At 45.9% G+C, this 71,002-nt stretch overlaps 2 protein-coding genes and 1 long non-coding RNA gene across 5 annotated transcripts; 1 reads left to right on the top strand and 2 right to left on the bottom strand.

Moving 5' to 3' along the window:
- Positions 1-3,316: 3,316 nt before the first annotated feature.
- On the bottom strand, positions 3,317-7,038 carry RTP2 (receptor transporter protein 2). Its single transcript, XM_047755436.1, has 2 exons — positions 6,875-7,038; positions 3,317-3,824 (listed from the first exon to the last, which is right to left on the bottom strand). Exons 1-2 carry the CDS (start codon positions 7,036-7,038, stop codon positions 3,317-3,319), a joined length of 672 nt encoding a protein of 223 aa, XP_047611392.1.
- Positions 7,039-25,593: 18,555 nt separating this feature from the next.
- BCL6 (BCL6 transcription repressor) lies at positions 25,594-49,562 on the bottom strand. Of its 3 annotated transcripts, none has more exons than XM_047788609.1 (10): positions 40,311-41,524; positions 39,048-39,086; positions 38,054-38,225; positions 36,302-36,523; positions 33,736-34,707; positions 33,020-33,204; positions 31,484-31,651; positions 29,967-30,097; positions 29,710-29,847; positions 25,594-26,804 (listed from the first exon to the last, which is right to left on the bottom strand). In XM_047788609.1, exons 3-10 carry the CDS (start codon positions 38,212-38,214, stop codon positions 26,661-26,663), a joined length of 2,121 nt encoding a protein of 706 aa, XP_047644565.1. In that variant the 5' UTR covers positions 38,215-38,225; positions 39,048-39,086; positions 40,311-41,524; the 3' UTR covers positions 25,594-26,660. The 3 variants fall into 3 exon arrangements, with proteins under 3 accessions (XP_047644565.1, XP_047644566.1, XP_047644567.1); XM_047788610.1 differs by lacking the exon at positions 40,311-41,524 and adding an exon at positions 49,487-49,562 and having other exon boundaries at positions 26,522-26,804; XM_047788611.1 differs by lacking the exon at positions 40,311-41,524 and adding an exon at positions 41,763-42,155 and having other exon boundaries at positions 26,522-26,804.
- A 329-nt stretch (positions 49,563-49,891) lies between these two features.
- LOC125131929 (uncharacterized) lies at positions 49,892-50,724 on the top strand. Its single transcript, XR_007136105.1, has 2 exons — positions 49,892-50,152; positions 50,369-50,724. It is a non-coding gene; the product is annotated as an uncharacterized LOC125131929 (long non-coding RNA).
- Positions 50,725-71,002: the final 20,278 nt, after the last annotated feature.

Here is a 71,002-nt window from a genome sequence, read left to right on the forward strand (position 1 = left end):
AGGGTATGGCAAAGAATGTTGCCTCCAAGGAGACAAGCATGGGGTCAGTCAGTCATCTGATTAAGCAGTGACTTTGGGTCAAGTATGGGGGGTGGGTGTAGACAGATTAAAAACAAGTGACAGTGATGGGCAGACATACATACAAAGAAGCACTGACAATAAAATACACAAGTGCAGTAGCAGAAGCAGCCTCAAACGGTGAGATCCTGACACCTCCTGGGGCTGTAAAAAAGGACTTCCCATGGACCTAATGCTCAAGCTGACACTGAAGGAAAAATTCTTGGAAGCTGGAGGGGTTGGAGTTCTAGGGCGAATGCACATTGGAACTGGGGAGGGGGGGCATATGACTTAATCAGAGCGGCAGGACAGCAGAGTGACTGAAACTGGAGACACCCTGGATTTCAACCTCAGGACCATGACATAATGCCTGGGTCACCACGAACAAATTTCTTCACCTCTCTAAGCCTCAACCATAAAATAGAGATATTAATAATACTTGCCTCACAGGGCTGTTCTCTGAATTCAGTGAGACAATGCACACAAAGCAGTTAGCCCAGCACCTCGCGCACGGTAAATGATTATAATAGCAAGTGTACATTGAGTCTTTCTCAGTAAATGGTATGTATCATTATTATCTGGAAATGAGGTGTGCCTGGATAATGAGACGATGTTTTATCCATTAGCAGGGGCTCGTGTAAGCAGGGAGTGAGTGGATCATCTATGATTATTAGAAAATCACCCCAGGATAGATGGGGAGTGAGGGGGGAGGCTACAGGCATGATGATAATACAGGAGGCTACAGAGGCAAGGGACACAAATGATGAGTTCGTGCAGCAGTAAGTGGGAAGAAAAGAAGGGAGACCAACCAACCCCAGAGGCACCGGGGAAGGGTCGTCAACAGGACATGGTGACCTTTCATGTGGGGAGGGGTGAGAGGTCAAGAGATAACGCCCAGATTTCTAAAGTAGAAGGAACAAGTTTGGACGGCAAAATGATAAGATCAGCTTCAGTCATGCTGAGGGAGTTCCCAGTGGACAGGTCAATCTGGCAGTCTGGAGTTCAGCAGAAATGCTTAGAGGAGCTATAAGGACCAGGAGTTCACATGCAGTGGAAACCTAAGTCATGACAGGTGTATGTAACTAAGGGAAAACTAGCAGAGTGACAGAACCCCAGGGAATGGCAGCATGTAAGGGACGGTGAGAGAAAGAATATTGCAGGGGGGAGAAAACTGAAATGGGAGACACAGAAGCAAGCGCCCAAGTTGGGGTGGGGGCAGGGAGAGAAGGCAGCAGTGAGACCCAGTGAGATAGAAATGGTTTTGCAATGGAATGTGGAGCGACAGTGTTAGGGATGTGGAAATGAGACTTCATGAATTAAGGAGTAAATAAGAAGCAGAGCTAAAAATAATCTATTCTTTAAGAAATTTGGCTTAGAAGGAATTTTAAAAATATACCTGGCAACATTTGGAAAGGATGTGGAGTCAGAGAAAGGTCATTTGAGTGAAGCATAAAGAAGACATGGGTATATTTATATACCAAGAAGGAAAACGTGTTCATCTTCTAGAATTTTTTCCCCAGATCTCATCTCATTTCACTTATTCTACTCCCTTCACCCTCATCCCATCTTCAGTGGCTCTTCACCCCTCAAGCCCCAGGCCCCCCTCAGAGCCCCTACCTTTGCTGACCCACCTGAGGCCTGACGCAATCTCGGTCTACCCCTAGCCCCACACACCAAAGTTTCAGTAAGATCATATACCCATGATGCTGCATCATGTGTAAGTAAGGAGCCACAGCTCACACATTTCTGCAGAGCACAGGAATATATTCTTCAAGCCCTAAACCAAGACACACACACACACACACACACACACACACACAGAGAGTCATCATCTTGTGGTGAATTTCTATAGGTCCTCCTTCCCAGGAAATAAAAGTAGGCAACACTGGGACCTATAGATTCCAATCAACTGTCAATCACATCACAGAGGTTACATATTTATTTGTGTATCTGTACCCCACCCCACCTGCTTCACCGCCAGAAGGCTTTAGGCTGCACCTTTAAACTGTACCCACATCTTAGTTTATGAGACCACATACATTAAAGTGAGAGTTTCAAATTCTAGATCAGTACAATTCAATAGAAATTTCTGTGAACATGTTCTCTATCTGCACAGTACAATACGGTAAGCAGTAGCCACTAAGTACATGTGACTGGTACAGTTGAGGAACTGAATTATTCATTTCATTTTATTTTAATTAATTGAAATTTATTTATTTATTTGGCCACATCTGTGGCATATGGAAATTCCTGGGGCAGGGAATGAACCCAAGCTGCAGCAGCAACCCAGGCCACAGCTATGGCAACACCAAATACTTTAACCCAACCCACCAGGCTGGAGAGTAAACCTTCAGCTCCGCAGCAACCCAAGCTGCTGCAGTCATATTTTTAACCCACTGTACCACAGCAGGAATTCCATTATTTTAATTAATTGAAATTTAAATAGTCACATATGGCTAATGGCTAACATGTTGGATAATGCAGCTCTAAATAACTCCAGCCAAGCAGACTCTAGCACAAGAGTAAAAAATGCAGCCTTTCAGAATGGTGGGAGCAGGCTCTCCAGGATAGAGACAGGGCAAAGATACATTGAAAATAAATAAATATATAAATATAGCTACTTCTTTTTTTGAGTTCCCTTGTGGCTCAGTGGGTTAAAGATCCTGCATTGTCACTGCAACAACTGGGGCGTCTGCTGTGGCATTGGGTGTATCCTTGGCCTGGAAACTTCTACATACTATGGTGCAGCAAAAAAAAAAAAAGAAAAGAAAGAAAAAAGTCTTGACTATTAATTGTAGATGCTTTGGGTGGGACCACTGCCCACTCCAAGGGGAACAATGGCAGGATGCTCAGAAGTAGCTGAAGATGAGCTTGAGAATGAAGCAGGACAAGACGGGACCTAATGAGATCCTAAAGCGATATGGGATACAGAAATGAAACAAAAGGAAGGGTAGAGATGGAGGTGGAGGCTGTGGAGGAGGTGAGGAGATACCTCTTTGTGATATAAGTACTAACAGCAAACCTGGAGAGTTCTAAACCCTCCTTAGACCCTTCTCTTCTTGCCCCCATCACTGTAAATTTTAATAGAAGGACCATTCAATATCTCCTAGAGCAACTTCCATTCTGCATAGTAATAAACTGCGGTCCAGAGAAGTAAATGAGTTGCTCAGCATCATATATTGAATCTGTAGCGGAATAAGGACCAGAACCGCGTCTTCCTCACCCTCACACGCCCTCCTCCCACCCCCAACCTGCTCCACTAAAGGAAGGCAGAGCTTCGGAAGGAGAACTGCAGGTAGACTATTAGCAGGCAGAGGGAGGCCCAGAAGAGGCACCAGCGAAGGGAGAAGAAATTGTAGCCCGAGCTCTCCTGGGCTCTTGGCTTGGAGGCACCGGAGAAGGTTGCCTCCTCCTCCAGCAGCTTCTCACTGGGCTTCCAGTGCACGATGCCCTCCTGGCAGGCCTCACAGAACTCGCTGCGGTGAGACCCACTGTCAGGGCGGGTGGCCACGTGGATGCGGTACTGGCCGCCATCCTCGTCGTAGCATTGCTCGCGCAGGCTGGTGATGAGATTGTCCACCAGGCTCTCAATGTTCTCCTCCAGCATGCTCGACTCGTCCAGCCGTGACGTGCCGCACTCGTAGCACAGCTGCTTGAAGACGCGCATGCGCACCGACCCCATGCGCTGGGGGCGGTCCAGGTGCATGTGGAAGAGGATGACCACGTTGGCCGACTGCCAGGTGTGCCAGCACCAGGTGCAGTGGAACCTGCGGGGAAGGGAGGCAGGAATGGAGAAAGTGGACCTCCCTCCCAGCGGCAGCCTGCCTGGAGGAGCCTGGAAAGGAAGGGGAAGGGCATTGTGTGCCTGTACCTGGAAGTGGAGGCAGAATGTTTATCGTCCTCTGGGTTCATTAGTGCCAGGGGGCATGTCTCTGCCTCCTCCCGGTGAGCTCCGCTGGGCTTGGAGCAGCATCCTTAGGAGCTGAACGAATAGTGATCTGGCTTCCAGCCGTTCTCTGCAGCCTGCCTCCTGCAGGCTGGCCGCGGCTCCCCACGCTTCAAGCCTAATGCACTCAGGACATGCGTCTGGATGTTGTACGGGGGTCACAACCCCAAGCTGGGCTTTATTTCTCAATCATGAAATTCAGGGTAATTGTGCCTAATAAAGAAAAATCCTTCTGCCCGGACCTTCCATAACTCTGATGGCGGGGGGCGGGGCGGGGGAACCACTGGACTCACTCATGCATCCTGTCTGTTCTGGGGAGAAGAAGAGATGCCTCTGACAGTGCCAAGCGCAGACCACTAAGAGGAACTGGAGAATAACCACTGAGAATCCACCAGGTGGATGGGTGATGAGCCACCAGGGGGAGGACTCCAGAGTTTGGTCCCTGCACCTTCATAAAGAACACTCTGTCCCTTCACAAAGCATCTGGAGATCCCACCCCAGGCTCGCACTAGAGACTGGAAAGGTGGACCCTGGTCTGCAACCGCATGCACATTTACATAGCACAGGCCACTTTGTCCTGCCCTTTAGAGTTCCAGCCGCAGGAAACATGGAAGGAAGTGGCCTGGGACTCACATGGCTTAAGCTTCATCTCAGCTCCCACCCAGTGCTTGCCCACTTTCAATGACAGAGCACTCATTACCTCTAGGGCAGTTCCTTCCATCCTGAGATAAACCTCTTCTGGGCCCCTGTTACCAAAGCTTTACTGGCAGTCTAGGGTCCACTGAGGGTGAGTCTGCCCTCCTGCTCACCCTCTCTGGGTTAGTGTCAATGACCCTGAAGGAATCTCTGATGAAGAAGTCAATTCAGTCCACAGAACTCACCCATGTGTGCTAGGCTGTGAGGTGGAGATTAAGCCAAGCCTGGCCTTGAGGCCCACAGACAACATAAGCAAGATAAGTACCCAGCATGGCACAAGGCAGGTTGTCAGATCAGAGCAGCCCCATTAGTCCTGAGCCAGAATGAGGTATCCCCTTGCCTCTCTGGACTGGGCCAGGGCTGTGGGGCACCAGGGTTAATGCAGCCCAAGGCTTACAGGTAGGGGGAGCTGCTGCACAGAATATGCACAGGGAGGCACTTCTTCAGCCCTGCCTGATGCCTACTGGGAGCCCCAGATAACAGCTAGGAAAAGGAACCCGATGAACCCTGAGGCAAGAGGAACCACAAGCCTGTGGAGTTCAGCCCCCAAACACTGGGCCCCTGGCCCCAAGTTTCCAGACCTTTGCAGCCCTCCCACAAGCCAGCTTGGAGCTTCATGTCTTCAGTCTCCTCCTTCTGCACCTTTCAAAATCAAGCCAATTCAGGGTTGTTTCCCCTCCCTCAAGCCAGACCTCAGACCTTAAATCCCAAAACATCAGATCTAATGGGAAGGGACCTTAGGGTTATCTAGTCAGCCTTTGATTTACCTGGGAGAAAGAGAGCCCTCTGCACACACACAGCTGGTCAGAGATAAAGGGCCCAGCCCATAACAGGTGCCCAATAGATATATCCTGAATAAATTCAAATTAAAATGAACCAACCAACCTGTGCTTTTCTGTTTTGTTTTTTGTTTATTGCCATACTCATGGTATATGGAAGTTTCCAGGATCAAATCTGAGCCACAGCTGAGGCCCATGCCACAGCCATGGGAATACTAGATCTGAGCTGCCTCAGTGACCAATTTATAGCAATGCTGGATCCTTAACCCACTGAGCGAGGTCAGGGATCCAACCCGCATCCTCCCAGAGACTATTTTGGGTCCTTAACCTACTGAGCCACAGCAGGAGCTTTGTCTCTCTGCCTTTTGTTCCAAAGGCAGGTTCCTCTAATATTTGCAGTTCTTGGGACAAAAGTACAAATGTAAGCTCCCCACCCATAACAGCCTGCCTCCTCTTCCTACCCCCAGCACTATGAGGAGCTTTACATGAAAGCATGTGTGAACAACCCAGTCTGTGTGTCCAAGTTCTGTATATCCACAGTCCAGGACACAGCCACCTGTTGGCCTGCATAGAAGACTGAGGCCACTGTTGGTCCTTGAATACATGAATCCAGGGGAAGAGACCCTCACGGACCCTGGAGATGAGCTTGAGGCAGCTTGGGCAGGGCATTCTGTGGCCCCAAACCACAGTTTAGAAGAGGGAGAGGCATATGGGCTTCATACAATTGGGTTCTCTTGGCCTTGAGAACTCCTTGCTCCATGGGAGATGTGCAGCTCCTATAATGTATGCGGTTCTGGGCCCTTGAGAGCCAAAAGAACTCCTGCCCAAAGCTAAGTCTTTTTGTCCCAGGCCCAAAGGTAGAAAAGCTGAAAGGGACTTGCTCACCTAAAGCCAACTTCCTTATTTTGCAAACTGACACTAAGACCACGGAGGGAAAAGGACTTGCCCAAGTTCAGAGTTAGTTTGCTATGGAGCCAGTTTCTAGAACAGACCCAGTGGACAATAAATGTTTTGTATTCCAATCTGATTGCACTGGGTTGACCGAAGAGACTTGGGACCAGAGCTAAGGCTTTCCCCAGTGGACCTCATGGCCTCCTCTTCTCAGTTCCTACCGATATTTAAGAAATTATGAAAATACGAAAACATTTAAAATTGCAGGGACATTGAAGAATTATAGTTCTTTATGTACCATGGGACTCCAGAACCAAAGACAGAATACAACTTGCCAGGAGCATCCAGGGAGTCAGTGGTCCGGCTGGGGTTAGAACCAAAGCTGATTCAACTCACCTGGCAATTCCTTCTCTGAGCTGACCCCAGGATGAGGCTCCAGGTATCTCTGCCTCCTCTTGGAAGATGCCCCCAGGGCTGTGCCACAGCCACCCCCACCCCCCCTCACCTGCCCGAGGCATGCTGCTCCAGGTACTGCTTCCAGCCAGGGGCTAGCTCATTGGGCTTGAGGTTGGGGTCTATGATGAGTTCCCAGCTGTCGTTGGGCTTTGCCACCTCCATCTTCTCATAGAAGACTTTCTTCCACTCGCACGTGGTCAGGCTGGTGCACATGGTCCTGCTGGCAGGGCTAGAAATTTGAGCTCAACTTGAGTGAGAACACAGAAAATGGCCAGTTCAGTGCAGTGCAGTCTCAGAGGTCTGAAAAGCCTCCTTGACAGGACCAGAAGGAAATAGGACTCAGCAACCTCCTTTGTCACCCTGGAACCTGTTACCATGGCAGGGGCTGGGGAGGAGGAAAGTCCCAAAAGGGAGTCCCAAGGGCCCTGAGCTAGGCTAGGGAAGTAGGGCTGGGCAGTGACAGACCCCGACCCCACCCACCAGGCCTCAAGGGGTCTCCAAAAGCCAGGATGATCCAGTGGTCCTGATTCACTCTTACTGCTCTTTCAGGCATCCTCCGCCTCTGTGCTATGGTAACCGTGACACCCTAGGGAACCAAGGAGAAACAGGGGAAATGCAGAGCCTACAGTTCCCACACCCCCTGATGTACTGGGACCCTAATTTGCCCCATGCCAGGCTCTAGCTGCTTGACCTGTGTGCTGGCCAAGGCAGGGATTATTTCTTCCTTCATCCAGATCAGGAAACTGAGGTTTGCACACCTCTAAGAGGTTCATCCAAGATTTAGATCCAGGTCTTCCACCCTAGCTCATGTGTGCAATTTACTGCAGCACTATTGCACTCCTGACACATAAGGGCTGAGAGAGAAGTAGCATGTGGTTCCTTTGCTTGGGGAGATAGAATGTAATTTCACATGCTTTGAGAAACACAGTAATAACATTTTAGATCCACAGAGTCATAGAAGTGTTAAAGCTCATATTTGGTTCCTGGTTCCCAGCAGCTTCTGGGGGAACAAATTGGTCCTGAGTTGCAGGCTCCTATTGCCTCTGCTGCTGCTGAAGGAGGCCAGGCAAGAGGGTACCCACAGCTCCCTGATGCCCAATTTAAATACTTCAGAGACTAGAGGGAAACTTGGCTTCAAATTTGCATAATCTAAACAGAGGCACAGTCACTGGGGAGAGAGGCAGGCTTGCCTGCAGGGAAAAGACCAGGTGATCTGGCAGCTGACTCCAGCTCTGCCCCAAGCTCTGAGTGGTCTTAGAATCCAACCATTTCCCACAGTGGAACTCGGTCTCCCCACCCACACAGGGGAGGCTGTGCTAGGCAACATCTAAGGGTTCTTCTGGCTGAGATCATGTTAAGGCTCTTCAACATGGAAGTCAGATGATCAGGTCATAGAGTGAAGAGCATGCAGAATTAAAGAGGGTTCTGGGAACCAGAAGGAAAGCTTTGTGTTGCGCTCCAGACTTGGCACTAGCCTCCAAGTGGTGTCCAAGGAGTGGCTTGGGGTCAACACCACTGGAAGCTTTCTTGCAGTGGAGAAGTGGTCTCTGCTGGTTGTGTGCCAAAGAGCTCAGGAAGGACAAAACTCTTAGAGCCCTTTACTGAGGGTTCTAGAATGGTAGAACAGCCTTTAATTTTTTAAATTCTGATTTCTTCATTGAATGCTCCATCTCTCTCTCTCTTTTTTTTTTTTTTTTTTTTTTTGCTTTTTCAGAGCTGCACCCACAACATATAGAAATTCCCAGGTTAAGGGGTCAAATCAGAGCTACAGCTGTCAGCCTACATGACAGCCAAAGCAATGCCAGATCTGAGCTGCATCTGAGACCTACACCATAGCTCACCGCAACGCTGGATCCTTAACCCACTGAGTTGAGGCCAGGGATCAAACCTGTGTCCTCATGGATACCAGTTGGATTTGTTTTTGCTGCTCCAAAATGGGAAATCCCGAACACTCCATCTCTTAACTGAAATCTCTTGATGGCGAATGAAAACAACACCGAAATGGGAAATCACTCGGCCAAGGAAATGACTGGCCTCGAAACAGGGCTCCTGGCTGGAGGTCCTCTCAGCAACCAGCTACCAGCCAGGCAAGATGGGGGTACTCAGGGGTTCCCAGGAACTGAATGGATTGAGGAACAGGTGACCCGACCCAGAGCCACATGCCCAGAACCAGTCTCTGGGAAATACCATGTCACGGTTCCCAGAACAAATGACAAGAAAGAAAAAAAAAATAGTGGGGACAATTGTCAGGGTTTTTCTTCTTGCTTTTACTTAAATGATGCAATCCCCTTAGGCCTAGAGTCAAGCTTGAGTGAGAGTCCTTTAAGCAGAGACCAACATAAATCATCTTTCTGTACGACAATCCCATTTTCTCTCAAGAAATAAGCTCTTGGGTTATAATCATGGGGCACAATTACAACCTCACCTCTCTGTAAAGAGCACTGGGTTGCTCCTGGAGCCACATTGTAAGAGCTCACTAGTGTATACACGTGTGTAGCTATGGCCACATCACACACTGGCAGTTTCACTATATATAGCTGCCATATTTTTGAATCTAAATAGTACTTTTAAAAATTAAGGAATCTGTACTCCTTTAAAACGCAATATTATGCACCTGTATTCTGCAAACCAAACTGGCAAGGGGGAGGGGGATGAAAGAACTGTTCACCCTCTTTAATTTGGAAAGTGGGCTATTAAACACTTTCGTAAAATACTCATTATTTAAATGTTTCTTATTAGAATAATACAGAAGAATGTCAATGGGGAACCTAAAAATAAAAGTAATGAAGAGTAGGGGAGGGGAACAGATATTCCTGGAGTGGGGGTGGGGGGAGGGGTTGAAAACTCTGTGAACCCTTATCCCAGGGATTTCAATACATGGTCTTGAGGGAGGGTATACCCCCTCTACCTACTCTGGTGCTGGGAAGCCCCCTGACACTGACATCCATTGTTACTCATGGGAATGTGTTGTCCCACGGGCATCAAAAGAAGAAGGAGGAGGAGGAGAAGGAAAAGAAGAAAGTTGAGTAAAACTGAGTTAGTGGTTCAGGATATTTTTTTACTAAGAAACAAATCCAAGGGAAATGCAAGCTGTATCCTCTTTTCCCTTCTCTCCTCACAATTCAAGGAACCAAGATCCCAGGGGAAATCCAAGTTCCCTGGGGAATCTTTTCAGTGGTTGTTAGGAAGGCCTCTCCATCCTCGGGATGCAGTGCTTTAGGTGGCACGGCCCAAGCTCCACTCTTTGGGCAAGTGGCAACCTCTAAGTGTCTGGGGCATCCACATGGTTAGAAACAGTCCACAGCTCTCAGACACTGTGTGTGGTGCAACACCTATTGGGGGAGATCCCATGCCTCTCTTTTCTCAGTTGGCACCAGCCAGAACAGCAGAAAGGCAAAATTCTATTCCGACTGGTATTCAAGGTTCCAAATGCTATGGGCCATGCTTCTGAGGCAGCCCAAAGTCTGTATTAAGGGTGGCCATATCGACTGCCACTTTTTTTCAGGGCCTTATTGTCTTCGGCAGGGATTTGGTGAAGAACTGCCACATTATCTATGGGAAGAACGTAAATAAAAAGAGTGCTTGAAGGCAGGACTCCAGGAAGATGAGCAGAGCATTAAAGCTGCATTTTCTCTGAAGGCAGTTGTCAAATCTGATGAAAGAGAGCTTTGTATTTATTCTTTCAGAGGACCCAGGACAACGGAAGACAGAGCCTAGGGTCCATCTAAGGTAGGGAGCATAACAAGAGACCCTCTTCCCAGAGAGCTGAGACCATGAAAGGCCACACCTCAGTGAGTATAATGATGAATGAGAAAGACCCAGTCCCAGCCACTCCCAGAAGATGGCAAGGATAATTGCTTGGAACATGAGGAGGGAAATGTATGGATTAGCTTCAGAATGTGATATACCTATATATAATTACTGTGACTTAATTAACTTAAATGTATTTGTGTTAAAAACATGATCTGCCCACACAGGCAGGAAGCAGGCTTTAAATGGTGGGATTGAAGGGGAGCCTTAATACCTCCAGGCTCTTGGAACTAGGTTTAGAGTGCACTGTTCTAGAAGATCATTCTTCCTGACACTATAAGCTTAACTCAGTGGCAGTTATTAGAAATGCAAAAAGCCCTGAATCTACCCAAACCTACCCTTACAGAAGATACCTAATTTTTAAATAGAATTATTACTTCACTCAGACATATCAGACACATCAGCCACTATGCATATAATGGAAATAGAATTTCTAGTATTATTATTGAGAATAATGTTGAGAATAATAATTTCAGCGCTTTCAGATGTAGCACTCAAAACTCTTGGTTTCAAATTGGGGGCAAACTGCCATTGACCTCAATGTTATTGGCTAAAAAGAATGCAAGATAAGTGTTCTGAAAACACCCCTTTTTAGATGTATGCAACTCAGCCTCAATTTACTAAACCCTTTCTCATCTTGTCTTAATATTCAGATTTTACATCTATCTTTCCTTCTTTGCAACACTCCAAATTTTTCCTCAGAGCACACAATATCGTGGATAAACACGTACACCACACATATTTAAAAGAGACTTGCAGGAGGGGTGATGCATGAATAAACCCTTGAAAAATGAGCTACTGACAGCTAAACAAAGAAGGGGGGTAAATGCATTATAAGAGGGGAAACTACTGGCAAAGTCTTTGAGGCTGAAATAATCTAGAATCATTCTTGAGGCTCCACATCATTTAGCACATCTGGACCACAGAGAAGGGCAGCAAGGATTGAGGCCTGAGAAATATGTGGGACCTGGATTATGAAGGATTTTTCAATGGCATGCAAAGAATTAAGATTTCATCATAGAGGGGATGTAGAATCACAGAATTGTTTTAAGCCTGAACTACGTGATCAGATGTGACCATTGATCCTGGACCAGTGAAGGGCATGGCTCGCTCTCCCTTTAGCAGGGAGAGATTGGCTGTTGCTCTCCAGCGCCACTCCCATGACATCTAACCCTGAGCTCGGATCTGCCCAGCTTCTTGCATGTCCAGACTCCTCTGCCAGAGGGAATGGGAAGAATCTTCACTCTGTCATCCAAAGCAACTCTAGAGGGTTCTGTTGTGCCCTGCCAGTTGAGACCTACTGGACTCAGTGTCATGAGAAAATGGAGAAAGAAATAGTTTACAATGTTTATACTGGAAAGCAATTAATACTCAGAATTTGAATATTAGTGTTTTTAATGCCCTTATATTGTCAATACATTTCTATGGACTGTCTTCCACAATGGAGATCCATGTGAATAAGAAATGGATGCACTGACACGTTTGCCTCAGTACATCAGCATTTGTCAAATGAACAGATACCCACCGGTTATAGCCATCAAATTACCCAACATTTCCCACCATGTTTTTAAAAGATGATATATAGGAGGACAGTAGAATCTCAGTGTGTACTGTGGCACGGGAAAGAGGGCGTTCGAAATACTATTATACTAGAGAGTAAATTCTGTGATGATAAAGTAGACACTGCAGGTACAAAATGCATAACAGTTGCTTCATCTGTGTTGCTCCCCAAAAGGCAATTAAGCAAAATCCAAGAGGATGAGGAGACTCTAAGGTTCAGTCCAGAATGGTTTCAATCTCCAAGGGGACCTATTGATGGAAACTGGTCAGAGCACAACACCCAACTCACGGGTAGATGCAGTTTTCACATGAGACTCCAGGTCATTCTTCCAAGAGACTTCATATGATGCAAGAAATAGCAGAAGCTACAACCTGGTTTTTGGGCAAAGAGACTAAAGATTATTTCCTCATTTTAAAATCTAGTTGAATATGTATGACTGGGCCACTTGGCCGTACAGCAAAAATTAACAGAACATTGTAAATCAACTATAATATAAAAAATAAAAATCTTTAAAAAATAGCAAAATAAAAAGATTTTTAAATATAATTGGGAGGAAAATCCTAATAAACCTCAATTATAATAAAAGTTAATAGCAACAGATTGCTAACTCTGCATGAGTTTTCCTATGTACTTTTCACTGTTAATTTATGTAAGCACACAAGAACTCTATGAAGTTGATTCTCTAATTATTTTTCTTCTTCTTCTTCTTCTTTTTTTTTTCTTTTTAGTGCTGAACCCTCGGTATACAGAGGTTCCCAAGCAAGGGGTCGAATCGGAGCTGCAGCTGCCAGCCTACACCACAGCCACAGCAACACTGGATCCAAGCTGCATCTGCAACCTACGCCACAGCTCACAGCAACACCAGATCCTTAACCCACTGATCGAGGCCAGGGATCGAACCTGCAACTTCATGGTTCCTAGTCGGATTCGTTTCTGCTGCACCACAACAGGAACTCCTGATACTCTAATTATTATCCCTATTTTACCTATGAGGAAACTGAGGCACCAAAAAGCTAAGTGATTTACTGGTAGTCACCTAGGTACTAAGTGACAGTTCCAAGATTTGGACCAAAAGAGTCTGGTTCACAAACTACGTGCATTTTATCCACTAAGCTTTTTCCCAGGCCCAGTTTTGAAAGTAACAAACTCATTGTAATGTCAAGCAATACAGAAAACATTAACAAATAAATGAAAGCTTTGCATTCACTTCACCCCATCTCTTCCTATCCTTCATATTTTTTTGTTCAACGATTACAGAAGGATTTGATTAAAAATGGACAGTAATGTGTTTTAACGTTGTAGAGAAGTAATATGTTTTACCTTGCTGTGAGCCTGTGTTCGGCTCACGGAACGCCCCATCCGTCGTCAGCATCAGTATCTCAGCTGCAGCATCTTGGGTTCTGCACGTGACGCTGCACAGGCAGTGCCTTGTGACGTCATTGCAATACTGCCTCTGTGTGAAAAATGACTATCAAAATAAGGAGGAAACTTTATTCAAAGCTGAAAAAGTGGTCAATTTGTGATGCAAGACCATGCTTTGGCAACCCATGATGCTCCCTAACTATGATACCAGTAAAAGCCAGAAAGCCTTTGTAAAACATTTCTGAGTTTTTAATTTGGTGATTCCTGGCAGTTCAGACAAATAGTCTCCAGCCATGTGAAGGGTCTCCTCTTGGCATAAAGCTCTCTCTACAGAGAGCCAGGACACCTGGGTTCTTACCTCAAACTTGTAATAACCCTGGATCAAACACTTTCGTTCCTGATTTCTATTTCCACATATCAAAACTGATTACCTCCCCAGTCCTGTTCACGGTTGAGATTTAGGTTTCTAGAGGCATCGTGAAAAGCAAAATTTTCTCGCCAACCCTAATATAGATATTCATTCCCTAACTCAACCATGTCTATTCACCTCTGTCCCAGTTTGGGTGTGCGTTTACTTCCAGAAGCCCATAGCTTCTTCTATCTTTGTACTTATGGATTCAAGGACATCTAGATATTTTTTGGTCAGTGAGTAAACAGTCACTGACTCCCTGTTAGTGCAGAGCAAGGCTCTGAGGCTTCTGGGATGACCACAACACAGTTCCTGCCTGCCTGGCTTCAATCTGGGGCAGCATAGTGGTGCCTTTGTGGCTTTGAAACAATGGCACCTTCACTGCAAGACATTCTATCCGTAAACCTTTGGCTCTCTTACTGGAATAAACTCCTGCTCTCTTCTTTTTTGACCCATGAATTGTTTTAAGAGTTTTTTGTTTTTGTTTTTTTAATTTACAGACACATGGAATTTTCCCAGTTCCCTTTTTTATTATTGATTTTTAACTTAATTGCATTGTTTTGAGAAAATGGGGTCTGCGTGGTACCCAACCTTTGACATTTTCTGAGGCTACTGTTGTCCTTTCTTTATTAGACTTTTCAGTATTTAGCTTTTAAAATTTGTATTAAATGTATTTAGAGGGATAATATAATATTAGAATTAAAGCTGCAGACTCTAGTGCCAGATCTGGGTTTTAATCCCATTTCAGCCATTTACTGGCTGCACAAAATTGGATGATTATCTGTCTCCAGGTCTGTAAAGTAAGAGCGGTAATAAAATAGGGACAGACCATTGTGGTGGGTTAGTGGGAGGATCAATGAGCTCATACTTGTACAGAGCCAAAAACAAGTCCTGGCACGCAGAGAAAGCTCAATAAATGCTATTTATTATTATTACTCCACTACATTATATTGCTATTATTATATTTCCTTTAAAGAACATTCTCAAAATTACAAAATTATACAGATGGGCAACAGATTAGTGGTTGCCTTAGGGATGAAGGGAGGAAGAGGATAACTATGAAAGGGTAGCACAAAGGAACTTTGTGGAGATGGGACTGTTATGATAATTGCATAGAGCTACACACACACATGCACAAACACACACACAAGTGCATGTAAAATTGGTAAAATCTGAATATAATCTGTGGTTGTACCAACTGTGTCACCTTCCTGCCTCTGATGTTGTGCTATAGTTACATAAGATGTTATCATTGGGAGATGCAGGAAGAAGGGTACGCAGGACTTCTATGTATTATTTTTTGTAATTTCCCGTGAGTCTATAATTATTTAAAAGTAAAATTTTTTAAAGATACTAGAACATTGTAAGTATTCTATGTGTTATTTAGCATTACTTTTGTCATCACTGTCTTTCAAGATTTTTTGCATTTAACATGTATTAATTTCAAAATTAAATACATAGCAATAAATCCTATTTTTCAAAAGAAAGATTGTGCCTCAGCAAGGTCACAAATTGTTAAATATATAGAGACTTTGAACACCTGGTGAACTGTTAAGTTAGAGTTTTCCTAAGTCCCTCTTGAATTGTGAAAATATCAAGAGGCGTGATGGGGAAGCCCCAAAGCCTGGGCACATGAATATTGATTTACTGGATGCAGGAAAGCCTGGCAATAACCGATGAGAAAGAGCTGCCTCCAACAGTTAGAACTCTGTGGTCTGGATGCCTGATTTCTATTCTCAGGACACCCACAGTGAGAGCAATCACCCATCTCCATCTCCCAGTTATATACGCTGGAAAAGCCAGAGTCCTGTTTCTAGAAGGGACCTGGGAGACCATCCTGGGCGGTCTTCATTTATGGCCAGAAACTGAAGACTAGGAAGAAAAGGCTTCCTGACCAAGCAAGGCCAGTGACCTTGGGTCAAGGCTAGAGCTGTTTGCCCTGGATCTCACTGCACCGAGCTTGGATCAGCAGGAGATGGGACGATCCCAGGCAGCATTGAAGGGGAGCGCCAAGGCAGCCAGTCCACACCTAGTACCAGGTGCCCAGAGTTCTGGGCAACACTCTGACCTAGGGTGCGAGCTCCACGCCACGCCTAGCAGCTTCCTCTCTGTCTACGTTCAGAATTTACAATTCCAACCCAAAGAGAATTGTAGTTCTGAGATCCCTTACTCTCTCCCTAGCCTGCGTTGTGCCGTCGAAAAAGCCATGCATTGGGGCGTATGAAGATGTGCAAATGACACAAAATTAATTTTTACTTCATCCGCCGGCACACAAAGGTATTGCCTGTGTGAGCTGAGACCACCCCTCCCCCCATGCAAGTCAAAAGGCAATATTTCAGTTCCCAGCCCACAGCTTCCTCCTCATGTGTTCTTTCTGAACCTCAGATTCTTCATCTGCTAAATGGGGTTCTTTTTTCCTTAGCTGGTAAGATCGTGGTGAGGATTAAGTGAGCTCCTGGAAATGAAAGCCCCTGATGATCTATAAAGTTAGCTCTTCTTATTAGTGTCATCTCATAAGCCCCTTCCACCTGCCAGGGTTCTAATAAGTATCAACTTCTTTTGCCAGAGAATAGGTCTATGACCTCCTTTCCAAGGAGAACTGCAAACTTGAAACCCAAAGGAATGAATTTCAGAGTGGAAAGGGGAGTTTGGGGGACCAGAGGACCTCAAATCATATCCCATGGGCCACCAGCCTATCCCGTTGGGTAGCTTCACTGAGGTGGAGAAAAAGATTAGGCACAAAAGCAACAGGCCCAAAGGTATAGGAAGCCCATTTATTTCTCCCTACTTTTCTGGAACCAGTGGTACCTGCTGCCTTCACGGCTTGGTCTGCACTGCCACCTTGTGGCTGTTTGCTAGACTGCACTAGCAGAATTTCCTCAAATATAAGTGCCAGAAAGAAGAGCTATAAAATCAACTGGGACCCTTGATCACACACTCACTTTCTCAGTCCACCATCCAACAAGCCTGAGAAGATGCTCATGGATTTACAGGCTGAGGAATTTCATGGGTGGATGATCTTTGAAGAGTTCCCCGGGGAAGGGAGAGTAGAAGGAGAAAAAAGACATGCTAAGCAGAGAGGATGTGGTGTGTACAAAGACATTGAAACCCAGTATGTTTGGCAAATCATGCATTTCTCCATGGGACTGAAATTCAGGGAGCACCAGGTAGGAATAGAGGGAGATGAGGTGTAATCCCGCTTTCAGTACATGATGTATGTGAAACCCCAAGCCATGGTGTGCTGGGAAAAAAAAGAGATGGACAATAGTTCCCAATGTAGCTCAGCAGTCACGAGCTTGACCAGTATCCATGAGGATGGCGGTTCGATTCCTGGTCTTTCTCACTGGGTTAAGGATCTGGTGTTGGATCTCTCATTGTTGTGGCTGTGGCATAGGCCAGGAGCTATAGGTCCAATTTGACCACTAGCCTGAGAACCTCCATATGCCACAGGTGCGGGCCTAAAGAGACAGAGAGATGGACACAAGCCCCGCTTGGAGTGTGGCTCAGGTCAGGGGTTTAGGAGCTGTCCACCCAAAACAAAATGCCCCCTGATGTCCGATCATGCTCTTCTCTCCTGAGATTCATAGTAGACCCATACTCCTGACTCTTCTTATGATCAAAGCCAATTTCTTTCCTTTTTTTTTGCCTTTTCCAGGGCCACACCCGCAGCACATGGAGGTTCCCAGGCTAGGGGCCTAATCAGAGCTGTAGCCTCCAGCCTATACCACAGCCACAGCAACACCAGATCCGAGCTGCGTCTGCAACCTACACCACAGCTCACAGCAACGCCGGATCCTTAACCCACTGAACGAGACCAGGGATCAAACCCACAACCTCAGCGTTCCTAGTCAGATTCTTAAACCACTGTGCCATGACAGGAATTCCTCAAAGCCAATTTCTAACAGGATAGGATCTTAGAAAATCTCAATCTTGAAAAGGACCTTAGAGTCATTTAGTCCAATTCTCTTCCCAAATCAACATCACTACCAACTCACCATAAATCTTCTGCTTAATCTTCTCAGGGATAAGCCCTGGAGCCCACCCAAACCCATTCCATCCCTAAACAACTACTTAGAAATCCTTCACTCTATCCAGCTGGGTTATACCTTTTTATATTTCTTGGCCCAGGTTTTACTTCCCTAGGTTCGCACCAAAGAAATGATCAGACATAAGAAGACACATGAAGAAGGCAGTCATTTAGGGGCTGCACTCAAGTCTGTGGAAATAGAAAATCATGGTAGTGATTTTAGTGGAAAGAATGCTGGCTTGGATACTTGGAGAGCTGTGTCCTAGTTCCTCTAGAATCATTGCTTCATGTCACTCAGATTCCTTTTATGTATGAAGAAGAGGCTGGATTAGAGGGTCTCACCTCTGTCTGCACAAGTGTGACCAGACAGCAGGTAGCAATATATTTAATGCTTCCTATGGCAGAGGGCTGCCAGGTTAGGTCCTCACCAGGGTCACTGCAAACACTCCATGACTTTTCAAAACACCATTAATGAGAATAGTCTCCTGTTCTCCTGAAAGGGCTTTGATCAAACCTGGAATGGTCTGTATGCATGTTCCTGATGATTCTTATTGCATTGATACCTACTTGGATCCATATTTTTCTCCCTTGATGAAAATGTGGTTACTCAGTGGGCATCGTCCCTTTTGGCCTCTAGGGCTCTTCTGAGATGAGACCCAACATCACATTGATAAGAAAGACTCAGCTGGTTAGAGGGAAGAGAGAAGAGGTTCTGCTTGACCTAGCCAAGGGAACTCTCCTTTTAGTCTAGAAAAGGTTAAGTAAGCCCCGTCCACGCTCAGTGGGTTGTTGTGACCTGACTGAGACTGCAGTTCAAAGCCCAGTGCCTGGAGTCAAGGAGCCAAAGGAATCTCAGTTCCCTTCAGCTTAGAGAGCAGGGAGAACATGCAAAGACGAGGAGGGGATGGTGCTGTTTCCCAGAGCATCTCGCCACCACACCCAGTAATCCCTGTCATGGGCTGAATTGTGTCCCCCTAAGTTCTTAGGTTCAATCCTGACCCCAAGTACTTTGGAATGTGACCTGATTTGGAAATAAGGGGTTTTAGAGGAAGTCATTAGGGTGGTCCCCACTCTCATTTGATTGGTATTCACAGAAAGAGAAGAAATGTGGACACGGTCACACTTGCAGGGAGAATACCAGGTGTGGAAGAAGATGGAGCTCAAGGCGATGCCCCTACAAGCAGAGGAGTCCCAGGGATTGCCAGCAACTGCCAAAAGGTAGGAAAGAGGACTGGAATCAGAGCCTGCCTCACAGCCCTCGGAAGGAATCAACCTGGGGATGCCTTGGCCTCAGACCCCTAGGCTCCAGAATGGCGGGATTTACATTTCTGTCATCTGAGGCACTCAGTTTTCGGTGTTTCGTTAAGGCAGCTCTAGCAAACTGAGTCACCTGCAGAGATGGCTCCTATGGACGACATCAAGGAGGAGGGCTCTTCCAGACAAAGGGAGGCACTGCAGTCCCACAGAAAGGAGGGAGGTGCCTGGCAGCCTGAGGGGTGCTTTCCCCAGCCCCCAGCTCATCAGGCTGGTACCCTGTGCTGCCCTGAAAGAGCAGTTTGCTATGCTGAGCATCTTCCTGCCCAAAGCCCCCGAATCCTCAGGAACGTCATCTGTTAACCACAGTGGTATGTCTCTGTGATTCTTTGCAGTTTTACCTCCATATATGTCCATGTTTTGTCTTCCTGACATGCCTGCATACTCCCTGGAGGCTTGGGACCATGTCACAAATCACCTGCATGCAAGTCAGGAGACCTCTTGGATAAAAATTCTGGGTGTGACCTAAGGCATGTCGTCTCTCCCCCCGGGACTGGTTTCTGTACCTGTAGACTAGCGTCGTCATCACCAAGGCCCCTCCAGTCACACTAATCTGTGATTCTGACTCCAAGCACGCTTGCTGTTTAACCAACCTATCGGTTCTAAGAACAAAATGGGAGTGGGGGGGGGGCCCAGGAAACACCTCTCTTAGATGTGCTGAGAAGCCAGTCCCTTGGGGTTAAATGAGTCAAACTCATTTAATGAGAGGGCAAAACCCCAGGGGCTCAGGGGTAAGAGTTCTTCAGGGGCTCCAAGACCCTGTGGGGTACCCTTTCTCTACTCAAAAGGCCCTCCTGCTTCAGGGCTTGCCTTTCTAGAGGCCACTTACTTAGTGACCTGAAGCTTTCTCCTCCTTCAGGGAAGGGGTGTGGCTCAGAAACCATGCTGTGTCCCCACGCAGGGACGCAGGGCTGGGTGGCTACATGGCATTTATTTATTTATTTACTTATTTATTTACTTTGATCCTATTTTATTTTAGTTTTAGTTTTTCATTATAGTTGATTTACATTATTACGTCAATTTCTGCTGTACAGCAAAGTGACCCAGTCATTCATATATATATATATATATATATATATATATACACACACACACACACACACACAATTTTTCTCACATTATCCTCCATCATGTTCCATCACAAGTGACGAGATATAGTTCCCTGAGCTATACAGCAGGATCTCATTGCCTATCCATTCCAAATGAAATAGTTTGCATCTACTAACCCAAACTCCCAGTCCATCCCTCTTCCTCCCCCTCCCCCTTGGCAACCACAAGCCTATTCTCCAAGTCCATGAGTTTGTTTCTTTTCTGTTGATATGTTCCTTTATGCCATGTATTAGATTCCAGAATAAGTGATATTATGTGGTATTTGTCTTTCTCTTTCTGACTTACTTCACTTAGTATGAGCGTCTCCAGTTCCATCCATGTTGCTGCAAATGGCATTCTTTTGTTCTTTTTTATGGCTAAGTAGTATTCCATTGTGTATATATACCTCATCTTCTTAATCCATTCATCTGTCAATGGACATTTAGGTTGTTTCCACGTCTTGCTATTGTGAATAACGCTGCTATGAACAAAGGGGTGCATGTATCTTTTTCAATGTAAGTGTTGTCTGGATATATGCCCAGGAGTGGGATTATTGGGTCATATGGTAGTTCTACATATTGGATTTTTCTGAGGTACCTCCATACAGTTTTCCATAGTTGTTGTGCCAATTTACATTCCCACCAACAGTGTAGGAGGGTTCCCTTTTCTCCACACCCTCTCCAGCATTTGCTATTTGTGGAGTTACTAATGATGGCCATTCTGACTGGTGTGAGGTGGTACCTCATAGTAGTTTTGATTTGCATTTCTCTAATAATTAGTGATGTTGAGCATTTTTTTTTTGTCTTTTTGCCTTTTCTAGAGCCGCTTCCTGTGGCATATGGAGGTTCCCAGGCTAGGGGTTGAATCAGAGCTGTAGCCACCGGCCTACGCCAGAGCCACAGCAATGCGGGATCCGAGCTGCGTCTGTGACCTACACCACAGCTCATGGCAACGCCAGGTCCTTAACCCACTGAGCAAGGCCAGGGATTGAAGCCGCAACCTCATGGTTCCTAGTCGGATTCGTTAACCACTACACCACTACGGGAACTCCATTGAGCATTTTTTCATTTGCCTGTTGACCATCTATGTATCTTCTTTGGAGAAATGTCTATTCAGGTCTTTTGTCCATTTTTTTTTTTTTTGCTGTTGAGTTTTATAAGGTGTTTGTATATTTTAGAGATTAAGCCCTTGTTGGTTGCACCATTCAAAACTATTTTCTCCCATTCTGTAGGTTGTGGTGTGTGTGTGTGTGTGTGTGTGTTATGGTTTTCTTTGCTGTGAAAAACTTGTCAGTTTGACTAGGTCCCATTTGTTTATTTTTGTTTTTCTGTTGCCTTGGGAGACTGACCTAAGAAAACATTTGTACGGTTGATATCAGAGAATGTTTTGCCTGTGTTCTCTTCTAGGAGTTTTATGCTTCCAGCCTCTGCTTTGGGAGCTTGGAGGAACACTGTCTTTCAATGTGGTTATGTTATGTTGGGTGGTCCCATGCTTGGTATCTTACTTTGTAGCATCACAGCATGCCTCAGCCTCCATGATTGAGAATGATGAGCCCAATCGAAGTGCATTTATGGGTTTCCCTGATGGCAGACACCTCGAACTTGGATATCTGGGTAAACTGTGGTCTTTAGGTACCAGGAAATAGGGGCTTACACACACCAGACCAAGTATGGTGGGTGGTGTAGGGGTAGAGGCAGAGACTTTATTGTGAAGTGGTTATAAAAGGGTTAGAATCATCTAGACATCTAAGATGCAATCAATGGTCAGCTTCTTAGAACCTGGTAACAGAAGGGCCTTCTAGTTGAAAATCTTCTCCAGGGACTTCACTGTGGTGCCTTTAAGGAGACCCAGCTACTCTCCAGGGGGTACAACATCTCTCTGCAGCTCTCTGCTTCTCTTCCTTTTCCCAGTTCTCTTAGTGTTTTAAGAAGCATGCTTCTGGTAGAACACAAGACAATTTCTAGAAGGCACATGGATCAACATTTTTATTTCAAATGCTGACTAATTTATATCTGGGGAACTATATCTTAAAAGTGAGTTGATTTAAAGAAGAATAGTGAATTCCTATTGTGGCTCAGTGGGTTAAGGATGCGACATTGTCTCTGTGAGGATGCAGGTTCTATCCCTGGCCTCATTCAGCAGGTTAAAGATGTGGTGTTGCTGCAAGCTGCATTGTAGGTCGCAGATGCAGCTCAGATCCGGTGTTGCTGTGGCTCTGGTGTAGGCTGGCAGCTGCGGCTCTGAATTGACCCCTGGCCCAGGAATTTCCATATGCCACAGGTTAGGCCCTGAAAGAAAGAAAGACAGAAAGATGGAGGGAAGGAAGGAAGGAAGGAAGGAAGGAAGGAAGGAAGGAAGGACGGAAGGAAGGAAGAAAGGAAGGAAGGAAGAAAGGAGGGGAGGAATGGTACATAAATGTTCAAGGTATGATGTTCTCGAAAAATCATGAAGGTGGATCATGAATGACTGACATTCCAGAAACCCTAGACTGGCCAGTCGTCTTCATCTTTCACTACAAACCCGCAAGACACAGGACCTTAGTGGCTTGACTCATCAGCACCCATCTCCCCAAGCAGCACTTCACCTGCTCTGCCCAGCAGCGGGCCTGCCTGTGGTTGGTTGCCCTTGGATCCACTGTCCATCCTGAGACCAGTCAGTGGTCAGGGAGGCCCACCGCATGGTGTGAAATATGGCTCCCCAAGGCCTAACTCTTCCACAGGGCTGAGGGAAACTTTTCTTTTGGAAAACTCTGTGTGCAGATACAGTCTGATGTGTTATTATGAGCCCCTGGTTCAATTGGCACTGCCCTGATTTGGTGGAGTTTCTGAGATGGGTGTGTAGTATCTGTCCATCCCCCCGTAACCTCTACTCTGAGGGGTGGTTGTACAATTGAGTGTGATCATTGATACCAAAGTGCTGTGGAAAACCTAAGCACCTCACCAGTGCAAGATGTTATTACCACTGTTTAATACACTTACCACTATGAGTGACACAAGGAGGAATGAGAAACCAGATTGCAAAGGAAACAATTCTTTTTCCCAAGAAAAAGAAATGATTAAAGTTCTACCAAGAACCAGTATTGTGAACTCAGACTAGCCAGCAACTTCTTAGGTATATGACCTTGGGCAAGTCTCTGAGTCCGTTTTCTCATTTCTAAAACGGGAATGTTTGTACCTGTTCTTCCTTCACTCAGTGGGGTCCCCCACCCCAGAAGGAGCCAGCCCTCCATGCTCTGCCCCAGTGTGCTGGGTGACAGTAGCATAGTTTCTGCGTGTCAGCCATCTCCGTGTCTTTCTGGGTCCAGGACAGATTTGAACTAGGTGACCCTTACCATCCCTCATTCCTTCCAGCCACCACTCTGGTCCTTAGAAACCTTTGCTCTAAAAACCCCATGAGAGAGAGAAGAGCATGCATCCTGTTCTATAAGCTACATGTCTGTGAAAGATTGCATTCATGTCACACTTTTGTAATAAAAATTCTGGCTTCACTTTGTCCTAGCTTATCTGTTCAGGGATGTTTGCCTTTTACTTAGTATTGATTGTCCATTGGCTGCAGTTACTCTTCGATCTTCCCTTTTGTTTGAACTTGAATGCCACCCACACTGTCTGCCCCAGCCCCTAGTCTCTCTATTAAACAGTATTGATGCATAAACAAACTGGGAGGCCCTTGGGGAGCAAAGGGGCCCTGAGGCCGGCCTCCCCAGGGCCTGTGAATTATCATTCCTGAAGCTGTCTGTTTTGTAAGTTCTTTTGCCAAGTTTCTAAGGGAGCAGAGGGATCATTTTCTCCCTTTTCAAAGAGCAGGGTGAGCTGAGGCCTCGAGCTGGCAAATCCTTTAAAGTCGTTTTCAAAGGAAACCTGAGCTTCAAGGCCATGTGGCTGGCAGAGGGTGGTGTGACTTTCTGAGGCTCTCTCTGGGGCTTTGGCTGGTCAGCTCCCACAGGCTTCCCAGCACGTGCTCGGAGCCTGCTGCAGAGGCACTGCCAAGGGACACCACTGTCCAGCCAGTGGCCCGAGGGCCCAGGACAGGCTCTGTTCCACGTCCCTGCTCCCGGCCACCCAGAAATTGGAAGCAGGGAGTGCGGACTTTCTCCTCTGGGCCAGGGGCCAGGACCACACTTGTCCTCACCGCTCTTAGTTCTTGTCAATCAAAGTTGGTTCTGGAGGGGTTTTGAGATAAAATAAAACTGGGTGCCAAAGCAAGCTAGGGTGAACTTACATCTGAATCATGGAACCGTAAACAATCCAGTTAATCCAATCCCACAGGGGTGGGTGGGAAGAGGACTCAGAGGGGGAATGGATGTCCTAAGTCACACAGGAGGAGGTGGCTGACTTCCACCAAGGAGGTCTTGGGACAAAGTACACTTCTGTAGGGATAGAGGTTGGCTTGGCTCACAGCAATCCATAGTTTCTAAGTCTATAGGTGTCCATCCATCACCCAGTAGACAGCCAAGAGCCTCCCAAGGCACCAAGGCAGAGGAATGCATGAATTGAGGCTGATGCCTCCATACTGTCCTTAGACCCCTACAGAGAGAAACTATCAAGCCAGGAGCCAAGTTGAGCCTTCTAGCTTCAGAGAAGGAATGGGCAGATCCTCCAAAGCCCAGAGGAGGAAGGGACTCACATTTATGTCAGAAGGGCTAGAACTGAGGCCATTTAAAACTAAGCCTCAGAGTTTCCATTGTGGCTCAGCGGTAATGAACCCAACTAGTACTCATGAGGACACGGGTTCAATCCCTGGCTCTGCTCAGTGGGTTAAGGATCCAGTGTTGCTGTGAGCTATGGTATAGGTCACAGATGCAACTTGGACTCCATTTTGCTATGGCTGTGGCGAGGCCAGCAGCTGTAGCTCCAATTTGATCCCGAGCCTGGGAACTTCCATATGCTGCAAGTGCGGCCCTAAAAAGACAAACAAACAAAAACAAAAACAACTTAGCCTAGAGCTCTGAGGGGAAAAAAAAAAAAAGGTAGGGGATCGGTCAGAAATAGAGGGAAGAATTCCATCCAAAACCCTCTCACCTGAACTCCTTCTGGCCAGAACCTGTAGTCTGTGGTCCACCTGGTGCTAGAACGTGGAAGCTACCAGGAGCAAACCCCAGCCCCAGCCTGTGCTTTCCCACCAGGTAAAGAGCTGGGGAAACAGACCCATTCAAGTCTTGATTTGGGTCCCCAGGAAAGACCCCCGGGACAAGTCAACTTGACTTTTCAACATTTTATTCTTGTATTTGTACAGCTATATTTTACAACGCGGTAATGCAGTTTAGACACAGCCAAACCCTGTCTCCGGAGTAGTTATAACACAAGCATGACGCAGAATGTGATGAGACAAACATTCCCAAAGAGAGCTTAGTTAGTGACAACTCCAAGTCCCTGTGTCTGCCTACACTTCCAAAAGGGATGGCGCGGTCGTCCCCCGTTGAAAACTTCCATGAAAAAAGGCACCGTAGGACACGTTGTACAATTATATACAAACCGAAAACTAGAACAAAACTACACATTTTTCCTTCCGCAGCTTTTTTTGTTCTTTTTTTTTTAATACACACTTTGTAAATTGTAAACCTTCACTTGCAAAAAAATACAAATACACTGAGGCATTTTAGACAAAATATTTTCTTACTTATACAGATGCAATACTTAAAATATTCTCTTAAGTGCTCTTTCTCAATAAAGATTCTCAGATCCGTGTCTGCCTGCAGATACAAAATCGAGCCTTTAACGCAGTTTTATATTTTTAATATATCTTTTTTAGGTTTATATATATTTATTTTATATATATATATATATTTATATATTTACAACTCTGCCATATATTCCTTCACCTTTGGTTAAAAAAATTAAAGCCCTCTCTTTGATAACATACCGAAGTCTCTTCTTTTAAAAGAATGCACATTTACATACAAAAGAAACATCTGATCCCACAAAACATATACATTCCTCATTTTGCAGACTAAGTCAAGTCAGAACTTTTGCAAACGCCCCCCGCTTTGATATATAAAATGATTTTGCTCTTTGCTGACATGGTTCGCCTTACACATAGGAGAAGAAGCAATATTATTTTCTTAATGTTTTACGGCATTGGGGGACGGGGAGCTGCCTCGGCTCCCCGTCCCCCTGCCCCTCCCCCCACCCCCCACCCCCCGCTATGATTTGCACTAGTGGATGAAAGAGGCACTACATCATGGGACGAACATCGTAAAGTGTTACAGTATCCTTTGGGTAGATTCTGAGAAGGGGCTCCAATGGAAAGCATCAACACTCCATGCTTCAGCAGGCTTTGGGAAGCTCTGGGGGCAGGTCAGTGGCGGACACGCGGTATTGCACCTTGGTGTTGGTGATGGCGCCATGCTTCTGGCGCAAGTGAAGACGCAGCTGGCTTTTGTGACGGAAATGCAGGTTACACTTCTCGCACTAAAGGAGAAACCAGAGGCAAACTGTCAGCACCCCAGGAAACGTGTCATTACTCAAGGCCCTTCAGAAGAAGAGTCTCCCTTTGAGGGATAGGGCAGCTCTTTCCTCTGGGAGGCCAGGTTGAGAACCCACATGAATGCTGGCTGCTGCGAATTGACACGGGAGCTTTGTGCAAATGCCCCTTGTCTGCTTTCCAAAGCCTTGCTCATGCTTTTTCCCTGCTTGAGACACATCTCCCTGCTTGAACTCCACAAGTTCAAGTCTTACCCCAAAATGCAGTTCAGATGCATACCCTTCTAATTATTACGGCTTTCCTGAATCTCTAGGATGAAAATAATCCCTCTTTCCTTTGAACTCTGTGAGATAGCTAGCCTTGCTCTGAAATGCAGATAGCCTCACCATCCCATACATTAGCATCCTTCTCAGGTGGGGAATGCTCTGATGGCAGTGACCACTTCTTATTAAACTCTGTAATCTTCCCAGTACCTAGTGAATATACCTCTTAGGCGATTATGCAATAAATCTGAACATATTTGGACAAATGGATTAGAACAATCTGATTCCATGAAAATTCTGGAGTCTAGGGCACACTTTAAAAATGTGGTTATATTCCTTTAACTTAGCAAGATCAGCTAATAAAGCATTAGCCAGTAGAGCTATTTCTTATTTTGACTCAATATAAGGATGATTCAGTAGGAAAGTTCTTTAAAAGTAAAATAGATCACGATATGTAATGAGGTAACCTGATGCAATCATGAAACAGTAAAAGCTAGAAAATCCAAATAAAGCATGAAATTTAGTTCATGAGAATGGACCAATACAAGTTCATGAGTTGTGATGAACATACCCTATTCAGAAGATGCTAACAATAGGAAACAGTGCATATAGGCACTCTCTGTACTACCTTTGCAACTTTTCTATAAATCTGAAACTATTCTGTAATAAAAAATGTTTATATAGAGAATATGTTTTCAAATAAAAATGGAAATAAGTTTAGAAATATAAAAATATTTAATAAAATGGGCAGGACAGCAAGTAGAAAGAGCCCTGGTCTTGGGAGAATGTGGGCACCCCCTCATATCTGTTCCATCCACTGCTGTGCATCCTGAGTCCCTGTAAGGGACTGAGTCAATATACTGAGAAGGTCACTCTTAACTCTGACATCCTGTGCATCTAAACGTTTAGCAAGTATAACAGTAAATATATACTGGACTCTTACAATGGGCCAAACACTGTTCTGAACACTTCGGGGAATTCATTAATATAATTCCATGTGGTTGGTGCTGTTATCAGGCTCGTTTTACAGATGAGGAAATTAAGTTACTGAGAAGACAACTAATTCACCCAAGAATGAGCAGCAAGTAAGAAGATATTCACTCCAGGGTTGATAAACAAGTAAATGAAAATAACCACCTTTTCAGATTAACATTCAAACATATGGATGCACCATTCATTCATTCCTTTGTCCCTGTGCCCATCACTACCTAGAGTGATGTCATAAATACATCAAAGTCAGCATCATCTATAACAGTACTTTCCACACATGTAAGCCATGGGATTCTTTTTTTCAAATTAAATGGAAACCAGAGAGGAAAAGAGGCCACTCTAGCCGCATTCCAGTCCTCTTCTCTGGGGTTGCAGAACCTCAGCAATTCAAAGAACACAGTTTGAAATCTGTTCATCTACAGCATCCTCACCATTTCATAGAGGTAGAGAAATGTGGCCCCATGAGAGGGCCAGGGTTTGCCCATGGTCTTAAGGAGGGTCAAATCCGAGTAAGAACCCAGAGAGCCCAGTGGCCCGGCCAGTATATTTCCCCTTGATAGCAGAGATTGGCACATTGCTTGTGTAAAGAGCCAGGCAGTAAATATTTCACACTTTGTGGCCCAGACATTCTCTGACACAACCACTCAGCTCTGTGTAGTGGCATGAAAGTGAGCAGAGACCATGCATAAACAAGTGAGCCTAGCTGTGTCCCAACAAAACCTTATTGATGCTCGTTGAACTTTAAACTTTATATAATTTGCATGTCACAATATATTATTCTTTCAATTTTTTTTAGCCATTTAAAAATATAAAAATCAGGAGTTCCCATCGTGACTCAGCAGTTAACGAACCTGACTAGCATCCATGAGGACTCAGGTTCGATCCCTGGCCTCACTCAGTGGGTTAAGGATCCAGCATTGCTGTGAGCTGTGTGTAGGTTGCAGATGCGGCTCGGATCCTGCATTGCTGTGGCTGTGGTGTAGGCCAGCAGCTGCAGCTCTGATAGGATCCCTAGCCTAGGAACCTCCATGTGCCGGCGGTACGGCCCTAAAAAGACAAAATATATATATATATAAAAATCATTCTTAGCTCACAGAATTTCAAAAATGAGCCCACAAGCCATAGTTGGCTGAGACGATGCCCTAGAGCACTGTGATTCCCGTGACCCAGTTGTGGCCTCTTGCTGCTGGCCACCTGCAACTGTCTTTTCTCTCTCTCTTTTTCTCCTTATATCACCACATTCTCTGGCTCTCCTAGTCTATGACTGTTCCTTCTCAAACACCTTTGCTCCTGTGAAGCAGACACCCAGCCCAGTTTCTCAGCACGTTGGAAACACTCAGTGTTTGTGGAATGAATGAATGAATGAATCCAATATCTTATGTATCCACAGTCCAGACCTCTTCCCTAGGATCAGGATCACCTAGCCAATCCCCCCACTTTAAAGATGCACAAACTGAGACTCAGGCCAAGGTCAAGGTCAAGTGTCTTTGAAAATCAGGACTACATCCAGGTCTCAGGCCCATTAGAGTTTGGTGGTCATCCCCCTGAGTGCGAGCATCGGAGCAAAAGGTTCTGCTGCCCCAGCTCTCCACCTCCTGCCCCTCCCAGGCCCACCAGCAGCCACAGGAGGCTCACGTACATGGTAAGGTTTCTCTCCCGTGTGGATTCGCAGGTGGCTCTTCAGAGTCTGAAGGTGCCGGAAACGGGTGCCGCAGATTTCACAGGGATAGGGCTTCTCACCAGTGTGGATGAGCACGTGGGCACGCAGATGGGCCACCTGAACAGAAGAGTGAAGAACAAAATGAGAGGCTCTGCCAGGGAGGCCCACAGATGCGCCAAGGTCCCACCTCCGCACACAAGGTCAGTCCAGGTCCTCTCCCCACCCTCGCTGCTTACCTGTACAAATCTGGCTCCGCATGTTTCGCATTTGTAGGGCTTCTCTCCAGAGTGAATTCGGGTGTGGGTTTTCAGGTTTGCCGGCCGGTTAAACTGGGCCCCACAGATGTTACAACGATAGGGTTTCTCACCTGTTATCAGGAGAAGGGGAAAAGGAAAGTCATGCTTAGCAGAGGTCTCTACAACCGAGGTCATCCCTAGATCCTGGATTTCAAAGCAAGCTGCCCTCCCTGGGGCCGCTTTGGCTTTCTTTCCCTTGGAAGATGGCAGAGGGAGGCATCAGGAGCCTGCCACCCCTCTCTCTCACACACACCAGCATGCCTCACCCGAGGCCAGGGTCAAGAAGCAGGTAGTGGGAATTCCTATCATGGCTCAGCGGAAACGAATCTGCCTAGCATTCATGAGGACACAGGTTCGATCCCTGGCCTAGCTCAGTGGGTTAATGATCTGGTGTTGCCATGAGCTGTGGTGTAGGTTGCAGACGTGGCTCAGATCCCACATTGCTATGGCTGTGGTGCAGGCTGGTGGCTACAACTCCGACTCGACCCCTACCCTGGGAACCTCCATATGCTGTGGGTGCGGCCCGAAAAAGACACACACACACACACACACACACACACACACAAAAGAAGAACCAGGTGGTGACATGGAGGAAGGGAAACAACACCAGGCATAGGACAGGGAAGAAGCAAGGTTCCAGGGACCAGCTTTGCCATTAGGATGCTCTAACTGTGGGATGTGGACAAGTCTCCCTCTGTCTCTGAGCCTCAGTTTCCATCCCTGGAACCTGAGGGGTGACTTTAGATGACCTTGGAAGGCTCTTCTAGCTCTTCGCTTGGCTAAGACTGATTCAGTCATCAACCCACTTGCCAGAGAGATACAATCTGCTGCTCTGGTTTCTCTCCCTGAGAACAAACATGCTTTTCCGCTTGTGGCAACTACAGCTGGATTCCATTTGCAAGAGAGGTGGGGCCCAGCTGGAGGAGACGCTCAGACAGTGGAAACCAATAGAAGGGCCAAGCCTCCCTTCATGGAAAGTTTCTGGGATAATGAACCCCTTTAAAATACCAGCAGGGAGTCAACTCTGGACAACAGTCAGGTTATGAGAAGCTAGCTGGTAAAGGAATGTGGGTTGATAAGGAATAAGCCCTTAGAGGGAATCAGGATGCCTATAGTGTATTTCTGGCTTTATAAAAACCAGATCGACTTTGCCTTTCTCAGCCTGGGTTTCTTCCCCTGTTCAATGGGATTAACATCTCCGACCCCAGCAAAGGTGCAGAAGCAAGACAGAGCATCTCAGAGGAGAGAAAAAGCATAGAGGGAGTGGCCGGGTCACTAAGCAGAGATGTGGCAGGGCTAAGCCCGCACTCAGGCCAGGCCAGCACCTGCTCCCTGCCTCACCCCACCAGGCACCAAGGCCTCACACTGCTTTCTCTAGAATCCTCTCCCCATCCTGCTCCCCCACCCCCACCCCCGGGAAACCTGGCAAGCTCAGGGCAGATGGTACAGGGCCATACCTGTGTGGACGGTCTTGTGGCTGGCAAGGTTGCCCTTGTAGCGGAAGGAGGCCTGGCAGCGGTCACACTTGTAGGGTTTGTCACTGTGGGTCTGCAGCGTGTGCCTCTTGAGTGAGGCCTCCTCAGAGAAGCGGCAGTCACACTCATTGCAGAAGAAGGCCCCATTCTCTGTCACAGGTGGGGAGGGGACACCAGCATGAGCACAGGGCTCCAAGCCTCTCTCGTCTGTAGCTACCCCCCAGTGCCAAACTGAACCTCAGCGCCTCGCCCGCCCAACCCTCAGCGGAGCCCAGAGCAAAGTGCCTGTGAGGACCTCTTTTTCATAGCGGGTCAAGTCTCAGATATGGAGGAGGAAGGAGACAGATTTGGATATTAAGGTACAGAAGGGAAACTCAAACCCCCGGTACCCACAGGGCCTGCGCCGGTGTGAGGAAAGCTCAGCAGGGCACATCCTTCTCTCAGAGCTCTGAGAACTTTCCTTATCAGTTCATAGTTCTATTTACATTTGCTCACAGAAGCCCTCGGGTAAGACAGCCTCTGTCTGTGTCTCTATCTCCAAAATCAGGATAATAAACCCCTGTCTTGCCTACCTCACAGGAGCATATTGAATGACATAAAGCATCATAGGAATTATGATAAGAATCAAAGTCAAAGATACTTTGAGGTCATTGAAGGAGGAATGAATGATGACATGGTCACCCTTGCACCTATCTGGGCTCCACGTCTCCCAAACACTCGTGAGATAGGGAGACCAAAGACGATGGTGGAAGCAGAAACAGAGGCCCAGAGAGAAGGAATTAGAGTGTTGAGCAAAGGCAAATGGCCAGCAGGCCGGGGGTGGGGGAGTACAGTGCTTGCTCTCCAACTGCCCACCCACGACCCTGTGCCAAATCTCTCGGTGTAAGGAACTAATTTTGTTTTAACAATTAAAAAATGACACATCGTAGTGGCTTAGCCCTGAGGAGGTATTCCTGGGCTATCCCACTATAGCCAGAGCTGGAGGAAGAGGTGAAAACTGGGGATGCTGAGCACAGATGATCCAGAGACTTCAATTTGATAATCGGTTCAACTAATCAAATTCAGCTACCATGAACTGAGGGCCTACTCTGTGCTAGACTCGCTACAGAGTCTAGTCGCCTAGGGGAGATGCTGGCATGAAAAGGACCCCTTCTTCTCCTTCTAGAATATCCAGCCCAGCAGGGTGAACATGCACACCAATCAGTACCAGAAATTTGGGTCCAGAGGGACAGAGAAGGCTCGGAGCTAGTTAGAGCCAGCCCCACAGCTGCCTTTGCTGGAAGGAAGCGAAGCGGGCTGCATGATCATTGTCTATCCCCCCCCAGATTAACAAATCCTTGGTCTCTTGCTTTGTTCCCTACGAGATCAGGAGTAGGAATATGGAAGCATGGTTTAGATGCCGATGGACTTCCCATCAGTGGCTTCTCCCAATCAGTGACAACAGCATTAATAAGATGGGAACACAAGCCCCGTGTGCAGCAGAGGTAGGGGTGGAGGGAGGGCAGGGAAGGGACTCACCACAGCTGGAATCCGAGTACTCAGACTGGGTCTCCCCCAGCTCCTCGGGGAACGTGGGGCCGGCAGCGTGGAGGCACATCTCCGTGTGCTGCGGGGACTGCGAGCCACAGGATGTGCACTTGGGGGGGTGCAGGTAGAGTGGAGAGTGGCTCTCGCTGCTGCTGCGGGGGGAGCCTGTCAGGGACCTGTGGGCAGGAGGAAAGAGCCTCAGCAGCTGGAGCAGGGCCTCCACGCTTCCCCTCCTGCCTGTGCTCAGGGAAGCCTCAAGACACTCCACTCCAGTTATTTGTATCCCCAAGCCACTTCCAAACAGCAGACACATAGAGATCACGGGTGGGGAGTGCAATGAGCCCAAATGCTATCCTGGGCCCAATTTCTTCCCCTCAGGGCTGCAGTTCACAGCCTCCCTCGGTCCATGGCAAGTGGGAGCCCCACCCCCACCCCCCCACCCCCAACCCCCCCAGACCACAGGAGCTTGGGATTCCTGGGACGCTCTTCTAACGTGCAGGGGAGCTATCTCTTGCTATGAAAATATACTGAAGCTTAATGTCCTGCCTTCCTTAAGTTAATTCAATGAACAAGCCTTATCCCCCACCACCAAAAGGATCAGTGTTTCAGGCAAGAGGAGAACACAACCCCTGCATCCACCAGAAGGGACCCTGGACCCCCGCCCCAGGTAAGCCCTGACTCCAGGCTCGGGCTGCCTCTGAAATCACCTGTTGACGATGTTATTGAGCCGGCTGGCCTGTGGGATGGTGGAGTCCTCCCCATTGGTGCTGAGCTTAGTTGGGGACTGGAGGTCAAGGGTCTCAGGCTCCATGGGTGGCTGACAGGCTGGCGGGGCAGTGTATGCTCGAGGGGAAAGGCGGCCCAGCTCAGCCGGCTCGGGTCCCTCAGGTTTGGCATTCTGGTTGAGGCTGTTGAGCACAATGAACTTGTACTTCTTCCAGTTGCAGGCTTTGGGGTCAGTGGGGCTCTTGGCTGGTGGGGAGCCAGAGGTCTGGAGGATGCAGGCATTCTTGCTGCTACAGGACTCGGTGGGCGAATTGGGCTGGCAGTCGGATTTTTGGGGGCTCTGTGGACTGACCAGACCCTTCCGGTTCAGAGGTGCATTGGGGGGCTCGAAGTGCAGGGCAATCTCGTCCTCCGAGGAGGGTCTCTCTTCCTCCTTCCCGGCCTTGTCACAGGGGAAGTACGGGGCGCCCCGAGCTGAGGGAGCAGCAGGCTTGGGGCCTTCGGCCACACTGTAGTGCATGTCACTCCGTGCCTCCTCTGGGGCTGCCTCCTTGGGTGAGTAGATGCTGCTGTGGCACACGCTGGGGGATATCTCCATGGCCGGCCGGCTGTAGTCAGCGTGGACGGGCCTGGCACTGTCGCAGGGGAGGGCCCGCTCCTTGGGAAAGGGGTTGGCCACAGGCATCCGGGCATCCCGCAGCTCCTCATCGGAGAAGAGGAAGCTGCTGACCGGGAGGTGGCCATACACAGGGTAGGAGGCTGGCGGTGTGGACAGGCCATTGTACAGGCTGGGGGCGAAGGCTCTGCTCTCGCAGCCAGGGGCGTTCCTCAGTGGCAGGCTGTTCTCCACCACCTCCCGGCCCCGATAGGCCATGATGTCCTGAGGCATCAGCATCCGGCTGTTCAGGAACTCTTCCCGGGGAGGCTTGATGGCAGGAACCATCTCTGCTTCACTGCAGGAGGGAAAAGAGAGAAGACCAAGGCCTCCAAGTCAGAACTTTCCAAGTGACACGAGTCTAGGCTCTAGGAAACCACACTTGCCCTTGGGTCAGCTAGACATGGGCCATGTGGTCCTGCAGGAGGGAAACCCTTGCACTTACAAGGCAGTTCTGCAAATGCCTAGTAATCTAGCCCACAGCTAGGGAAATGAAGCCTAAAGAAAGAAAGAGAGTTAGACAGCCTGTGCCTGTTTATATGTGATTCTGTATGTTTAAGTCCCATATGTTTGTATATGTGTGAATCTACAATTATTTAGATGCCATAGGACATTAAGTTTTCAGAGCCCTTGTCTGCTTTCATCCCTGCAGAATCCTGCAGGAAGGTACAGTAGGCACGACTATCTCCATTTTACACACATAAAAACTGAGTTTCAGGGATGGAAGAATGTATCCAATGCTGGTGCACAGGCTGGTTCAGAGGGTCATTGTCAAACTAGTGCCCTGTGAAGAAAGGACTCGCCCTACACACTGCCTGGAGTTTTGGGGAAGTTGACTTTGGAGAACAGGCCACTCATGCCATTAGAGGGAGGACTGGTTCTGCAGCAGTCAGACCTGGTTTCCAGTCCCAGCTGTGCCACTTAGCAGCTCTGTGACCTGGAGCACAAGGCCTGACCCAGAGAAAGCACCTGTAAATGATAGCAATGAGGATCTTGCCACCATCATCACCCACAGGAGACAAAGAGTTCGGGCTGCCTATACTGGAAAAGATATTATGTGGGCAAAATATAGGCCAGCTCAGTCTGATCCCAGTTCACAGAACCAGAACCAAGGAGTAAAGGTGAAGGGAGCCAGACTTCAACTTGCCATATAGAGGAGCTTTCAAACTGTCCAAGGTAGACTGCATGGCTCTGGGAACACTGAGTTCCTAGCTCCTGGAGATGATCAAACGGAGGCTGGAAACCTCTCTGTTTGAGAAGGGAGGCAATCAAATGGTTCTAAAGAAGTCAAGCCCCGAGTCTCTGTTCCACTTAGCAAAGCTCTTCACTTCTGTGCCTTGAAGGTTCCTCTCCTGTCAATGGTGGTCGTGTCTTACTAGCCCTCAACAGGGGCTTAGACCCAGTGAACCCACTTTAATTCAATAAATGTCCTCTCTAGTAGGAGCAGGGTGACATAAAAGACATGCTCTGGTGGAGGAACTAAGGGGCATATGTAAATAGTTACAACAGAAGCCTAAAGGAGAACTGAAACACATATGCAAATGGTTAAAATAGAAGCAAGGTCAATGGGACTGGCAAAAGGCTTTGGGACATAGTGGAAACGCTGAGGAAAGAGCTAAGTGATAATTGCACAAACATCTATGAAGCAGCTGGCATCCAGGCATGGTTTTGCAGGATGGGTGAGAGGAAAGAGCCTATCAAGTGAATGGCAGGAAGCAAGAAGCAGGGATGCCCATGGCATATCTGGATAGCAGGAGTATGCAAGCACAGTGGAAAGGTAGGTTGTGGCATGCCACAGAGGATTCTTTTTACTGCATGCACACTTTATCAAAAGTTTATGATCCTTTCTGATCCCATCCATTTCCAAGGCTTCCATCTGGGTGGCAGCTCACCTGGCTTTGATGAACTTCCGGCAAGTGTCCACAACATGCTCCATCTGCAGGTACATAGCTGTGGCCATCACTGCCATGATGTTGCCCTCCCGCAGATTGAGCCGAGACGTGTACATGAAGTCCAGGAGGATGCAGAACCCCTCCGGATTGATCTCGGGATCCAGATTGATCACACTGAGATTGCATTTCAACTGGTCCGTGAAGATGCTGTAGAAGAGGCCACTGTAAAACAAAGAAATGTCTCACTATAACAGACATGTAGAAACTATCATCAGTTATAGTCAGCATCCTGGACCTAGCTCCAGAATTTCCTTGGCAATTAATCATAGCTGCCATTTATAGAGGGCTTAATCAATGCCAGAGAGTCATTAAGCACTTTCCACACACTGTCTTGTGTTCCTTACAACCTTGCCAAGGATAGTAGATTCTCTCCTTGTCTCCCTTTACAAATGGGGAAACTGAGATCAGAGGAGTCAAGTGATTTTCCCAAAGTCACAGAACCTGGATTCCTTTTAGTCTTAACTTCATGGATTACCAGAGCTAAATTTAGCACTCATTTGTAGTAACTATTTTAGTCTCTATCTTTGGGATAAGCATTTTCCTTCTTGTTCCAATACATTACCCTTAATTTTAAAATCTTAGTTTTTGTTTTAGAAGCCAGTTGGGTGTTGATAACAAATAAATAAAATGACGCCTGCCATCTATGGTTTACTGACTCTCTAAAAGTCCATAGACTATTACAAGATCCATATTCCAAGGAGAGCCAAGTCAAAGTCAAGCCATGCCTCCAGGAACCATGATGTCTGGAAGAGGAAAGAGCACTCAGAGGCCAGAATTCTCGACTGTCATCTGAATTCTGCTCCTTCTGAGCGAGCAGCCAGAAATGAACTGGATTTCACCCCATAAGTAGCTATGCAACCTTGGGTAAGTTACGTCACTGCTCTGCACCTTGCTTTCCTTATCTGCCCAGCACGAAACATGCAGTCTATCTTACAGGGTTGTGGCATGAATGAAAATGTAAAAGGGACAGAATGATGCCTGGCACATGGTAAGCACTTGGTGAGCATTATCTATTCTTTTTATCTCTCTATAAACCTCTGTTTATAAAAAAAAAAAAAAAAAAGTGCTCGTTGCAGATGTTGAATAAGCCTCTACTAGCAATTGGGATCCTTGGCTCTACATCAGTTCACCTATGAATGTCTTCATTTTATCATCTACAAAACAGAGCTAGTCATGCCATCTACAACACAGGCCACTAGGAAGATCCAGGGAGATGATGTAACATAAAACTGCTCTGAACCCTTGGAATACTTGTCAATCACTTTCACCAACTTACATATGCTCTGAAAGACCTGTGGAAGTGTAGTCACGGCATAAAATAAAAGTTACAGGAAAATAAAAGAGCAAAAGATTTCAAATTAACTTGCTTAAAATATTTTATAACTCGCTTTCACTTTTCATTATTTCACTGGTTCACTGAAGTCATTCACCAGATTTGCCCCAAACACATCTCTGGAGACGGTATATGATTTCTTCTCCTCTATTCCCACCAAACAGAAATGCTTTCTTTTCTAAAAGTGTGGTCATTCATTTGCTTCCTGGGAACCCACCCTGCCAGGCCAGTGCTGAAGATCTGGAGACACAGGAGACGTGATCCCACACCCGGAATGGGGCCCCCACACTCCGCACTGGCAGCCGGCACTAGCATACCCCTTACAGCCATCATCTGCCTTCTGCTTCCAGATCCCTCACCTGCAGGCCATGAGGACCGTCTTATGGGCTCTAAACTGCTCTCGGCTCACCACTATGACAACATCAGTCAAGATGTCGCGGCTCCGGAGGCGATTAAGGTTGAGAAGAACGTCGCTGGCATGGCGGGTGAACTGGATACAGCTGTCAGCCGGCGAGGCCATTTTTCCTTCACCTGAAAGAAAAGGTTAAAATCCTGTTACTCCTCCAGGACCTAGTTCCTTCTTCCCAGGAGTGTCAGAGCAGGTGGGCCAGCCTGTTCCCTTGTGTTTGCTTTTGAACAGTTCATGACCCATCTCTGGACACTACTCTCCACGTCTATAAAAATGAGATAATAATCTTTATCCAATTTGTTAATAGAAACCCCTATAAGGGAAAGAGGAGGGAATGAATATTGGATGAATGTTTTCGGTTTGTTTGGTTTTTTTTTTTTTTTCCCCAGATACCAGCATTGAGAGGCAATGAGTATGACAGAGGAGAGAAGGCATGCTTTGAAGGTTAGCATGTTGGCCATACCTTTTGCAAGCTGTGTGACTTGGAGCAGCTTGTTTTATGGTTTCTGGGCTTGAGTTTCCCCCAAATGGGAGTAGTAATACCCATGGGGTTGTAAAAATTAGTGGGATTTCTCATAAATCAAGCTATTCTCATCAGTATCTCATTTCATTATCCTAGCTACCATCTGTCTCTCCTCTACCAGGCTTCAGAATTATTTGAATGTATCTTGAGCACCAAGCACATTGCTGGTACACAGTAGGTGGTGAAATTAGCGTGAACCAAGAACCGAGTAAGGAAATGAATGATCACACAACAGTGTTAAGATAGTCCAATGCCAGGGTAAAGGGGTTGGGGGCAGGGCTGGCTGTGATGGAGAGGCAACACGCTCTCCTTTATCTCATCTAAGGAAAAGTGGCACTGTTCACAGAAACACACGCATTGGCAAATTTGAAAGAAACAGTTTGTCCACAAAATTTTAAAGCATATAATTCAATTTACTTACCCAATGCCTTGATTCACAGTCCAAAATTTTGCTTAAAACCTGCAGGGAAGAGAAAAAAGCAAACAGAAATTGATTTAATGAATGTAAGATTGTCCACTATAGTCTTATTTTAGGACACACATATTTAGTTTTACTTTGATAGCTGCAGCCTGCCAGCTGGTGCGGTTTCACCACAAGCTAGCACACATTTTTTCCAGCTCGGCTCTTACGGAAACAACAGGCACTCGAAGCTATGCAATAATAATGTTTTTTACCCCGAGTATTGGGAATACGATTTCATACATCCATATATATATATATATATATATATATATATATATATATATATATGCACACACACACACACACACGTATTTCTTTTCTCAAAGTAAGAAATGTATGCCGTTGGGTTTATGGTAAAGAAAAACGATTCTTTCAATGTTAATGAGGATGATCCTTCAGAGGCCTAAAAACTCAGGCCACTTTTCAAAATCTGCTAAAATATTATCCTTCAAGTCTTCGAATGATTCCACAAGGCCAACAGGGTCAATCTCTTTATCCCTATTTCACTGATGACAAAACTGAGACTTGGGTTCAAATGGCTTGCTCAGGACAAACAGCCAGGAAGCATTTCCTGACTGTCAGGAAACACTTAAGACTGAATAAAGAATCTGAATACAGCCTGAGATGACATATCTACTCTTTTCTCCAGAATATTTGCCCCCCCACCCCCCCCCCTACCCCCCCACCCCCCCCGCAAAGTTTCCTCTCCCAAGCCTCCTGGGGCTAAGATCAAATCTAGTGCTACAAACTTCCAAGTTTGTGCTTCCCCCTGCTGGTGAAAGATTTGACTGCGTGGTTTAGCTGAGAACTGGCCAGGCGGCACTCATGAAATATGGACCCTCTCCAAATTGGTTTCTCTAAAACAAAATAATTCAAAGCATAGGTGAAAGACTCTCATTTACGATCCCATGTGGGCTGTGAAACAAAACGACATTTGAACCCTATCCCCATCCCAGCACCCCTCCATCGATTTTTTTAAAGCATAACCCTTTAGAGCTCTTTTCTGGGTAAAGGGGCCCGAGGCCAGGGAGGTCATGTTGGGCCACATAGATGGTGAGCGGCCCGGCCCTAGGTCTCCTGGCTCAAATTCCTGTCCCCTTTCCAAATCAGCCTACGTGCTGTTGAACATGCAAGACAGCACCCTGATGTGGGTGAATCTCATTTTTAAGTTCCTTCCCCCACACAAACACTTTGCCCCCATTCCAGGCTGCTGAGTCTTACCAAATGAGCACTCTAAAATGAGAGGTTTCCTTGAGTCTGTAACCAAACACTCTGACATTTCTCTGTGGTCCCAAGTGCCAGTCACTCAATCTCATCGGCTTCAAGGTTAATGTGTGCATGTGAGAGAGGGGGGTGGGGGAAGGAAATGGGGGAAGGGAGAGGATAGAAAAAGACAAAGAACCTATTTCCTCCTCTCCCCATCCTAACTCAAGATGGGCAAAGAAAGATACACTAAATTGGTCCTAACCCAAGTTCAAGGATTGTCTCCTTGGAAAAAGAATGCTAAAGACACATGTGAGGTTTCTCCTCTTCTCCCATGGAAGAGACCCTCTCAACACTTCTGGAATACCTAAGGCAATCCTTGAACCAGCTTCAACCACCATCTCACTTGTGGATTTCCAGTCACAGACTTCTGGAACCACAGGAAGCCCAGATTTGCCATTTCACCTTGACCAGTGGCAGTGACTCACTCCAGATGTGGATTGAAACAAACAAACAAAATAATTCCCCTGTGTCCACTGTCAGCCAGGCCCTAGGAATGGGCACTTTTCACCCTAAACCTCTCTGCCTGGCTTGAAATACAAAACAAAAACAAACACCATACACCAAGCCCTTGTCCTTACTAACTCCACTCCTTTCTAAGCGAGCTTTATCTTAGGAGACGCCACAACTAGTATGTGGGTCATGGTGGGTGTGGACAACACTGCCTCCCTCTAGGTGTTGGAGGTGTGGAAGCCTGACTAGCATTTGGCTTGTTTTTCAGGGACCACTCAGCTCTTTCCCATCCATTATTGTACCTAATCCTCATAAAAGCCCCAGTTTACCGGGAGGACACTGAGGCTTCAGGGGATAAGGCTTACCAGAGATCTCAGAACTAATTCCAAGCAAAGCCAGAGACACATCCTACTTGCTTTAGCCATCCCACCAGCGCCACACACAAGACCCCATCCACAGAAACAACCAAGAGAGCAGAGCTGTCAAGGAGAAATTGACATCTGCAAAGGCCCAGACCTGGACTCCCCTGACCCCCAGCCCAGCTCCAGCCCCAGTAACAGCCAAGTGAGAGTAAAACACGGTTTTTTCCACCCCCCACACACTTTCCCTCCTTTGGCCATTTGCCTGTATATTATTTTCAATGAGGCACCTTGAGAAAGCAGATCCTTTAAGGGTTTGAACAAGAAAAAAGAGGGAACTCCCCCAAAAAGGTGGGGGGGGGGCGGGAAGAGGAAGAAAAGGGCTGGACGAAAGGGAGAGAGACAAGAGAAGAGAGAAGAGCTAGGGGCTGGGGGAAGAGAGAAGCCAGCCAATAAGAAAGACCCCACCTTTTCCTCCCGCCTCCAGAGGCAGCCCCCATCTCTTGCTCGCTTACAAGGGCACACACCCCGAGCCCTGCGGCCCGGGCCAGCCAGCCGGTGCAGATCTGCGGATTTGCCCACCCTCACCACACTGTACCTGTCTGCCAGGGACCGCCCACCCGCGGGCGTGATCCCGGAGCCTCGGCCGGTCCACGTCGAAGCCCCCGCAGGCGCGGCGGAGGCCGGTAGATACGCTGGTGGCAGCCCTTTAATTTGGTTACATTCAAATAAAACTTTTCATGCACCTCGGTAGCTAACATTGTGTATGCTTTTTTTTTTTTTTTTTTTTTTTTCCCTGTTACGCTGTCAAGACAGGGGGCAGTGAGGGGAATGGCACAGCCCTCTCATTCCCGGAACGTAGTCGATCTCAACTCAGCGGATTTCACAGAACACTCTCTGCCTATCGCCGGCTCCAACGAGAAGTAACTTTCCAGGAAGCTGCCTGCCCAGGCAGCCGCCAGGATCTCTGCCTGCGCCGCACGGGCCGCCGGGGATTCACCGGGGGCGGGGGGGGGGGGGTGGCCCGGGTAGGCTCGCGGGGAATATGGCACACTTTCCCCTAAATCTCTCGCCCGCGCCGGGTTCAGGACGCTTAGAGTTCACCTAGTCCAACCCAACCCCTACAATTTTATAAATGGGGAAAGTCAGACAATTTAGTTGCACAGCCGGTCTAGATTGGTTTCGGGTCCAATTCTAGGCTTATTTCAAACAAGTTACCCAATCCCAGTGTGTGTTTGCCTGGTGCGTCTTTTTTTCTCTGTCCTGGCCCCTCCACCCCCTGTTTTAAAGGGAGCGGTTAGGCAAGGCCTCGAGGTCAAAAAGATGGAGTCCCTGGGGCTGAGGGTCGCCATCCAGGGCGCCGCACCCGAGGTGGAGAAAACTAAACCGAAAGCCCCTTCCGCCTACGTTGGCAAGAAAGGGAACCCAACTCTATTAGGTTTCCGCCCAAGGTCTTTAGAACAGGAGCTACTACGGCAAAGCTGGGCAGATCTCGGGATTTCCGAATCCAATTTCTTTGGAAAAAAAGAGAAAAGGTCGGGATTCGGCAGGGGCCTGAACGCAAACCCCAGCGCGTTCATGGGCGCGCACCAAGGTTGCCTTCCTCGAAATTATAACCCCTGGGGGCAATATCTTAATCGGTCGCAGCAGCGGGCTCTGAGAAACACTTTCAGGGGCCAGGGGTAGGGAATGGGGGGCACGAAAAGAGGTAGCCTCTAAGGCCGCAGTCCAGTCCTAAAACTGGCGGGTAGCCTCGCACTACGCGGCGCACCACAGCAGCAGCGGAGGCGGGGTCAGTAAAGACTAGGCCTCTTTGGCCTCATAAAATCTTACTTTCTCATCTCCTTGCCCGGTGAGATAAAAGTGAAAGCGAAGGCTGAAATGTAATATGCGATGGGATGTGAGTCTAGGAAGGGAAGCTAAAATTAAGTAAATGCACTTATTGGAAATTAGGAGTCCCGTGGTTCCTGGAGCTCAAACCTAATGATGTTCTACCGCTGCCTAACACTAGAGGGAGCCCTCCACCAAGGCTTGAAACGGACAACTCCTTGTCGCCCCGCCCCTCCTTCCATTGACCTAGTTTAGACACAGTCTCCCGATTTGGAGAATGCCTTCCACCCTTCCCCCTTCTCTATCCCGTTGGCCTTTGGATACTTGGTAATCTAATAACTCCAATAACTCGTTGAGAAATCCAAAGGAGAATATGGAAGTGCAAAGCACTGTTTAGGGGCAGGGACGAGGAATTTTAATAAGCTGCCGCAGTGAAACCCGCGTCAGGGCTCCAGCAGGAGCGCTCCCTTTCTCTGCAGCGTCTTTTAGGTTAATCAGCTGCTCGGGTCTGGCGGTAGGGGGGGCAGGGTCAAACTGCCGAGCCATTATTGTCCTAGGGGAGAAACACTCTTCGCGCTCTTGCCTGGGGGGGGGGGTGCAGAAGGGTGGGGGAGACGACAGTAGATAAAAGCGAATTTGATAACACGGTGGCCTCGGCAGTCGCTTTGAGTGACCGAGGAGGTGTTCAGGGACTTTATGTCCTTTCATTTCTATCACATTTCTTGCCAACAGTGCTCTTGCAAGCCTGTAAGCTTCTAGGAAATGCATTAAAATAGAGGGATGTGTTTTATCATCAAGATCTGAAGAGGAGCTGCCGAAGGGACGCTCCCCAGGCGCCCAGCTCGCGACAGCCTTCCAGAAAGGGCCGGCAGTCAATGCCAGCAGACCAGAGTAGAGATATTTTGGCTATTCTGGTTGGACGGGGCCCGGCCTTTGCAAAAAGGCTGGCGGGGGAGGGGAGAGGCAATGATCTCCCCAAGCAAACAATGCCTTTAAAAATCCGATCTGGACAGAAGTCAGCCAAGGTCTTTATTCACGTTAATGAAGATGGAAGGCACTAACTGTCCTTGGAAAGCGATGAGTCAAACTTGACCGCTCTTCAAACACGTCCCCAGATTCGCTTCCAACCTGAACAGAGGCGCGTTTCTCCCACGCGGCCTCCAACAGCTCCCGCAGTGGGAGAGGCAGAACTCGATTCTGGCCGACCAGAGCGATGGAAACAACCGCTTCACCCACGGGTGTGCGCGCCGGCGGTCGCTAGGGGACGCCAGCACTCGGCGCGCGTTTGCCATCTTAAGTTTTGAGCTCCAAGAAAGAAAACTTTGCTGAGAAGCTGTTGTGGATTACACTCTGCCTGTCCATAGGACACACACACACACACACACACACGCGTGATTTCACACCAAGCCACTAAGCAAAGTTTAGAAAAGGAAAAGAGCTATTTTAGGATTCAAATGTGAGCCTCCGGCGCAGCAAGGTGCATCTCTGCAAGTCTAGGGACTGGGCCTTAATCACACCCTAACACACGCACACTCCCTCTCAAGTTCTGAGACCCCTCCCCCAACACACACACACCCCTCAGCACTACAGTAGGCTTTTCACATCTGTTACTGAAAATCTTGGGCCATACTTTCTAAACAAATTCCTCGGAGACAGAGAGGGAACCGTTTCCACCTGCTCCTTTCTCTTAGATACCTCAAAGGGACGGAGATTAAACTCGCCTTTGACTTTAAGTCACTGACCTGGAATTCAGAAGCTTAAAATCCAGTTCCGGTTAGGTCACTAACTGGCCATTAACCCTCTCATTAGGCTTGACTCCTCACCTGTAAAGAACTGTATGTCCTACAGCCTCCGTGACATCCCTCCACTATTGACTTTCCTTGGGGAGAGGCCACAGAAGCGGGGAAGCAGTGTTCTCAAAACGTGGTACTTTTTGGTTCTCTTAGCAGAGGGATGCCCACGCTGGGCGACTGTGGACGGAGGCTAATTGTCATCCATTTCACCAAAACTCTGGAGGTCAGATGTCATTCTCATTGGAGGTTGCCCTCTCTCAGTCCTAGCACCTCTTTAGGATACTTAGGGACAGGAAGGTGATTCTGTCGGTCCCCTGCCCAAGGCAGGGGGAACTCAGCCAGGACCTACCACTAGGTGGCGGACTCAGTCCGTCCGAAATCGTCTTCCACACCCGACTGCCCCCCATCATTTTTTTTTTTTTTGAATCAGGGGGAGGGGGGTGCCTCCATAGGTCAATACTGGAAAACACTTAATTTACTGGATATATATATTTTTTCTTCCCGATGTCCACGCCTCTAGGAGCCACAACTCAGTATCTGCAGCTGTGTTCATGTTTCATACGTTGATTTTTCCAGCCTGAAAGGCTGAATGTATTGGGAAGAGAAAGGGTGCACTTGTCTTCAAAAAGCAGAATGGCACTCAACAGTATTATCAGAGTTTCCTGCCAAACACTAGTCGACTAGCAAAAAAAAGTCGGGAGTAAACTTCTGATTCCCATGTTGAAAGGGGACCCTGGAGGCGAAAGGCAGAAGAGTCCAACCCAGGCTTCCAGCGCTCGGCTAAGCTTGGGATGAGGAAGTGGAGACGAGTTGGTCTTTGGATGGGACTGTTGCTCTCAAACTGGGAAGCCGGGAGGGTTGGGAGGAGCTGTTCCTGGCTTCCAGTGGGGCGAAGAGAAACCGACCAGCTTTCCCACAACACAGCACCCTCCCTCGGATCCCTGTGGCGGCTTTCCCACTTGTTGCGCAGTGCAGGAAACTGGCACGCGCCACACTACTTTTATTCCCAGAGGGCTCCAAACCCAGCTACAGACCAGCTACCATTGCCCTAGTCTATCCAAAAACTTCTCTCCTCAACCCTCCCCTCACAGACACCACCATCACAGCCAGCAAAACTACAAGATGTCCAGTCAGTACGGTTTCTTACATCAAAACATTCTTCCTTATCTCAGCATCAGACAGGCAGCTGAATGCAGATGACCGGAGGAGAAGGAAAGTCCTTGAGGGAAAGGGGGCTAACCTCCGCCTGGAAAACTCGCCTACTTAAAGCATACAAGGCAACCTTCCTCGTGTGTGTGTGTGTGTGCGCGCGCGCGCGCGCACACACACACACACACACACACACACACACACACACACACACACTGGAACTACTTCGCCTATCACGATACCCTCCTAGTTGAAAGCAGCTTTTCCCCCTCATTATGAGAGCTCAATTGCAAAGTCTTTTTTTAAAGTTAGTTTTATCTCCCCTTCCTAAAGAAAAAAAATCATTTCACAATATTTTTTCAAACATTTGACTTTTGCAAATAGTTTCAACCATCGAGGGGTGGCGCTGCCGCACCACCTCCTCTGAATCTCTAAAAAAAATTTTTACAACAAAGTGGGTTGTGAGTGTGGCTACCAGGCAAAGGAGAGAGGGAAGGAAGAATTTTGACATCCAGTCATGGCTACCATTTACTCAACCAATAACTGGAACTCTTTCAGGCTCAGCAAATGACAGCTTAAGAGTTTAGAGTCCCACTCCTGTTAACCAAACCCAGAATAAAAATTGGACAGTCCCTTCAAGAAAGCAAGGGGTATAAACCTTTCAAAACTGAGCGGGGGGGGGGGGGGGGGGGGGGGGGGGGGGGGATTTGGAGGATTTCCACTTCTTCTAGCTGCCTTCTCCTTCAAGTTGCCCAGTCTTTACAAAGAGCTTCTAGCCTTGTCACTATCAACAGACCCTAAAAATCAGTCAATGCTTGGGCCTGCAGTACTGGAAAGCCTTCCAAATAGGATATTGGAAATTTCTATTTTTAAGTGGGGGGAGGGGAATATTTCCCATTTACAGGTTTCTATTTTGGCCTGAAGACTCAATTACAGTCATTTTATGAAAGGAATGTCCCTCTCCTGGTACTCCCTTTCCATTTCCTCCTCCCCCAGGAACAAATATCTTTTCTCCTTTAAAACAAAACAAAAAAAAAGCATATATTTTAAAGCAAGAATGTGATTTCACCTTGTTCCTTTGAGCTCATGTTTGCTACCTCCAGGAATAGCGTGTGGACTAGGGCCAGATGAACTTCAACTTGGGCTGCAGATTTACGAGGTTCTGTTCCAGTGCCAAAGGCTCTTGGTAGTAAATAGTGAGCAAAACAGATACCTGTCTCCTGATGGATCTTGCCGCCCCCCCCCTTTTTAAGTTATTTATTAAAACCACACACACCTTGCAAAGAAAAGGGAAACTGGCAGTCTCTGTAGAGGAAGCTGGTGGCATCGCTCAGACCCACAAACTGTATTTCTAAACAGCCCTTTCCCTGGTTCCTTCTCTCCTGCCCCATTTTTTTTTTTTCCGGGCAGTAAAAAAATGCATCTACTGACACTCACTTTACTTTAAAAAAAAAAAAAGTAAAGCACAAGATTTTCCTCCTGGAAGCTATAAACTGATTGAAAAAAAAAACGATCCGTAAAAGATTCAATCAGTTTCCTTGAGGTGGGGGGATGGCTAGCTCACTGAAGAGGTCAGGGACCGAGTAACAGCTCTGGACTTTGCGCACCCAGTTTAGGGTCATTCCTTCCGCTCAGCTGTCAGGACCCCTAGCACCAAGACAAACATCGAGAAAGGGCACGACACAAAAAGGGTCTTTTTCCAGTCTGTAGGGTTGTGTACTAGTTTTCCATAGGGTAGCTTTTAAAACTCATTATTGCAACACTAGTTCCATTTTTGGCTAGAGTTCCAATAACACGGCATCATAAAGGCAACGCAATCCACATTCTCAAGACATTTACCACGGTCACTACATCCGGCAGCGGGGTGGCCCAGCGCTCCCGCTGCTCCCTAGCGCAGCCTTCCGAGGCTCCAACTCCCTACCCGCTCCCGCCCCGGGCCGCCGCCGCCGCCGCCGCCGCCTTCCCCCATTCTTACTCCCTCGAGGAGAGCCACAGGTTGCAAATCCAACCAACCTCACAATCCGTTTTTTTGCAAAATCACTCACAAAGATCTCCCATTCGCGCCCGCGCCCCCTCCTTCCGCGCCGGATTCCCCCAGCCAGGGCCACAAAGTGCCCTTCTCTCCTCCCGGGTCCTGCACGTAGGAACACGGGCTGGGGCAGTTTGTTTTTCCCCTTGCCCAGTGCAAGGACCTCGACAATCTGAAGCCTGACGCCGGCTACTTTCTGGGCCGCAGCTTTTTGTTTGTTTGTTTGTACAAAGCTTGCACCATGGGAAAAATAAAATTTAGGAAAGCGAGGGAACAGCCATTGGGAGCTAACACCGAGTCACGCAGAGCCCAAAATACAAACACCGCGACCGCCAGAAATCCCGCCACCTTCCCGCTGGGCTGGGCGGGCCTGTGAAGATTCCCGGAGTCCCCGCACGCAGAACAGCACCGCAGGTGCAAAAGCGCATCCTTTTCCACCCACCCCCAAAATCCCCATCCCGCCACAAGTCTCGCTCCCCAGGATGGGGAGAGAGAGCGCGCGGGGGTTCCCGACTCCCTAGACTACAACCAAGAAAGAATAATTTTCAAAGTATTCAACATCCCCGCCCCCAGGCAAGCTAAACCTCCCCAAAAACACAGGGAAGGGGACACCAAAACATTCAGATCTCGTTAGGAAGACCACGGCTCTGAAAGGAAATAGTAGAACCAATACTTCGTCTGGGTTTAAGGGGGAGGCGGGGGGGAAGCCCAAGGAGTTCGCTTGCATTTTTCCTCCCAAATCTCGGCTCGGAGATAGGGAATCTAGAGGACCGAGGCCGATGGAAGGGAGCCAGCGGGGCGAGCGAGCGGGCAAGCCTCCCTCCTCGCCTCCCAGAGTTACCAAGAAGGACGGGAGAGGGGAAGGAAGGAGAGGTGAGGGAAAGGAGGAGGGAGGGAGGGAGGGAAGGGGAGGCTAGAGCGAGGGAGCAAGAAAGGCAGTTCGCAAGCGAGAAAAGAGGGAAAAAAACACAGCCGCACGAATCCAGCAAGATCAAAAGCCGTACGCAAGCAGCAGCAGAAAGAGCGACAGCGCGAGAGCGCGTCCTCTCCGCGGTCTGGGGCCAGACAGCCCCCAGACTTGCCCGAATCACCCCCTAAGTACTGTCTCGTCCTCTCTGCTCCGGCCGCCCCCTAATTCCCCTCCTTCCTCTCCTCCACCTCCTCTTCAAAAACCAAAACAACACAAGGGAGGGTGGCAAAAGCCTCCCCAAACCGTCCGATTCACTCAAAGACAACAAAAAAAATAATAAATATATAAAAATCTATATCCTAGAGTGGGAGAGACGTGGGACTAATCTTCGGCATTTATTTTAACACCTGACAGCTACAATAAATAAATATATACATATACATCAATAGATGCACACAGGAAACTTGGAGCCAAAGCATTTGGCAAGAGCGGAAAAAAAAGAATTAAAAGGTAAAATAATGATCATGAGCAGCGGCGGCGGCAGCGGCACCAGCGGCAACAGCGGCGGCGGCGGCAGCAGCAGCAGCGGCGGCAGCAACAGCAATAATCACCTGGTGTCCGGCCTTTCCTAGAAACTTCTTGCATCACCACTTCTAAGAACCCCAGTTCTAAGAATCAACAGAGCTCAATTCTCGGAATTTGAGCTGCGGACTTTACCATTGCTGCGTGGCAGGGGAGGACTTGGTGTCAGCTCTCCACGACTTTTGCCTCCCTTCGCCCAGAAAAAGCCCTCAAAGCCACAATATTTTCCCACCGTCCGTCATATTTTGGGGTCCTCGCAGGCTTACTGTCTTGGGTTTGGAGGTTTCGTTGCGAGGCTCGAGGAGCCAGACGGTTGCTCTCCCTCCCCAGGCCCGGAGCGATGGTACAGCCTGCTCCGCCACCGTCACGTGGGCGCCCCCTCTGTGACGTCGGCGTCTTCGCTGTAGCAAAGCTCGGCCTCTGGAATTCTGAGAACTAATTTGCTATTTGGTGACATAAGAGGGGGAGTGCGCTTTGCTTTCCCGGGGTCTGGGGTTAATTCCTCCTCTCTTCCTCATAAACTCAGCTCCTCGAGCTCAAAACACAAAAGGGAGCGAGAGGTTCGAATCTTTAGGGGAAAGTCTGTTATATACAGTACGTTTCGAGGCGAGTAAGAGAAAAAACAATAAACACCACAGCTCTTTCCAGCTAGAATATTAGGCACCACAAGAAAAATATTTGACAAGCAGTTCTCGGTGGGTTCCTTTGCTTTATTTTTATTTGGGACAGTTTTTTTTTTTCTTTTTCTTGTTGGTGTGGTGGCTTGGGCTTGGGGTGGTTGTATTTTGATAGTTTTCGAATTTTTGCTTCTGATTTTTGCCTTTTGCAACTTTGTGATGTTACGTAAATCGTAGGATCCCGCATCGGTTGGATTTTGTTCTGAGTGCTTTTTCCCCTGTCTAATCTTTCAGGTGCTTTAAAGACGATGTGTTATTTTAATACTGATGCTATTGAAAGAAGCTTACATTTTTGGTCGTACGTAACAATCCCAACCCCCACTTGGGGGGGGTTGTAATTGTCTCTCTCCCCTTGGACTTTTACTGAAAGGAGGCTCTCCTGCACTTGAGAGACGTGTTGAAAGGATTTGTTTTGTTTTGATTTGTTTCTTTCCAGGACAGCAAGTGGTGGGTTTTACTCTTTCTGTTATTGTTGACTCTTAGGAAATTTATTGCTGCGAGAAATGGTGTGTATTCGGGGAGAGGGGTATGTGTATGCCTGTGTTCTACAGAATTCTGTGAGCCAAATAAATGTTTGTGTTTTGCTTTTTCTTAAGGTCTTGATTTCCCCCTCCCTCCCAGCTCCTTTCAAGGTCGTTGTAAAAAATCTCTCCTGTCTGTGTTTAAAGCGATCAGCCGGAGGGAATTCTAAAGGCCTGCCGTGCCAGTATCACAGATACTGCGTGTATTTAGAACAGACTGTGCTACAACTACACCACGCTGCACGCAGCACAGTCCTCAGCTTTAGAGCTGAGTTAGGAGGACGAGGAAAGGGGGGAAATCTTTCTTTTTTCCTTCCTTTCTTTTTAAAGGCAAATGCAAGTGCAGAATCATTTCACTGTGGGCCTTGGTTTGTTTATTCAGAACTGCCAGTTTCCCTATTTAAATGTTGGTTGGGGTTTTTTCCCCTCCTACTCATCCCTGAATGAGGGAGACTCTTGTTTCTTTTATGTCTCTCTCTTAAAAGAAGGGTGTGAGGGGAAAATAATATTTCAGATTCCTCAAGTATTAACCCAAAATGTTTGGACCAGAAGCAGCTTTCAAAGGTCAGGCTGTTCTGAGCCTTGGCTATAAGAGTCCTTCAGGCGACTCATTAAATTACAGATGAGTTCTTAAAGGTTCCACAAAATTTCTGCACATGTTAATTTCTAATAAGATATCTCGCAAAAGAATCTACCTTTCCCAACCCCAAATTTGGGTTTACAGTGGAGAAGTGAGCAGAGCTATGAAAGATTGCTGGCTGTTTCCTGGGATATTTGGGTTCTTTCCCGAAAGTCCGTAAGAAGTTCAGATCTGTCGTTCAAAATGTTGCTGTTAGTGCAGCCCCCTTTTGAAAAGGCTGTGTTGGGGTTTTTAGAACCGAGAGAGATCCAGAGGGGCTGATTATTTTCCACAAGGGCTGGAGCTTAGGAAATATGCATAAGTGTCTGTCCCTGTGAAATCTGAATATTTTAATACTTATTGACAGATGGATTACTGCAGCCTCTGCAGAAAAGCCTGTCTTGTGAAGGATTTTTGAAAAATATACATGGGCCTAATCCTGTCACTGTTGTCGAAATGAACATTTTACCCCCAAAGACTCATGATATCCTCAAGTGCAGATTTATTTCGCCAGAAGGCAGACTTTTTTTTTTTTTTTGGTCTCCTTCCCCCTCATTATCAAAGAGTTTTAAAGGAATCCCACTGGATTCAAAATGACACCCCGATTTTGCCGATCTTCTTTGTGTATTTACGCGGGTGATAATTTTTCTATCGTTTTTGAGGAGTAAGAAATTTAGGGTTTCTCAAGTGTTATCTGTATGGTTTAAAATGTGAATTGTATGGCCCTGCCCTATTATTGATTCTACAGTGAGATTACTTTGGGGTCACTCTTCTTGTCAAAGTTGCCTTCCAGCCTCATTGGCTCCACCGCCACTCTCCCCTCCCCTCCCCCCGCCCGCCCGCTCGCCCCACGCACAAAGCATGTCCCTCCCGCGTTCTCTTTGCCACTCCAGTCTTAGCCCCATGGGGGCGCTGCAGAGCAAAGGGAAATGTCCCTCTGGCAGTAGAACCAACCAGCGTGGGGGCTGGGAATGAATTCACCCTTCTTGAAGCTCAGTTCTCTTTAATTCTCTGCGGGGAGCCCTTGGAGGGAGACCCCACCAGGCCAGGTTTATAGATAATTAATCCCACCACCAGGGACCTCAGACTTTCTCAGCACATTATTTTTGGGGCAGGTGCCAGAGTCTCACATTTTTACTACTGTTGGGGGCGAGGGCATTTGTTTCTTTTGCCAAATTAAAGTGTTTACCTTGAAAGAAATTTATCAGAACAGGAGATAAGTTAAAAGAAAAATTATGGAAAAGATGTTAACGCTACAGATTTACTATAGATATATCTCTTCTCTCTACTGAGTGAATGGTGAGGAAAATTGTGCACCCACTTTTCAATCTTGTTTCAATTCCTAGGCAAGTAAGTAACTTTATCAAACTCTATATCGATTGAATATCTTCTAAAATGTCCTGTCTTTTCTCATTCTTGATCTCTCCCCATTTAGCCAGTTGGCTTCTCTATGTGGTCCGTGCTCACTCCAGCAGGATTAAAGAAAGGATTGACTTGAATATATTTAAATTCTTTTAAATCATCCTTAAGGAGCTCTAAAGAGAGATTCCATTTCTGGGGTCTTAGGTGTGATTCCTGTGGACTTGGAGGAGCTATGTATCAACCAGTCCTGTGATTTAATGGTTACTGACTTTTAATACTCAGAGTACAGGACCAGACCAGCCCCTTTGCCTGGTGGCCTGGGTGGTCTGGGCATAGTAAGAGGTTCTCAATCACCAGTTCTGAGTAAAGATAAGCTTTGTTACAGAATAAAATAGCTTGGTCCTAATATTACTTCTAGTTAAGAAGAGGAACAGATTTTTGCCTCCAGTTCCCCTCATGAAACCTTGCCGACAGTTCAGTCATCTCTGAAAAGGAAACTATACTTGGAATAAACACTGTCATGGCCTATTTCTAAGGGGCTCCAAACCGGAAATGAGTTTCACCTGTCAGGAGCTTTTGGCACCTTGGTAGATCTTTAAACTTTCACATCGCAGAATTATAGATTGTAGAATGGGAAGGATCCCTGCAGATCTATGACTCAACTCCTGGAGGCTTCCTTCTTTCAAGAGGACAGGACAGCCCTCACTGAGGCATGTGGGACCCCAGGACACAACTGAAAACAGATCTTTGTGGTGTAATGGTTTTGTGTCATTTTAGAGAATCAGGGTGATCTGACTACCTGGATTTGGAGGTGGGTATCTTGTTTTCTGGCAGAACTGAGGAAAGGAAGGCTGCTTTGGGCTCTGTGTAAATCGTAAGCCAGTTCTCAGAACAAACTTCAAGTCACGATGAATATTGGGGTTGGAGGGTCATTTGGGGCTTGGTTATGCTTGTCACCCCTGCTACAGCACTCAACACTATTTGTGAAGGATAAGGGAGATCTTATTTATCCATTGGTTTTATTTCAAATCTTTTACTTAGAGCTATTGTAAGCGAGCTCCCTATATTATCTTTAGAGAAAGAAAGAAATTTTCTTGGTATAATTTAGAGAAATTGAGCAGAAACTTTTGAGACATTAAAAAAATAAAGAAGATGATTTCCAGCCACTACCTTCAGAAAAAGAAGTGTCAACGTTTAATTTTGATCCATATGCTGCCTGCTTTCAGCCTGTATTATTCTGAGCCTTTTTTTTTTTTCTTTAGAAACCTTTTCAGCCTAGCTCAGAGTTTTCCCCCAAAACACTGATTTTTTTTTTCCTACACTTTTCTCACTTATTTAAAATGGAAATAAATATCAGGAGCTTAAAATAGAGAAGCGATGGGGGTGCATAATCATTTGTTTATTGCCTTCAATCACTGTTTTGAATAACAGGGTTTTCACTTCCTATGAAACCTTAGCATGAGGGAAAGCAGCAGCTGGACCAGGAGGGAGATGCAGGGAGGAAAGCACTTGAGTGTTTGTCAACTCGGGGTGTCTGGCCCACCCTCCCGCCAGGCTGCCGTACTTAGCTGTCTTTACTACCTAAGGCTAGAAGTGGAAAAACTTGATTTGCGTGTTGTGCCTGCATTTTTTTTTTTTTTCCTTCTCCACACCGCCCTCTGTACACCTGACCATGCCAAAGCCTATCTGAAGCCGGCTTGACTGCAGGCAGAGCTGGAGAGCAGAAGAATGTGCAGAGGGAGGGAGTGCTCGGTACTTTTCCATTCACATCTCCACAGTGGCTTTTCTTGTTTATTTCAACCTCCACCCGCAGAACCCTTTCAGCTGCCTGAAATCCGAGTCATTAAACTGTTCCCTGAGGTCAGACCACAGATGCTTGGTGCATGTTTCCTACGTGTCCACGTCTATGTAACATATGTACATACAGAGAAATAGGCACAAACGTGTAACTCCATGGGGGCACAGTGTGAGGTAAAAGAAAAACAAAACAAAACATGGATTTCTTGCCAAAGAACCTTGGTTTCTAATTACGGTTCTGCCTGGAACTCCTTATGGGACATGGGGTGAAACCACGTGTCAGGACTCAGTTTCCTCAACAGTTTGAAGGAATAACCCAGATGTTTGGCAGGCTGTCTCTCTGTTCTAACTTTTATACTTTTATAGCTAAATACACATTTAGATAACTTTAAGGTGAGGGGGGCTGGAAAAGAGGCAAGTGTATATGTGTCCCTGAGGTGAGAGAAGGAGTTAAAATGTAAACTTCTAAGTAAAGAAGGCACTCCCAGAATCCTCACCTCTATCAATTTTTAACCAATTGTGGACCAAAGTCTGGGATTCTGCTGAGTAAGTCCAAAAGCCAACTGAAGATTTTCAATGTTAAGAGCTGGAGGAAGCCAATTCTAAGACGTTATACCTTTGATCTCCAGCATTTATAATCAGATGTGACAGTTCCCAAGCATCTTTTCTGCACTATGTTTTTTTTTTTCCTTCTTTTTCTGTTTGTTTTTGGAAATTGTCCCAGTCAGTGATAGGACTTGTAAGCTGGGCACTCTTTAAGCCTCTAGGCTCCACATGGATGTAAAAAATATGTCATAATAGTCATACACACACACACACACACACACACACGAAGAAAAAGGAGGGAGAAAAAAAAAAAACCTAGAGAGAGATTCCTGGTGAGAAACTTAGAAGTACTTCAGCCATCATTGCATTAAAGGTAATTATTTGAAGTCAGAGGAAATAACAGATGAGAAGTTTGCCCTTATTAAAATAAATAAATAAATAAATAAGCCTTGCTCTACCAGAACAAACTTGAAGGCAATGAAAGAGATATTTTCCATCAATACTTTGTATCCTTTTTAGATCTCCACTCTTTAAAAAGAAAGGTCTAAAGTTTTCCAGGCCTGCTTGTCTAGACAAAGAAAGTCCTTTAACAGACTTTGGCATCTGCAGGAAATAATAAAGTAACTCCTATTTATTAAATGTCAACCTCCCCACCAACTGCGCCCTTCCACTCAGACCTTCTGGAATATGGATGCCCACATACAAGAAGAGATGGAGCCAATTACATTCTCTAGGGAAAACTATTGAGAGTTGTCATGTGCAACCCTGGGAGGGTCCTCAGCAATTTTCCAATCCAACACGACCAATAGTGCGTAATTGAAAATTGAGGCCCACACAGAATGCATTTGCCACATGCACTGCGTCAAACTGAGCCAGATCCAGAGCTCTGATGTCCTGGTTTTAAATCCATTGTGTTTTTCCATGGCTTATTGTGAAAAGAGGATGTGGGGTAAGCAGCCCTGCAAAAGAGCCATTTGCCGTGACCTTCCCTTCAGAGAAGGCCCCAACTTTGGTCTTTTGACATCAGCTCCACTGAAGTTCTAGTCGGTCTTAGCCGTACACTGACAGGATGGAAAGGAGCAGACCGTCATCCATACATTCTGTGTGTGTCCCAGTAGAGGACCCAGCGTAGGAGGCCCCACAGGCTCCTGTGGTACTGTGATTTAATACTGTTAATAAACCTATAATTGTCTCATGAAGAGTACAACTGTGCTGTAATTGTATGTACGTTAGTGTTAAAAATGTAAAATGTAATATATTTTTTGGCCTAGAAGCAATGATGCTGCAGTATCAAAGAGCCTGCCTGGTGCCAGATCTTACTTTCTGATACTTTTCTCCAGTAAGAAAAGCAAGGCAGGAGCTTCTCCCAGGAGGGAAAATTGCTGGTTCTATATCTCCAAATGGGACAGGGAGTATGGAACATAGCACCCTAAATAAGGAAGCACTAAAAAGCAAACAAACAAAGCCCACATTGATGGGGAAGATTTCAAAGAGACACTGGAGCCACCTGAAGAGCTTCCAATAGTCAAAGCCAGAGAATTTTTAAGGGGGGAAAAAATTGAGTAATATTGCATTACAATCCAAAGTATAAAGTAAATGTACACGAATCCTCAGTGATATGAATAAATTTTAAATAAATTAATAAATGGGAGAAAAGAGACAATTCTCCCTTGCAGAATTCCAAATAATTTATGCAGAAACACTGCTCTCAAAGATGGAGGTGGAGGTGGTGGGGGGCGTGTTTAACTCCTCACTCCTCCAATGTGAACTAGGCATAGTGACTTCCTTCCAAAGGCTAGAATATGGGAAGGGAGGAAATGAGGGAGGGAATAATTTTACATGTAGAAACCTGACAGACACTGCACCAGCCAGGTTATCAAGGTCTATATCAGCAATTATAAACCAGGGTGATTGTATGTACCTTGGATATGAAGTGATGAGAACGGCTCTTTACCTCTGTGGTCTTCTCCCCAAACCCCAGTGTACTTATGAGAAATGTATCAAATTCCAACAGAGGAGCCTTTTACATTATACTTCACTAGTGCTTCTCAAAACCATCAAGGAAAGTCCGACAAACTGCCACAGCCAAGAGTAGCCTAAGAGATATGACAATATAATGTAGTATCATGGATGGGATCATGGAACAGAAAAAGACCTAAGGTCAAGCCAGACAACTATGAATAAATGATGGACTTCAGTTAGTAATATTGTGTCAGTATTGTTTCATTAGTTATAAATGTAGCATAGTAATATAAAATGTTAATAATACAGGAAACTGGGTACAGGGTTGTTCTCAGTACTATCTTCTCAATTTTAGTGTTTAAAAAATATTGGGGGGGGGCATATATTTATTGTTATATTCAATACCAGCAATCTCCAAAAAGTGAGCTAGGTCTCTTTTGAAGTCGGACAGATTGGCTTCCCACTCAACCATGCCCCCAAAATAGAGTCATGGAAATGAGGGAACTGCATTTATTCTTTTCGTTTACTAAATTGAAAGCAATTTAGCTAATTTCTGTATGTCACCATCTGGATAAAGAACTGTCAGGAGAACACTAAGGAGGCACCAAAGGCCAAATGTTGTCTTGGTGGTAGATGACTCAAGCCACCTCATCAATCTGCTTATTCCACATTTCTTTCTGAAAACCCTCAACGGAAACAAGGCCCTGAAAGATCTAGCCTTCAGTCCCTATGGGAGGTATAATACTCAGAGATCCACCACTGAGTTTGGAAGAGCCCCAAGAGCTTCCTAGAATGTTTGGCCTCTCATGGTACAACTCTGGAGGAACTGTGGATCTCATCAGAGTTTAACTCTGGGTCTGGAGAAGAATGCTGAGTGGACCCTGTAACGTTACAAGTTTGTCTTTATTATCTGAATATGACCCCATCATCTAAACCAGAAGAATCCAGAGAGGGAAACAGTTTGCCAAGACCACCGCACAAATTAGTGGTAGAGTTGATTCCCATTCACCAGTGTTCCCTGAATCATTTATTTGGCTGCAGTATTCATTTTAGTAAACTGAGGACTGCTGTTACATCAATATACATTATTTCAGAAATGCCTTATTCATTTCTAACCAATTGTCAGTTACCAGTGGTGCCCATGCTGGACCAAGTTTTAAAGGTTTCTTCCTTCTTCCCCTTCACATTTTTTTTTTCTTTTTCTTTTTAGAGCCACAACCACAACATATGGAGGTTCCCAGGCTAGGGGTCTAATCAGAGCTGTAGCCTCCAGCCTACACCACAGGCAGAGCAAGCGGGATCCAGCAGAGTCTGCAACCTACACCACAACTCACGGCAATGCTGGATCCTTAACCCACTGAGCGAGGCCAGGGATTGAACCTGTGTCCTCATGGATGCTAGTCAGATTCATTTCCACTGAGCTATGCCAGCAACTCCCCCTTCACCTTTTCCCGCAGAGATCAGCCTCTCTGCCAAGTGGTTATAAGATCTTTAGTCCAACACTTATGTTCACTATGGAGGCTAATGTTTAAATGATTCTTGGTGAAATGCACCAAGACTGAATGCTTGATGGCATGATTCCTCTAATTTGATTAGTATGACTCTCAGCAATCTGTTTGGTCACATGTCTCAAGAATCAAAAATGCAGCTATGCCTTTTGACCCAGTAATTCTACTTCTAGGAATCTATCTCCAAGGCACAATTCAACACACAGGGGGAAAAAAAAAATGAATGAATGAGTATATGTATCCAAGCATTGTATTTAACAACAAAAAAGTTGAATAACTTTTATGTTCTCTTATGATTGGTTGGAGGAAAAGGTGTTGGATAGAGAGTAGCTAAACGAATTATAATACAACTAATTTTTAAAAAGTAGAATTGGAAAGTACTTATGATAACAGGTAAAGTGAAAAGAAGTAGTATATATATGTATAGTGTAATATATATGTATTGTATATGAATATACCATATTTATAACTATGTTTAAAAAATACTCTTACATAAAAAATATATCAGGTTGGGAACCCAGCTAGTATCCATGAAGACATGGGTTTGATCCCTGGCCTCGAGCAGTGGGTTGAGGATCCAGAGTTGCCATGAGCTGTGGTGTAGGTCCCAGATATGGCCTGGGTCAAGCATTGCTGTGGCTGTGGCGGAGGCCTGCAGCTGCAGCTCCAATTTGACCCCTAGCCTGGGAACTTCCATATGCCTCAGGTGTGGCCCTAAAAACCAAAAAAAAAAAAAAAAAAGGAAAGGAAAAGAAAAAAATAGACTGGGTCAAAACAAAAACACACAACTAATAAAAGACTGTTTAGATTGGCTGTTTTAGGACAGTAGGATTATGGATGTTTTTTTCTCCTTTATTCTTTTATCTTCCAAATTGTGTGATGTTTATATATTAGTTTGATGCCTGTCTCACAAGCACACACACTTGAGACCCTAAAAAGCCTTAGGTAAAGTTTTCTAAATGCAAGCAATTAGCCCTCTGATTCACAATTTGAATGCTTGACCTAAAGCTGAAGCCTCCCATATGTCTAGGGTCTACAGCAAAAGCAAGCACTGCCCACCCACTCTTGGAGAAGACCTTTCACTCTGGGAGACACTTGTCTCCATACCAAGAAAACATCACCCTTTCTGAGCACATTGGCCATAACGAGATTAAATAGATCCTGTACATCTTTGATCTGTGTCCGCCCCCTGGGTCTTAGTGTGCTTATCTTGTTTATTGGTGTTTCACAGCATTTGCAAATGTCAAAGGGTTTCCTGGTTACTTTGCTGTCTCTATGAGGCCACCTTGGAGCTCTCCTGGTAAAAAGACCTTCTTTGAGATCCTTCTGGGGTTAAAGGAGATTTGTTTTTCTTATAACACGTTTGACCAGTGAAGTCTAAGGAAGACAGTTTTAAAATAAACAATATCAGTGTTTTCATCTTCAGAGAATCACAAGGTTATTAGGCACTTGGGGGAGGGGGGTGGTTACAGTGAGTGGCTGGTTCTCAGAAAAGGGCATGGGGGTGAATATCAGGCTCTAGGAGGTGAGGTAAGGACCGCGTGCTGTTAGCCCCTCTTCCCTTAAATCACTGATCCAATTCCTCACACTCAGCTCACTCATTCACCCATTTACATCACACACAGTTCATTGGCAGCATTTTGTGGGATAGACACTATTCTGGATGGATGCCGGGGAAATGAATATGAAGAGAACAGGGGACTCTGACCCCAGGGAGCACACCGTCTAATGGAGAAACAAAGGCCCAGAAAGGTGCAAAAGCTTGCTTGAGGTCATGTAAAACATAGGACCCCAAACGTGTCCTGATTCTGAGCGGAATAAAACTCTCTGACTTTTTCTCAGATGCTGTGTCCTGCCTCCCACTCCAACAGCAGTGTGAGGCATTGACTCCCTCCTTGAGCAGATTTAGCATCTGAGTTTTTTATCCAGTATTGCTTAGAACAGGATATATCCCAGCTGCCTCAGTGAACCATCCAGTAATACCCAAGGCCCAAATGCAGAAAAATCTGTGAGAGCCTGGAGCTCAAAAGGTCTCAGCTGTCTCTACCCAGTGGGCTCGGCTTGCAGGCTAGAGCTTTGGCGGGACCCTAATTTTTATATCTTCATATGCCTGACAGGTTCTACTATGAATAGACATCTCCCAGCTTTTTTCCAAAGCACACAGACTCAAGTAACATCCACAACCCTGACTTTAGAACCCAGCACCATCTCTAACAGGATCTGGATACCTAATAGATTCTGATGAATACTCACCTAAGCCCAGGTTTACTTCCATCCTCTGGGAATCCAAGATCTTTGTGTAATAAACTAACAGGTGATACAGCCAGGCGCCAGCCCTGCACCCAGACCAGTTTCCACAGTACCCTAGCCACCAAGGGGTTGGGCCTATATGCCAGGAGCTGTAACCATTTGCTTTCTAAGGCCACACAAGGATGAGTTGGATATAAAAACGGCACATGTGTAAAACCATTAAATAAGATTTCAGCAAGCTTACAATTATTTGGAAGTCCAGCAGCTTTCAGTGTCTAAATATCAAGGTTGCTAAGAAAAATTTACCCTTTGGAGACACTGGCACCGAAATGCCAGCGAAATGCTTAAAAGAAAATGGGACAGAAAAAGATGAATAGTGTCATTAGTAAAGGCCACAATTTCAGAAGGTATATTGAGAAGACTTGATGGTGGTGATGCTGAATCAATAAATCAGGCACTTTAGGCCCTCAGACTTCCTTCCAGTCTCATCTCCTATAACAGTTTTCTACCCCAGAGACAGCATTCTCCAAGGACCCAGACACTTACCTCCACTCCACACCTGGGACCTGGATCTCTGCCTTTCTTCGATAGGCTAGAAGCTCCTTAAAGACAAGAGTACTTCATTTTTAGTGTATTGGCCTTGTGTCCAACACATGGTGCTTACTTAGGAAATGTTGATTGAATTAAAGTAGGTAGAACTGAAAGAGAGTTCGATATGAAATCTGATGATCCGGGTTCCAGTTTAAGTTCCACAACTGACTAACTTCTATGAGTCTCAGTTTCTTGTTCTCTAAAAGGGTAATTTCTGTTCAGGGACTACATCACAGGATATCCATGAGAATCAAGTCCAGTGAGGGGAAAGTACTTTGGAAATTATAATGTGCAGTTCAAAATGGTTGTTGAATGTCGAGTGAATGGACAAAGTAATGAGTGAACCATCACAGGGAAGCAAAGCCACGAAGTTATTCCATAACAGATGCTGTGACTTGGATTCTATCTGGGGAACAATGTATTTGAAGTGCCCTGTCTTAACTTTGTAACCATCCTTAAATATGGTTATTTCACTTCCCCCCAAATCTTAACACTTTCAGTGTAGGAAGACTTAAATTACTGCTCAGGATTCATGCTCATCCAAAGAGAATTAAAAAGATCATCAGAAAGTCTTTATGTTCTTGAAATGCAGAATTGGAAATGAACCATTTCCCAGTAGTGGGAACTGAAATCCAGTATTAGATCCTCCTTTTTGGTACCTTCTTCCTCTTCCTCCTCTTTCTACCTTAGCCCCTCCCTGCCCCTCCCCTGCACTCAGATTGAAAAAAAAAAAATCATGTGTTTTGAACTAACTTTAGTTTTAGAAGAAGGTATAAACAAAGCACAGTTTTATCAGGGCTGTTTTCTAAGTCAAGAAGATGGATTTCTATAAATTTTTTAAGCTGTTGAATTGATGGGAGAGTTACTAAAACAGGGAGGTAGGATAACTTTCCACCAAAGGCCTAACCTAAATGACAGGGAGGACCCTGAGCCAGGTCTATCCTGCTAAGAGAATCCGTGCATCTCTCTACGGCTCTTGACTCTACAACAAACACAGAGCAAATCCCATGAATGTCAAGGCAGTGGATTAGGAGCAAGCTGGTCTTGCTAAAGAGGAAAGAAAACCTGAGCATGGGTGCTGGAGAGAAGGTAAGGGCTTCACTCTAGAAACAGAACAAAGCAATGATTAAGATGAAGCAATAGACTTTTGTTTGAATTTTTTAAAAAAAAAACTACTCCAAAGTCCATATTCCACTTCTTATCATCTATGACAATAGGTGCCTAAAAGGAACAAAATACTCAGTGGACTTGAGAAATAAGGGCAAACAATCTCCAAGCCACCAGAGCATGTGGCAAGATAAAGTTCCTAAGAGTTCCCTAGGAGTGGCTCAGCAGGTTAAGGATCCGGCATTGTCACTGCCACGGCTCAGGTATGATCCTTGGCCTGGCAATTTCTGCATGCCACAGGCACAGCCTCCTCCTGTCCCACAACCAGAAAGAAAGAAAGAAAAAGTTCTTAGAACTGGGAGCGCATCTGCCCATGCTTTCCAGTTTTGCCAGCACCAAGCCTATGATGATCAACAGCTCATTTATTTTTGGATTCCTAGAGGTGGGAAGATGAGAATACTGAATGCATAGGGCATTAAAAAAAAAAAAATACACCTTCAACGTGGGAGAGCTGGGAGGATGTCCAAGCTGTCCAAGGGCAGCCACCTCCCCTATATGGTTCCTTTTTTTTCCCCTATCCTTCCTGTTCACAACACCTCTCACCCCACCATACCTGTGGAAGCCACGTTCCTGCACAAAATTAAATGTGTTTGGGGGAGAGCAAAGAAAGAAACATAGTACAAAGAGATCATCCTTCTCAACTCCGAAAGCTGGGAATTTCAGTAAGAAAATAGAAGAGTGCTATAAGATTCTAGGGGTTTGGAAGTAAAAAGAAACTATTCAACCTAATTTCTTTTCTTTTTTTTTTTTTTTTTCAGGGCAGTACCCATGGCATATGGAGGTTCCTAGGCTAGGGGTCTAATAGGAGCTGTAGCTGCCGGCCTACAGCAATGCAGGATCTGAGCTTCATCTGTGACCTACCACACAGCTCACGGCAACACCGGATCCTTAACCCACTGAGGGAGGCCAGGGATCAAACCCGCAACCTCATGGTTCCTAGCTGGATCCATTTCCGCTGTGCCACAATAGGAATTCTGAAAATTTCTTTTCTTTATCACCCATTTGATTGCACATTTTCAGCATGGAATAAACCTATATTAATGCTTTCACGTCTTATCAATATGTTTTGAATTAAAAAAAGTTTTGAATTGAGCAACTACTATGTGTTAAGTATCAGGATAAGTATCTTTGCACATACAAAGAACAATCACAGACCTGTCCCTAAAGGAGCTTGTAGTCTAGTTGAGGAGACAAGCATTATACAAGTAAATCCACAGATGACTATGTATTATAAGTTAGGATAACTAAGATAAGAAATAAGTAAGGTGCTGTAAGATGGGGAAAGAACATCATTTACCTAGAGTACAGGCCTCTCTATTAAAGTAAACTTTAAGCTGAGATCAGAAAAAGGATGGGTTAACCAGGCCAAGAGTGAGAGGGAAAGTATGCTGGGCAGAGAAAACAGAGTTTAACAACCCTAAAGAGAGTAGAACCATGGCATATTCAGAGATCTGAAAGAGGCCAGCATGGCACAGAGTGGTAGGAGGAGGGCTTAGAGGGAGAATCAGAAGCTAGACCATGTAGGTCTTTGTAGACCAAGGTCAGAAATGTAAAGAATATTCTAAGTGTATTAAGTTCTTTAAGGTTTTTAGGCAAGGCGATGCATAATCAGATTTTTATATTTCAAGAAAAGCACCCCCAGCTATTGTGTGGAAGATGAATTAGAAGCTTGAAGAGATTTTTTTTTTTTTTGGCCACACCCACAGCATGCAGACGCTCCTGGGTCAGGGATTGAAATCAAGCCACAGCCATAACCCAAACCACAGCAGCGACAATGCCAGACCCTTAACCCACAGAGCCACCAGGGAGCTCCATTCCATGAAGAGATTGTTGAAGAAGCTGTGGAAGGAGTCCTGCTGAGAGATGAAGGTGACTGGGACTGAGGAGGTAGCAGTGTCAGTGGGGAGGTGTTTGGAAAGGTTTAAGACACGCTTGGAAGGCAAACTGACAAGATCAAAAGAAAGACTGGATGAGCAGGAGTGGGTGGTGAAGGAGAGACGGGTATCAAGAATGAATCCCAAGTTTCCGGTTTAGGCAATTAGGGAGATGTGTTTCTATTTACTTAGTTAGAAATATTGCAGAGGAGGAGCTTGCCAGCAATCAAGAGCTCACTTTTGATCGTGGTGTGTTTGAGATGTCTCTGAGGCAGGTGTCAAAGTAGGCAGTTGGATATTCAGGACCTGATCTCAGAAGAGATGTCTGGTTTGGCGATATCAATTTGGGATTTATCAAAATAGAGGTAGTATTTGAAGCAAGAGGAAAAGATTGGTTTTCATATCAGACCAGGTGTTGAAAAATAAAATAAAAAACCCTAAAGGTGGAATGAACCTAAGAAATCCTCCACGCCAAACTCGTTTCTCAATTGATAGCAAAATCGGCAGCCAAAGTAAAGCCATTGGTGGAAGTGGAGTTGAAAGGAAACTAGATATCTTTTGGGCCAGCACTTTTTTTTTTTTTTTTTGGTTTTACAATGTTTTGTCAACATTTGACATCAAAATGGTTGAGACTGAGAAATCTGCGTGAGATATGATTCTGTAAGTGTGACTCATGGTGTCATGTCTCTCTTTATATATATATATACACACACACATATATATATATACACTATACACTTTTTTTTTTATTTTTAGGCCTGCACTTGTGGCATATAAAGGTTCCCAGGCTAGGGGTCCAATCAGAGCTGTAGCCACCGGCCTCTGCCACAGCCACAGCAACAACAGGATCTGAGCTGTGTCTGTGACCTACACCACAGCTCAAGGCAACATAGGATCTTTAACCCACTGAGCAAAGCCAGGGATCGAACCTGCAACCTCCTGGTTCCTAGTCAGGTTCATTTCTCCTGTACCATGACTGGAACTCCTCGTTTTATATTTTATGTATGCAGTCAGTAAACCCCCACATCCTTATAACTGACTTGCTCCCTCTTCCATTCAGCAACTAGAAACCTTCTCTGCTGGTTTCCTACATATTGCAAAGAAGCTGCAGTCAGCCCAGTGAACACAACTGGGCAGTTTGCTATCGAGGGGGCCCACACACCTTAGAGAGGGAATTGAACTGCTGAAGGCAACTTCTCTGCAGCAATGTCCTACATAGCTTAGCGGCTGGGGCCCTTGTAATTATTTAGTAACTGGACGGTGTTTCCTCTCCAGTGTGAATGCCTAAAGGTCAAGAGCTACTTTTACTTTCCTTGGTATGTATCTTAATCTCTCCCTGGCACCTATGAGAAGTAACTTACTCATATAATAGATGTTTTGAATAAGAGAGACCCAATAAACTTTTCATTGGACTTAATGCACTTTTAGTTATCTTTCCATCCTTCCAAGTAAATACAATTACAGAGCACATACTCTGGGTCAGGTATGGTGCTAAATGTTGCAGTTGTGTTTGGTCTTTAAAATACTGGTATTATATAAATGTTGCTATTAGCTACTGTCCAGTGTATTTAGGCTAACTCATCTGTATATATTTGCATATCTTCCATCCAATTCAAAAGATATGTAATGTGCACCAACCACATGTACAGAGGGAAAAGGAGAAGCCTCAGGGTCACTCAGGGCTGTAAGGCCAGCGCAGGAAAGCAAGATACGGGACACCAGCAATGAAAAGGGCAATCACTGAGCTACAACAAATAGAGCATTTAAATATGGAAACAATTGCTTCAAACTAAGACATCTAAAAACGTTTCTGGGGGAGGTAGAGTTTGAATGTCATGATAAGAAATTTTGTAATATAGTGACTGTGCCCTTGAAATAAATATGAAAATAATAAAGTAAGCTCTGAAATAATGAGCTGACACATATAGAGGGCTTAGTACATACTGTTCTAGGTACTTTGCATGTGTGCGCTTATTTAATCCTCACCACTATCTTATGGAATTCATGGTGCTGTTATCCTCATTTTATAGATGGAACACTGAAGCATAGAACGTAACTGACCTAAGGTCAAAGAGCTAACAAACAGAAGTGGGGATTTGAACCCAGCCATGTAAGGCTTTGCTCTCAGCCATTATGTTCTCCTGCCTTATAAATGAAAGTCAGGCCTTCAATAGCCAGGTTAGGAAGAGAGGGTGTGGGGAAGGAGGGCGTTTCAGGCAGAGAGAAGAGCTGAAACAAGGGCACAGAAGTTAGGTATACATCTCATAATGTTTTATTTTGCCTAGAGAGCTTTCTAGTTTGCAAAGAACTTTCTCAACAATTCTCTAACATGCTTCTCCTTGTGACCCTGAGGAATATGCTGTGATTATTATTCCAATTAGAAAGATGAGGAGACTGGGACCCGAGATGGAAAGGCACCAGCTGAGCTAGTGAGCTGCTGCATGAAGTTCAAGATGCAGTCGTTTAACTTCAGAGTGGTGCCTTTTCCCATGCTGTAGTGTTAATAAATACATTCATTGCTCCCTGTTCTGAGCAAGACCCTGAGCAAGCCCTTCCACATATGTCCTAATGCCATCCTTGCAATGGCCCTGAGAGGTAGGTGTTGTTGCATTTCAAAAGCAGAAACGTTTTAATTCTGCCCCTACTTTTCTTTTTTCTTCTTTCTTTTTTACATAATGATTTTTTTATTATAGCTGGTTTACAGTGCTTTGTCAGTTTTCTACTGTACAGCATGAGTGACCCAGTTACACATACATGTATAGATTCTTTTTTCTCACATTATCATGCTCCATCGTAAATGACTAGATATAGTTCCCAGTGCTACACAGCAGGGTCTCACTGCTTGTCCATTCCAAAGGCAATAGTCTGCATCTATTAATCCTAAACTCCTAATCCATCCCACTCCCTCCCCCTCCCCCTTGGCAACCAGGAGTCTATTCTCCAAGTCCATGATTTTCTTTTCTGTGGAAAGGTTCATTTGTGCCATATATTAGATTCCAGATAAAAGTGATATCATATGGTATTTGTCTTTCTCTTTCTGATTTACTTCACTTAGTATGAGAGTCTCTAGTTCCATCCATGAAATCTTTCCAAATCTTTTCTTTTTTTCCCAATATTTTATTGTGAAAATGTAAAGATATAAAGAATATTTAAACAAAATTCATATCTACCATTAGATTCTACTACTAATATTAGTTTTCTTTTTGAGGATACTGATGATTCCCTATGAGGCATGCTGGTTTGGGGGTTCAGGCTTTACCCACTCTTTTGGCCCTTGGGAACCCCTGAGGCTGGAGTGTTACCTGCACATGAGCATACGCAGCTTTTCTAAAAATGGAAAATCCCAATTCATCTCTTTGCAAAAATCTTCCAGTTCCTCCTGCATTTGGCCAACCTCTCCTTGTGGTGAAAGTCACCATTTAAATATGAAACCCGGCTCAGTTTCCAAAAATTTAATTGCATTATTAAGAATTAGTTGAAACTGGGCTTTGTGAATCTCTGAGGGGCAAGGCTGGGACTGAGGCTGACCAAACCCTCAAGGCTGGCCAGAAATTCATTGCAATTGCTGAAATACTTAATGTAATCTGGGGCTGTGTTGGTTGGCGACACCACCTCCAGTACAGTGAGTACTCGCTGGGTAGGGCATAGTTCTAGGCCCTCTGGGGGAAATACAAATTAGTGGCTAGAGAGAAAGACTGTCTGTACCATGGATCCAATGACAAGTATGTCAAAGGCCAAAGAAAGATGATCAGGCAAGAGCTGGTAAAAATTCATAGCCAGCCCCACAGCCTCAGGCAGCAAGAGCTGGATTCCCAACATCAGCTTTCTTTGTGCTTGTTCAGTCCAGGAATCAGGTAGGAAAGATCCTGTGTTCAGCCCTGTTGCCTTCCGGATTTGATTAAGGCTCTTAGGAGAGTCATGACCTCAGCCTGGAATGGCAACACAGGAAAAAGACAACAAAAAAGAAAGAGAAGATGACTAAAGCATTTAGTGCAAGAGGAGGGGTGATGGATGGAGTGAAAACTGGGAAGTTTCCACTTGATTTTCAAGGCCATGGGTATAATGAAGGGCCTCATTTTCTTGTGCTATTGTTAAGCCTTTCAAAAGAGTCTCCTCTGCAAGCCTGCCCCCAAACCAGAGTCTAGGATGATTTCTCTCCATGCCTTTTGACTTGGTTTGCTGATTTATAAAAGGGGAAAGCAACTGCTACCTCACAGGTATTCTTTTGAGGATTAAATGTGGTAAAGCTCAGTAAATGGCTCATTAACATAAATGTATAGAAAATAGACTGTTTGATATCCTATCCAGCTAGCCCAGCCATCTGGTAAAAAGTAGGACCAGACAGTTAGACTCATGTAACAGAAATTTGAAAATCATCTGATCCAACACCTGAATGTGGTAGATGAGAAGGGAGAAAGCAGCAAGTGCTTCCAACCAAGGGTGCAGAGAAAGACAGAGACTGAGGAGGGCTTTGTGGGTGTGGGGAGGAATGAGAGACAGAGCTTTGCTGAACCCCTTGTGACATAATCTAAACTCATAATGAAGAGAGACATAGGCAGAGTCTGCATTTCAGAAGTCGAGGCTCAGAGTTTCCAAATGGAAGTAGCCTCCCTCAGATCCAAGAGCTAAAAAGCAGATGAGGGAGATTTAAAACCTGGCTGAGTCCAGAGCCCGTACCCTTGACCTTACACCATCTCACCAGGTTTTCTGCTTCCTTGCAAAGACCCATTTTTCAAGGTTTACATAGCACCTTCAGAAAAGAGGGGTGGCTGGGGAAGGGGGTTGTTTTTATGTTTTTTAAAGTCTGTGAATCCCTATGGAACCCTTCTTTACACAGCTCAGTTTTACAATCTAAGATGTCTAAGTCCACAGGCTGCCCCAGGCCTCTTTCATCCCTAACAATCTCGGTGTTTCACACCAAACAGAAAACGGTCCTCCTTTGCCTCCAAATCCAAGTAGTCCTTACCTACAAAAATCGCTTCTTTAAAATCATCTACCTATGTTATTTATGGTTATCTGAGGCCCGTGCAAAGAGACTCACCTTCCATTTCCTTCCACCAGGACCTAGTAGGTGCTAAATACACTTTCTAGTACATTTTTCTTTTCTTTCTTTCTTTTTTTTTTTTTTAAGAGCTGCACCTGAGGCATGCAGGCTAGGAGTCGAATGGGAGCTGCGGCCACCAGCATATGCCACAGCCACAGTAATGCGGGTTCCAAGCCGCATCTGTGACCTACACTGCAGCTTATGGCAATGATGGATCCTTAACCCACTGCACAAGGCCAGGGATTGAACCCACATCCTCGTGGATACTAGTCCGGTTCGTTAACCACTGAACAATGATGGGAACTCCTCCTTTTTTCTTTTCTTTTTGGCATTTCTCTGACCCACGGCCCCAGTATCCATCCATCTGCATATTCATTATCTATCCAAATAGATTTACATACATAATTACCAAAATCACACCCCTTATTATACATGGTATTCATGTACATGAAGATACCTGCTTATATTCAGTGGACAGTGATTAAGCCTATTATGTGGCAGGTAACAGGCAAGTTGCTGCAGAAAGTGTCACCAGCTAAAATCTAGACTAGATTGCTAATCATCCAAAAAGTCATGCCATTTCTTACACGACTGATTTAAAAAAAATGTCTGATGCTCTGAAAGACCAGAAGGCATTGCTGTGAGCTACATTATTCTCATGCTTTGCTGAAAATTTAGCTCAAAAATCCCCATTTCTTCTAAAATGTTACCACTCACTGCTATGAGAAAACATTCATAATACAAGGCAGTGGCCTAGACAAGGGTTTAGATTCACAGGTGGCACATGGACCTTCCTTTTCACTTTTGGAAAAACCTTTAACAGCTCAGAGTCTGTTACCTGCCTGGACCCCTTACGTTAGACTGGAATATTATTCACTTGCTCAAATTCAGGTGACCGATGTTAATTTAACACTGTTGGCTGCTGAATCAGTTGCATCAAGGTCTCTAGAAAAGGCAGCCTGTGGAAAGAGCACTGACTCTTTCAACAAGCTGGTTTCTTCTGGCTCTGATGTCAATACCTGTGTGACCCTGAGCAAATTACTTAACTTCTCTGAACTTTGGTTTTCTGATTTCTAAAGAAGGGAGGAAAAATACCCAACTCACACATGTAGGTAAGGGTGAAAAGAGAAGTAATTCCCAGGACCTGATAGACAGGGAATAGCATGGGTCAAGCACAACTCCAAGTTTTTTGGCCTGAGCAAAGGTACCAAATGGAATTGTTATTTACATCTGAATTGAATTGTTAGCACAGGGGATAAATAGCACTTCATCTGGATATTAGCCACTTCCTCAGGAAGGTACATCTTCCAATCCCACCTTCTGTGTCCCTCCTCTATTCAAAAGGCCTGATGAAGGATTTAGGAATTAGTCACCATTTAGAACTCCCATCCCCCCTTTTCTTGCAACTGAAGTAGATAATCTATACATGAGTCTGAGTGATGATTTCAAAGATACCCAAGCATTTCGCTAATCCCCACTACAATCGTCCTGCTTTCAGATGTAAAGTACTTTCCCATCTGTCACCTCCCTGGATCCTCACGACCACCTCAGGAGAACACAAACCGGTGACATTATCCTTCTTTGACAGATGAGCAAGCAAAGGATTAGAGAGGGTAAGTGGCTGGTC

Source organism: Phacochoerus africanus, chromosome 1 (genome assembly GCF_016906955.1).
Source record: "Phacochoerus africanus isolate WHEZ1 chromosome 1, ROS_Pafr_v1, whole genome shotgun sequence".
Taxonomy (NCBI): Eukaryota; Metazoa; Chordata; class Mammalia; order Artiodactyla; family Suidae; genus Phacochoerus; species Phacochoerus africanus.

What these genes read in the sequence shown, in the direction of transcription:
- RTP2 (XM_047755436.1), bottom strand. Translation starts at nt 7,038, where the DNA reads ATGTGCACCAGCCTGACCACGTGCGAGTGGAAGAAAGTCTTCTATGAG. An exon ending in GAGCAGCATGCCTCGGGCAG is followed by an intron (nt 3,825 to 6,874) that starts GTGAGGGGGGGT and finishes CCTTCCCCGCAG; the next exon opens with GTTCCACTGCACCTGGTGCT.
- BCL6 (XM_047788609.1), bottom strand. Translation starts at nt 38,214, where the DNA reads ATGGCCTCGCCGGCTGACAGCTGTATCCAGTTCACCCGCCATGCCAGC. An exon ending in ACGGTCCTCATGGCCTGCAG is followed by an intron (nt 36,524 to 38,053) that starts GTGAGGGATCTG and finishes TTTGTTTTACAG; the next exon opens with TGGCCTCTTCTACAGCATCT. An exon ending in CTCAATAACATCGTCAACAG is followed by an intron (nt 33,205 to 33,735) that starts GTGATTTCAGAG and finishes TCCTGCCCACAG; the next exon opens with GTCCCTGACAGGCTCCCCCC.